General features: G+C 35.8%; 4 protein-coding genes across 6 annotated transcripts in view; 2 read left to right on the top strand and 2 right to left on the bottom strand.

Annotated features, from left to right (window-relative positions):
* Positions 1-6,211, top strand: part of LOC127852644 (tryptophan 5-hydroxylase 1-like) — a 14,053-nt gene extending 7,842 nt beyond the window's left edge. The window contains 4 exon segments of the mRNA XM_052386596.1: positions 460-555; positions 2,109-2,242; positions 4,682-4,790; positions 5,761-6,211. Coding sequence (XP_052242556.1) covers positions 460-555; positions 2,109-2,242; positions 4,682-4,790; positions 5,761-5,946 — 525 coding nt within the window. The 3' untranslated portion in view covers positions 5,947-6,211.
* Positions 6,212-22,657: 16,446 nt separating this feature from the next.
* Positions 22,658-26,588, bottom strand: LOC127853466 (sodium-dependent glucose transporter 1B-like). 2 transcript variants are annotated; one of them, XM_052388015.1, is made up of 3 exons: positions 26,310-26,588; positions 24,063-24,354; positions 22,658-23,852 (listed from the first exon to the last, which is right to left on the bottom strand). In XM_052388015.1, exons 1-3 carry the CDS (start codon positions 26,367-26,369, stop codon positions 22,765-22,767), a joined length of 1,440 nt encoding a protein of 479 aa, XP_052243975.1. In that variant the 5' UTR covers positions 26,370-26,588; the 3' UTR covers positions 22,658-22,764. The 2 variants fall into 2 exon arrangements, with proteins under 2 accessions (XP_052243975.1, XP_052243976.1); XM_052388016.1 differs by having other exon boundaries at positions 26,238-26,317.
* A 17,656-nt stretch (positions 26,589-44,244) lies between these two features.
* LOC127853465 (sodium-dependent glucose transporter 1-like) lies at positions 44,245-50,239 on the bottom strand. The gene is made up of 3 exons (XM_052388014.1): positions 49,944-50,239; positions 48,055-48,346; positions 44,245-45,614 (listed from the first exon to the last, which is right to left on the bottom strand). Exons 1-3 carry the CDS (start codon positions 50,001-50,003, stop codon positions 44,518-44,520), a joined length of 1,449 nt encoding a protein of 482 aa, XP_052243974.1. The 5' UTR covers positions 50,004-50,239; the 3' UTR covers positions 44,245-44,517.
* Positions 50,240-54,754: 4,515 nt separating this feature from the next.
* LOC127853956 (uncharacterized) lies at positions 54,755-64,813 on the top strand. 2 transcript variants are annotated; one of them, XM_052388825.1, is made up of 3 exons: positions 54,755-54,871; positions 56,720-57,407; positions 62,135-64,813. In XM_052388825.1, the coding sequence occupies exons 2-3, from the start codon at positions 56,749-56,751 to the stop codon at positions 63,465-63,467; spliced, it is 1,992 nt and encodes a 663-aa protein (XP_052244785.1). In that variant the 5' UTR covers positions 54,755-54,871; positions 56,720-56,748; the 3' UTR covers positions 63,468-64,813. The 2 variants fall into 2 exon arrangements, with proteins under 2 accessions (XP_052244785.1, XP_052244783.1); XM_052388823.1 differs by lacking the exon at positions 54,755-54,871 and adding an exon at positions 55,131-55,531.
* Positions 64,814-72,089: the final 7,276 nt, after the last annotated feature.

The following is a 72,089-nucleotide window of genomic DNA, read 5'->3' as shown; positions in this document are numbered from 1 at the left end:
GGACTGCACAGGCTAATCTGGGACGACACTTTACGCACATGCATTAAGCCCAGTTTTCTCAGAACGCGACTCATTTGTTCTTTGGAGTAGCATAAACATACCGGTACATAAATTGTTAGCAAAAACGTAATGTCGCCAAATTTGATTTGCAAAGGTAAAAAGTATCATATCTTTAATGTCGCGTAAAATGTGCGGATACATAAACTTTAATGATCAATATTTAAGGTCACCAAGCTTGCATCGGTACGGTCGCATAATTATGTACATGTACGTTTATACTATGTAGCTCATTATTTTTGGTTACTATATGGGCGTTGTTACTATTTCTAAATTTTCGTAACGCGTTACATGCGGTTAGATACGGCGCGGTAATATTATGTAGGTAAGTATGTCGTATTAAACAATTATACTGTATGACTTATGTATGTCGTAAAATGAGTTTTGTTTTCTTCTTTGCAGTGCTACTTCTTCTCCGTGGAATTCGGTCTCTGCAAGCAGGACGGCGAACTGCGCGTGTTCGGTGCGGGCTTACTCTCCTCAGTTAGCGAGCTGCAAGTGAGTACGCATGCTCTTCACATTGGTTACCGCCCCTATCGGTAAACGATGACAAACTTCTCGCAGTGTTTGCCTCCCTATCAGTTAACGGTTATACAATCCTCGCAGTGGAGGCTGAAACCTTCCCCTTTGATTAACGGTTACAGACTACTCACAGTGGTTACCTTTCCTAATGGTTATCGGTACCAAACGCTTCGCAGCGGTACAAAACTGTTGTCACAAATATAATCATTCAAGAAATGGAATGGATTGCGTGTTTGGTACCGTTTCTTATAATATGGAACTGCAATTTCTATATAAAAGGACTTTTGAAGCAGATAAATATTCATTTAAAGCGAAAGAAAAAAATTGATATAACCATGAACATTCAAAAAACATATAAGCCATAACAGAGTGGTTTGTAAGAAAGAGAGGATTGGATTGCGATTGTACTCCGAACCAATAAACGCTCAAGGCAGAGCTAGGAAAGTCATAATGTGTTAACATCCCATCTCCGCATTGCATATATAAAGTGACGTTACTAACTAACTGTCATCCGTATACGGAAGCGTTTGCACACCTATCAAAAATGCAAATATTACGCTAAAGTCCGCGAAAGAATAAAATGACCATTTTCGCAGTTTTGTCGAAACCTTTCCAACAAGGCCACACCCTTTTCCCCAAATAATTAAAAGCCAATATATTCAATAAAAAATACTAACAAACAATTAAATATATGAAACAATGTTCTCGGAATGATTGCCCCCATATAGAAAGTAATCCACAGCGCATAAGCACACCGGCTAGTTGAGGAGCGTTACCTGTGGACACAATGCACATACCCTGCTAATGTTTTGGTCACGCAACACTAAAATGCGGTTATATAACGAATATAAATAGCACGGCGATAATAAATACCACATGACATATAGGCAAAAGATGTGCAAAACAAGCCGATATCTTATGACATAAACATCTCAGCACTCGAACACAGCTCTACGTTGATCTTTACATAAGGCAGTTATGCGGAGTTTGTTATTTTTTCTGATACATAGATGTAAATTGTATTGTTTTTAGTGGTATACTTCACTTATATAAAGCAAAACGTTATACTCTCTTTGAGAACGAGATCCTTTGTTTTTATTCAACATTCATAACTTTTTATATCGTATGTAGCAAACTTTGAAAACATGCTCTCACGGTTAAAATCTAAAAACACCAAGTACTGGTTCGTCACAGGGTACGGACTCGAGCGTATCCTAAAAGTCGATGGCAATTGAGCTAAAGTAATCAGGTAAAACCCCTTTACCACTTGGAAACGCACAAAAACGCATTAGAAAACATATTCAAATTTAAGACCTTCTTACTAGATTGAAGTTTGTAAGGATTTATTTCCAACGATAGGATACTGACGAGCAGTAAACAGCATAAATCCTGAACAGACAGGGAGTTTCTCGCAGGCTGCTCTGATTTTATGCTGTTTGCATATAGCAATTCATTTTCACTTTGCTTTTGAGCGGGAACGGTTAAAATTAGTGCATTACTTTACTCTCACCTCGTGACACGTGTTTCAGCACGCGCTGACGGACAAGAGCGTGAAGAAGCCGTTCGATCCGCTGACCACGTGCGAGCAGGAATGCCTGATCACGACCTTCCAGGACGTGTACTTCTACACGGAAAGCTTTGAGGACGCCAAGGAACAGATGAGGTAATCTACGGTGCCAAAGACAATTGTCCTACAGAGCCACAATTGCTTTTAATCAACGGCGCGAACCCGACCATAATAGTGCTATTAATCTACGGTGCACATTCGACAATATTCTGAAAGAGCCTATATCACCATTAGTCTATGGCGCCCATCAGACCATAGTCTTAATCTTTTACTACTGTTAATCAACGGCGCAAAAAAAGACCATATTGATAAAGATCCATTATTAAAAGTATTGCTATTAATCTCCGAGCTTTTCTTGCAATTTATCTACTGCTTCAAACAGTCCATATTCTTAAAGATCAATTATAACTTTTAATCGAGGCAAAGTAGACCATATTCTTGAAGAGACTTTATTGATATTAATCTTTGGCGCTTAGACGATCGTTGTCGTATTGATTTTTTATTGATATTTATCTACGACGCCAAACATACTATATTCCAAGAGAGCATTTATTGGTATAAATCTTCAGGGCCAACCCGACCATCTGCTAAGAAAGCCTTTTTTACTTCTATTAATAGCTTTGATGCTATAAATCTACGACACAACTTCGAAAATATTCTAGGACGCCCTTTATCGATATTAATCAACAGCGCCAACCTGGCCACACTAAAATATATATTGTATTGCTATTAAGGTACGGCACCCACCAAAAATATTCTACGAACGCCTTAATTGTTATAAATCTAAGGTGCAAATCCGACCATATTTTAAGAGAGCTTTTCTAGCAATGTATCTACGGCGTCAACCCGGCAATATTCTAATACATCCGTTATTGATATAAATCTAAGACCCCAAGCCAGCCAAATTCTATTAGAACCTTTATTTATATTAATCTACGGCACTAACACGACCGTTGTCGTATTGACCCTTTATTGCTATTTATCTACGGTGCCAACACATTATGTTCATAGAGAGCCTTTATTGCTATAAATCTATAGCGCAAACCCGACTATATTCTCAGAGAGTCTGTATTGCTGAAAATCTATACCGTAAATCCGACTATATTGTACGAAAGTCTTTTTGCTTTCAATCTAAGGACCCGACCATTTTATACAAAACCTTAAATTGAGAGCCTTTAGTGATAATACGGAGCCAACCGACGATAATACGGAGCCAACCGACCATAATCTACGAGAGTATGTATTGCTATTAGTCTACCGCACCAACTTGACGATATTCAAGTTCTTTATTTCAATTAATCTCCGGCGCCTTATGACGTAATTTCTTAAAACGAACCATTCGTGTCAGTGCAGAAACTATAATAGACATCGTACGGTATAACCCAGGCATCGAGAACCATTATTTCCGTATATGAAGACGATAAGTGTTGTTGATACAGATGGGTGGAAGCTCAGTACCCTGTTTTGCTAACTTCTCCTCTTATGGTTAAATATTATAGAGATTACAAAATGTCTGTTATTCGGTTCGTGTAAACGGTGTAGTTGTCATGCTTTTGTAACAAACAGTAACACCCATACTCCCAGCAAATAAATTTTAATGCTGGATTATCTTCGACTTCACTCTTGGCTGGTATAATATCAGTTTCGTATATTGTCAATATTTGCATTCTAAACGCTCATATAACTTTCTGGCAATGGCATTTCGCTGACATTGTTGAACATTTGCCATCTTCAAGAGGGATACTGACATTAAAGGTTGACCAGTACGGATGGCAACGCTAAGAAATCCGTTCCGATTAGCATGTTTTGTGACAATGTTGGTGGCATTTCAATGTGAGTGCATTTGGTCTGGTTTCATACGCATCAGGTTGCCAATTCTGGCTTATCTTAACTAATTAGTTTCACTTCATTTTATGTAGGCGATACATCATTTAAGCATGTAAATTTTTGCGATGGTTGGCTTAACGAAAATAATAGGGCAAATATTAAAAATATATATATTGTAATTTGAAACAACATGAGGAGTTAACGGAATTGTAAAAGTATTTTTTGTTCAAACGATGGTTTACGTAACTTACTTAGTTTTATAACGATTGACAGCGCTCAATTAAATTGGAGTTATCACCGTAATAATTAAGTCTAATAAAAAAAGAATTGTTTTGTGTGCCATCTGATTTCATTATTTATATCGCATACTCAATAAACATAGATACAAATAACTACAGAAGTTATCTACATTTTTATGGATTTTGGCGAAAGCTAACAATCTTTGGTGCACTTGTTACGTTTACATTTTTAAACTATAAGGATTACCAAGCTCTTATTGTTTAGGCCTTTTCCTGACACGTGCAACTGACGCTCTGACAATTATATAACCAATTGTGTACATTGCTTCTAGTCTATTTCCTTTTTCTATATTGTCCTTTATGTTTCTTTAAAGTTATGTGTTCCTTCAATGTTGCCTCAAAATATGTAACCATCGGTAACGTGACTTCAATCCAATGAATGTTACTCTAAATATAGGCGGTTTTCTAGGAGTTTCGCAAGCACGATCAAGCGTCCATTCGCCGTTCGCTACAACCCGTACACACAGAGTGTCGACGTGCTGGACAACACACGCAACATCGGCTATCTCGTCAGCGAGGTAGGATCATGTTTATGGAATATCAACCCCATGCGTACACAAACTTTTTGGTTTTTGAACAGGGTGGTGCATAGCTTCGCTCGTCCGAACATTACAGAACGATAACATTAGCAATTCCCCATAGTAACTTGGAACATAGAAACAATTATGTTCTAAGCCGTATGATACAGTTATAATAATTATCGTTTAAGTTTCTTTCTTAAAAGTCTTTCTTCGCTTAAGAGCATTGTGAATGTTCCGTTTGTTAAGCATCAGGTCATTTGAAGAAGTACACAAACATGTACTTAAATGACTCGTACATAATACCTTAAATTCTATAAATAATTGGTCTTAATTTTGGCCCAATGTATAATTCTTAAACTTATATGCAATTTGAGCTTTATGTTTGCCTCCATCTGTTCATACACCCATCCGTCTGCTCATTATTTCGTATTTCCCTACGCATGCCCTGCAAAGAAGCCACATGTCAACATAAAACATGATAACGAAACTCGCAATATAAATTAAGGGCGATGACCGACTTACACGTGATAGAGGCTACAATGTAAGGGGACTGTTATTTAAACAAAAAACGTCATTAAATAATGCCTGTAATAACTCTAAACGCACGGAAGATAAGTATGCTAACGTTCGGTAAGTCAGTGTTTCAAAAATATGTAATAAAAGAACTAAGATCTGAATATGAAATTGTACACAGAAAGGAAAGAGACGGTGTGCCGAAGCACAATCTTTTATTGAAAGTGTTTTATTGTCATAGAGATCCTTTGCAATATCAATTAAAATTAACTGCGAGACGTCCTTAACAATTGTCAGTGATTGTTTCCAATCATCTATTTTGTTTCTTTTGTTTTTGCTTATGAGTTGTGAGTAAAAAACTCCGAGTTATATTCAACAAAATTAACAATATATCAGTTAAAAAAATAGCCTATTCAAGCATCCGTACACCTTACCGTGCCAAATATTTTTTTAGGTGAAAGGGGAGCTATGCATCGTAAGTGATGCGTTGCGGCGCGTGCAGCAGATAGAGAAGGCGCGCATGCGCGGAAAGGGGATCGACAAGGCCATGGAGATGTCCATTGACGAACACGTGGAAAACGGTGAACAGTCGGACGAATCGGACACACATACAGGCTATGCGAACGGTGTGCACAAATAACGACACGTTTGGTTCTAATTCTTGAATGTGACAGAGGATATTTACTAATATTATTGATTTCATGTGAACAGTTATTAAGAAAAGGTGTCGTTGTTGAATGTGATACGATTGTATTAAGATCTATTTTTATTGTTATTGATTGTGATGTTATGCATTTTTTCCTAGAAACGAAACAAATGTTTGAAATAAGCTCATTATTTTATTATTTTAAGTTGCTATGTGGTATTTGCGTGAATTCAGTTAAACATAAACATATATGTGAACTATAAAGTATGTTCATTCAACAAAACTAAAATTATTTCTCGTTTAAAAAACATAAGACATGCTAATTGCTGTTAATGAAATACAGTAGATCATAATGTATTAATACCTTATGCACTGATATCATTTGAACTTCTGTTTTTATGCGAGCATTTTGCAATTTTCTCATATTAACTCCAGAAGTTGTTCGCATAGCAACATTTTGATACAAATATTTATAAAAGCTTTCTTAAAAATCTATTTAAAATCCCCGTTACGATAAATTTTACAAACATACGACATCTTATAATATGCACTACATTTATTGAAATCCGAGCATTAAAAGAGTCAGATGTGCGATATAAGTACCCGCAAGTTAGCAAGGGAAAAGTGAACTATTAGAACAATACAATACAATAAGGTAGAACAATAGTTAGAAATACAAAATCAGTGTGCAGGCGAAAGCATATTGTTTTATAATTCACTTATAAAATGCACTGTTGTTCTTTAAGACAAACGTTTTGTGTTCTCTGCTTGAATCTGCTAGATAATTAAATTGCAATCTGAAAACATTGTGTTGTTTGTTCTTAATGTCTATCGAGTATGTTATGAACGTGATTTTAATTATCATAAAAACTTTAATTATTTGTATCGCGTCATTATATAATCTAAATTTAAATTATTATTCAACAATGGTTCAGTGAATGTATGTTCTTCAGAGGCAAAATTTGCCGTATTTTCAATATCATTATCTTTATACTGACATTCAAATGTTAGGACATATTATTAGAATAAGATATTCAAATACATAAACCTCAAGAAACTAAGGTACACCCATGCAATTGAGACCTCATAATCATAAAAGATGATGTAAGTTGTGTTCATTTTTGTATTGCAACTTTAAATACCCGAATATACGTTGTCACGTAATCGTTCATAGTTCATGGACGACACATAGTCACTAGCGATGTCAATTACTCTTAAATTACCGGTGTGTAGCCTATCATTCAATATCTCGTCATGCGCATATTGTCATGATGACGAGATTTGCATTAACTACCATTTTCTCGTGTCACGCATGGGACAAGTCCGTCCCTCCCTATTTATGTTGGTTTCTCTGCATAATGTAGGATCAAATATTCAACAACACCATATATCAGTTTCTAGTCCAATTTAATGTCTGACTTAACTAATATTTCAGTTATACAAATACGTTGTGATTGCTACATGATTGTGTCTTTTTTCATCTGTACACCTCTAGGTCTAAACGCTAACTCAACTATTTCCCTCTAACATTTGCCCCGTGAAACTCAGTTATGAATCCCATTGGTCAGTCTTCTAAAAAAACTGATTGGCTAGATTACTAAGAATCCCATTGGTCAGTCAATGCGTTGCTTGACCAATACAAACATACCCGGCCTTGTGTCAACTTTACTATTCTTTAATCTCTCCCTCATCGATAAGCTTATTTGAACATATGTGCACTTAATGACTGTCATGTTTACTGGCCCTTTTGATAAATTTTTTCAATATTTCTTACATGAGGTAAACCCACATATTCCACCTACAATTTCTAACCATAATGTGACACAATGTGATAATGGTTGAATAAGATGTCTTACATTTTATATGCGGCTAAATAATTTCGTAGAAAGTTTACGACTAACAAATAAACATCAAGGGCATAGATAATCAACTATTCACACAGAGCCAAACAACGGTAATTGCTCTAAGTGTGTTAGCATATGTTCGATAGCCGCATTAATGATTGTTAGCACTAAGATAATTTGACCAAACTCAACAATATTGTATTCATAAAGATTATTTACCTACACAAAATGTTACATTCTTATATTCTACAAGAGACGTGTTTGTCAGAAACACAATACCCACTATTGCGCCGCTTTGAAATTATATTTCATTATATTATTTGGAAGGGAAAGAAGTTATCTCCCTTTTAAAGCTTATTACTTCCCTTGGATTGTATTTTTTTACTTTTGACCTTGAAGGATGACCTTGACCTTTCACCACTCAAAATGTGCAGCTCCATGAGATACACATGCACGCCAAATATCAAGTTGCTATCTTTAATATTGTAAACGTTATGGTCGATGTTAAAGTTTTCGGACGGACTGACGGGCGGACAGACATACAGTTTAAATGCTATATGCCACCCTACCGGGGAATAAAAATATATCCTTGAAAAAATCGTTATCAATGTGTGATATCAATCGGACGCTTTTGCATGTGGTTTAGGTGTGGTTTCATCTATTTGCACATGAAAATCGTGAAACGCGATATGATTCTAATTTGTTTAATAGCTTGATTTTATTTCATACAATACTTACCTAATATTACTATAAGGATTTTCCTTTTCTTAGTCCGCATTTTACACAGCCCCGGTTTACCCGGAGAATACATTTTTTATGTTGAGGATAGAAGGTCGCGGTGGTGTAGTGGATTAGGTGTCCGCCTAGCGATCGGGAGTTCGTGGGTTCGCTCCCTACTCGGGGAGCAATCTCATTATCTCCTCCACAAACACCAAGTACTGGTTCTTCCCAGGAAACGGACTCGACAATGTCCACATCTGCCTATAATAGGCCTACCTGTAATAGTCAGCAATTGACTGTAGGAAGTACGAAGTAGAAGTAGAAGTAGAAGAAGAATCAGATCTAATCTCGTAGTCGTTGCCTTCCATATTCGTCGTGGATATTTATTATGTCTGATTTTTTGAATTTTTGGACGATGGGACAAACCTGTCGGAGAGTTTCGATCATTCGTTGTCAAACAAAAAGGCGTCTGATACAAAGTCAGAGCACGAGGCGAGAAAAAAAAAAGAGAAAATCAAAATATTCTCTATTGGAATTTAAGTTCGATAGACTGGAGAGCTTAGTTACGCGTGTGTTAGACAAGGTGGCCAATTCTCTACCGCATGCGCAACGCTATACAGAGACAAACTCTGATAATCGGAAACGGCATGCGCCATGCCATGCAGAGACAAACTCTGATAATCGTGAACGTTTTCAATATGACGTTCAATCTATTTAGGCGAACGCCAATTCGGACGATAGTTTGTCGGATACGATGAATAATAGTGTTTTTATATGTTTGGCGAAGATGCATTAGTGAAAACTAAACCAATGAAGGAAGGCATTTGTCTGCATGGCTCACACTTGAACGTTCTCAACACGAGTTTTAGGTGCAATCAGCCTAATTTTTTAACGGCTTTCTATGAGGAGTCAGTTGATATGTTCCCAGTGGATGAAACAAGTGAAAAACACTCAAAGTGCCGTCTTAAGATGACTTCTTGAACGGGTTCTTAACAAAACGTTATTGGCAAAAGGCTTCCTTTGCGAAGAACAAAGGCACATTGCTATTTACACAGCCATTCAAAATGGTGGACAAGATCTGTTTCAAAGGTCAGCATGCAGCTCGTATGGGTATTGTTATGTAATGTTACCTACAACAAGGCGTTGGTAGCCTTCTCACTTCCGTATAGTCCGAGGACTTGAATAAAGAAGCCAAAGTGCAAAAGGTGAAGGACGTGTTTGCCATTTCAACATAAGTGCTTGACCAGCTAGAACGGACAGGTGCTTTTCATCGCATTACCAGGAGAGCAGTTGCCATGACTGACACTGGGCTATATGAACAATATAAAAAATTGGAATTTTCCAATTTACCTTTGTCAAGTGAAGGTGTGTTTGGGCCTGGACTCGAGCCTTTGTTGAAGGCGAGAAAAGATAAGAAGAAACAGGTCGATGACTTGATTCCAGATGTGAGACGTCCAAAACGGAAATTTCCATCGGATTTTGACACCGCAAAAAGACCAGTTTTGAGTCATATGGCAAACCAGCAACATCAGCAACTCCCCAGACATCTGGAACCAAATGGAATAATTTTTGTATCCCAAAGGCCCAGTACAGAAATCGTTTTGATGACCCGTCTAAGCCTAGATCGACCAGTAGAGGCTTCCCAAGACGACAGGGGCAGTCATATGGGCGTGGGAAAACTGACAAACCCACCGACAAATGACAACGTAAGTATACATGTAAAACAAATCGGAGATACCTGTTGGAGGGAGATTGACTCCTTTTTTAGGGGAATGGCAAAATACAAGTACAGACCAATGGGTTTTGGACATTATAGAGCAGGATCACAAGCTGGAATTCAGTCAAATTCCCATTTTCAGGGGCATAAAACATATAGAAGTTCCCAAAACGATCACTGTTAAATTTTAAAAGAAAAACTTTTGGAAAAAAAAAACATGTAAAAGAACAAGTTCCTCAGTCTAAAATGTACGAGGTTTTCTACAGTTCGCTGTTCCTAGTGTTAAAAAAGAATGGGGACATGAGGCCTGTAGTGAATCTAAAATCTCTAAACCGGTGGCTCAGAAAACAGCACTTCAAAACGGAAACAATTGCTCAACTCTTGAACTTAGTCGAGATAGGAGATTGGGCTGTGACGATAGACCTAAAAGATGCGTATCGCCATATCATGATACACAAAAGTGTCTAAGATTTTGTTTCCACGGAGTAGCCTTATCACTTTCGGGCTCTCTGGTTTGGTCCCTCAATCGCTCCAATGACATTCGCAAAAGTCAGTTCTGTGGTAGTAGCTCATCTGAGAAAACTGGGTCTGAGATTATCCATTTATCTGGACGAATGGCTGTGCTTAAACATAATTCGCGCTATTTTGTTAGAAAACTTATCCACAGCTCTCAACCTCTTGTCTCAACTAGGTTGGATTGTAAACATAGAGAAATTTAAATTAGTACCATCTCAGACACTGACCTATTTAGAAAGCCTGTTCAGTCTACAGGACGGTCTTGTTTTTCCCACTCAAGTAAAACAAAAACGTTTAAATTTGGCTGTGACCAAAATTCTATCGGGAAATTTAACGGCCAGAGGTTAAATGGTTCTTAAGGGCATGATAGCCTCGTGTCTAGATCTGATAAAATTGTTCATGAGACCTATACAACTTCATCTTTTGGAGCACTGGAATCCAAAGTACATGTCTGTGAACTTCATAGTGAACATTACTCCACAGCTTGCTCAGCATTTAAATTGGTGGTTACAGGATCAGAACATAGCCAAGGGCAGATTTTTCAGCAAAATGTCTTTTCAAGTAACTCTAACCACAGATGCAAGCAAGGAGTGGGGATGGGGTGGTCATTTAAACAATTTCAATTACCAGGGTCAGTGGTCTGTTCAAGACAAAAGGATGCATATCAATTGTCTGGAGCTAAAGGCAGTGGTTTTATGTTTAAGGCATTTTATATCACGCATGAAGAGTCAAAATGTACTGATCAGATCGGACAATTCCACTGTTTCTCAATATATCAATCGTCAGGGGGAGGGAAGTCTGTCCAGTTGTGCTATCTAACTATGGAATTATGGGAGTTGGCTTTGAAACACAAAATCAATTTGAAAGCGGTTCACATTTTGGGGTCTCGAAATTTCCGAGCATATGCACTAATTTGATACAGAATAAGTCCATCAGAATGGTTTCTGAACAGTTCAGTGATTTGGAAAATTTTCAATCTGTTGGGTCAACCTCAGTTTGATCTTTTTGCAACATTGAAGAACAAAAAAAAACTCCTCTGTTTTGTTCATGGCTTCCCCACCCGCAAGTTTTTGCTCTGGATGCTCTGTCAATAATGTGGCAGAACATGTTATTGTATGCATTTCCGCCAATCAATCAGTTGTTACCAAGAGTTCTGACTCATTACAACAGACTCGGTGTACAATGATCTTGATTGCTCCTCTATGGCCGAGACAACTGTGGTATCCGACATTATTGAGTCTGTTGATAGCATGTCCAATCAAATTGTCTCCCCTAAAATACCTGTTAACTCAATTCAAGGGTCTGGTCAGTCATCCAGAACCGGGGGCTCTGAAGTTGAATGCATGGCTGTTATCGACAGAAGTTTCTCTACAAAAGAGTTTTCAAAAGGCACTAGAGCCTTACTTGACAAATCTTGGAGGTAAGGTACACAAAGGGATTGCACATCAAAATTTAGACAATTCAATAGCTGGTGTAATAAACAGCAGATTGATCCATTTTCACCATCTGTAGTGCATTGTGCAGATTTCCTGACATTCTTGTTTAATAATAGATTTAAATACAGAACCATTAATGGATATAGATCAATGTTGTCGGCAGTAATTCCGCCTATTGATAGTATACCCATAGGTCAACATCCTTACATTATCAGACTGCTGAGAGGCGTGTTTAATGAAAGTCCACCCATGCGTAGATTGGTTCCAGAATGGGATTTTGTCTGTTTTAGCTTACCTGAAGAGACCTCCTTTTGAACCCATGCGAGCGGCGTCCTTGAAGTATGCCACCTGGAAAGCCTGTTTCCTGTTGGCGGTAACAACATTATGGAGGTGTAGTGATAAACAGTCTCTCACTCTTGGAGAAAGGTTAGTAAATGTTAAAAAACATGGTGTTATGTTTTTGAGAGCTGGTTTGTCCAAAACTAATAGGCCTAATCGTCAGAGTAACACTATTTGTGTGCCTCATTTTCCAAGTGACAAGTTGTTGGATCCTAAGAGGGCACTTACATATTACTTGAAGAGTACAGACAAATATAGATGTGTCAGTGGAAGAGATATTGTGAAATTGTTTTTGGCAATTAATAAACCTCATCATCCAGTGACTCCAGTCACAATATCAATATAGTTTGTGTCCATTATCAAATTTTCTCACAAGACAGTGAATAAACATTCAGGAAAGGTGAATGGACATTCTACAAGAAGTGTTGGACCCTCTTGGGCTTTATTCAAGGGCGCATCTCTCAAGCAGGTTCTAGAGGCAGCACTTTGGTCAAGGGAGACCACTTTTACAAAGCATTATTTGAATCTTGTGAATTTAAACTTTTTTAATGCTTAATTAATCATGATATATCACGAACTTTTCCACGTGTGCACATTTTCGGCGGACTGCCATACCGAAACGATAGGGAGGTTATAACTGCAAAGGATCAGGTTTTGATGCATACGTGTTTAAAATAGGAGGGTTGTGACTGTTATTTATTATATATATGCTTAGGCTATAAGCGAATAGTCACCACTGTCACTGAGAAAGTTTTCAGTGGAAAAAGGGAAAGACAGTTTTACAGTCATCAAATTGGTAAGTTTATATACTTGCTTTATTTTACAAAATAACACCCACCTCCTGGGATATTGCTAGTTAGTCTAAGAAATCCTTATCGTTTTATCAGGTAAGTATTGTATGAAATAAAAATGTAAAATTTGTTAACAAATTGTAGTTTTATGAAAAAATACGTAATGTTATTATGTCTATCCTTGCAAACAGTTTCGCCGAAAAAGAAGACTGAATAACATGTCTTATAATAGGAAGTACACCTGCGCATGCGCAGAAAAAAACATCAGGTGTATTCTCCGGGTAAACCGGGGTTTTGTAAACTGCGGACTTAGAAAAAGAAAATCTTTATAGTAATATCAGGTAAGTTTATATTCATAAAACTACAATTTGTATGCAAAAAATACATTTTAAGCTGGGTTGATACACCAGGAAAACATAAAATTAATTTAAAAATCAACATATCTCGTAAAACATATCTGGAGCGCAACAGCGCAATCGGCCTGTTGCAGGATACCTTCCCCACTTGCTAAAGCATCCGATCGTCACGGATGAATGATTGTATCGTTTGCTTGCACATACTGTAGTCAAATGATCACATGTACAGTTTTAAATCAAAATATTTACTCATAATTGAGATATTTAAGTTTAAAAATTGCTGCGTTCGAAAAGTCAACAAGCATAGTACACCACTATATTATTCCAATTTAATTTCAATGTCATCATTCTCGGTGGGTTTTAACACCAGGAAAACAAAATATGGCTCGTATGAATATTCATGAGCGCTATGTTGCAAATCGGTCGATCATTAAGACGTGTACGTTAATGCGTTTTAGTTTTCACATTATTATTTTACGATGTACATTTTGAAAATTTTACTTTTTCATTGATTTTTTTATCTGTTATGTTTGATATTTTAATGTTGATCAATTTTAATTAAATTTACATGAAGTATTAGATATGTGTTGAATTAGTCTGAGACCAAAAATCAACAAATCCGTTCTAAAAAAAGGGAGCGATATTGATGTGAAGTCGGGTTGCGTTAGAAAAGTCTCCAAGTTAATGTTTATAGAAAATACCGATCAAACAACGTGTTTGTGCGATTCTTTCTCATTCAACGTCGCTTCACGAGCGATTCTACGTCGCCACACGAGCGGGCTCGTGTTAACCTACCAAGGATATCCACACCATCACGAGCATCACTGTTATCAACTTCCTGTTGGGGTCCGACATCTTGTCTGACATTAAATCCGACGAAATTATATCATATTTCACAACTGCTTTCTAGAACATTACTTCAGTCACTGTTTGAGCGCAACCTGTTTACAGCCTATGACGAACAAAGAATGAATGATTGGACCAAATGAACCGAAGTGTATGTATACAATTAAAATCGACATATTGAAGCGTTAAGCTATTTCATAATAGTTTACAAATTGAAGTTAGTTGTTCTATATCGATTGAACTTGTACATATTAAAGAAAGAAATCCATGGAGTTATGTCGACTACTGCATTGATTGGTTTGTCAACAACGCATTTGCTAACAGTTAGATTAATAAATGTATATCGATGATTATAAGATGAAATAAATTGATCACCCTGAAGACACAGTATAACATTGGAAAACGACATCTTAGCAATACGATATAGAAAATCCGAACTCGAGGATAGCTGGAAATGTATTTTTGTATCAGATAATATTAGCATTAAAACATTGTATTCATCTTTATTTAGCAGTAATTGGACAACTTTTCTTTCTTTGTCGATACTTGGTCGTTTAACTGCTGCACATGGCAGCGACTAGTCGTTTATAATTTACCAAAATAAAAACGATAAATCGAAAATAATTCCTAAAGTAACTTAGAAAGTATGTAATAATGTATTTGATCTACCGGTATATGTGATATGCCTGTTCGAACCGTAAAGTAAAGTAGTGCTTGTGAAATGGCCATTGTGATATTTTACATACAAACTAAACATATCAACATCGACAGTATTGGAACCAATTGTCGAAGCAATTATAAAAAACACAACTTAAGATTACCCCCCCCCCCCCCCCCCGATATTTGACACAAACAAAACGCGTGAGAAGCCTTTAAAAAAATGTGATCTGACTATTGAGCAACAGCTTGTCAACAGCGACGATTTACTTAATTGGAGCCCTGATGAGTTAATTTGCAGTCCGAAGCTGTGCATATGTTTCCATATTATATAATTCTCATGTGATTATTAGATTGTATTGGTCATGAACATAGTATAAGCCTGGTGATTGTGATTATAAGCCTGAGGGATCGTGCTTTACCCATGGTTTTAAATTAACCCCTTTAAATGAATCGTACATAATGCATTAATCTTAAACTCTATAAACAATTTGTCTACATTTTGGCCCAAAGTACATTCCGGAAACTGATATGCAATTTTAGCTTTATGTTTGCATTCATCTGTTCGTTCACCCATCCCTCTGCTCATCATTTCGTATTTCCCTACGCATGCACGCATGCACTGCAAAATAGTCACTTGTCAACCTTAAAGATGATAACAAAACTCGCAATATAAATTAAGAGCGATGGCCGACTTACTCGTGATAGAGGCTACAATGTAACGGGGCTGTTATTTTTACAAAAATGGTCATTAAATAATGCCTGTAATAACTCTAAAACTCTAAAAGCACAGAAGATATAATCATAACGCTCTGGTAGCCAATGTTTCAAAAATATGTAATAAAAGAAATAAGATTTGATTATGAAATTGTACACAGAAAGGAAAGAGAAGATGTGACGAAGCACAATCATTATTTATAGTGTTTTTATTGCTCTTGATATCCTGTGTAATGTCAATTAAAATGACCTGCGAGACGTCCTTAACAATTGTCAGTGATTGATTCCAATTATCTATTTGTTTCTTTTGTTTTTGCATATGAGTTATGAGTAAAAAAACTCCGAGGTATATTAAACATAATAAACAATATATCAGTAAACAAATAACATATTCAAGCAGCAGTACACCTTATCATGCTTTTTATCATACCACCGCATTGATATCTACCTGATATAACGTTGCCTGATATATTTTTTTTATCATGGTCAACAGGAAGTTCTTATATCAGTCAATGAATCAGGTTCAACAAAACAAACAATTTGATACCAAGAACGTACATATTTTATTCTAGTTTAAAGTCAAAAATCACAAAAACGTTTATTTTTTAAACACCACCACATCCTTCACTACAGAAGTTAAATGACGTCATCAATGGGACAATACATCTTAAATATCGATATAGATATTGCACTCGCAAGTTTTGTACAAAAAGTAAAGACAAATGATAACTGTATGCTAATCCTCAACTATTGAAACGAAAGATTTAACACGCTTATGTCAATATTGACACCATCATCAAAATGTCAATTTCAATACACATCTCCAAATGGCGTCTCCAAACTCTTCGGTGAAGTGTGTTCTTCGATTAAATTTGTCGCTGCAGTACATTCCTGATCTCCAATTCAAGACGTTCATAATTAAAGCGGGTGTACTCTTCCCATTCGTAGTGCAAACAACTGTTTTTCGCTATACGATGTTAAAAATAAACGATTATTCCTGTCGTCTTTTCGAACGCAGTTGCTACATGTATGTCAGCGTGTAAAAGCCGGATCAGCAAAATCAGCGGGGATCCGTACGTTTTAAATATAAAAAATGCATTGTTTTGCAGATTTTTAAGAAAATGTGGTATGATAAACAGAAAAACAGGTTACTGTCCCATCGTTTTGTAATATATCAGGCTCGGCACGAATAAAATAACGGCTCGGCAAGCCTCGCCGATATATTATTCTAAGCCTCGCCTGATATATTACAAAACGATGGGACAGTAACCTGTTATTCTCTTTATATTTGCTTATATAATCACATCGCATCTTATCGTAGGTGAAAGGGGAGCTATGCATCCCCGGGTATGCATCGTAAGTGATGCAATGCGGCGCGTGCAGCAGATAGAGAAGGCGCGCATGCGCAGAAAAAGAATCGACACACATGCGTGGTATGCGAACGGTGTGCACAAATAACGCCACGTTTGCGTCTTATTCTTGAATGTAATAGGATATTTAATATGGTTGATTTCATATGAACAGTTATTAAGAAAATATGTCGTTGTTGAATGTGATACGATTGTATTTAGATCTATTTGTATTGTTATTGATTGTGATGTAATGCATTATTTCCTATAAACGAAACAGCTGTTTGAAATAAGCTACTTATTATTTTAAGTTGGTTGCTATGTGGTTTTTGCATAAATTTCGTTTAACATTAAAATATATTAACTTAATAGTGCTCGATTGGTCTTTGTCGGCTCGGGTGCTACTTACATGTTCCCCGGATACTCTTAAAAATACTTACATGTTCCCCGGGTACGGTAAATATACCTAAACGTACCCGGTCGATATTAGACTGTACCCGAGTTGTATTCCGCCAAAAATCCGATTTCGTGAAACGCTCTACCGATAACCGTTAAACGATATTGTTTATCAAAAACAAACTTCTCTTAAAAAAAACACTACATCAACATGCTTTTTGGATATGAGTTTCGATACTATAGAGGCCATTTAACAGAAAATTGACATAAATGTTAACATATTTATTTTTTTTAGCCGACACCGACCGATTAAGCGTTCAAGTTCCCGGGTACGTTTAAGTATATTTACCATACCCGGGGTACATGTCAGTACACTTAAGAGTACCCGGGATACATGTAAGTAGTACGCGGGCCGACAATGACCAATCGAGCCTTAATAGTATGTTTATTAAACAAAACTAAAACTATATCTCGTTTTAAAATACATAAGTCACACCAATTGCAGTTTATGAAATACAGTATATCATAATGTATTCATATCTTATGCATGGATTTCATTTTAACTTCTTTTTGTGCGAGCATTTTGCAATTGTCTCATATTTACTTCTTCGCACAGCAACATTTTGATACATATATTGTCAAGAAGCTAACTTCAAAATCTATTGAAATCCCCGTAACGATAATTTAAAAAAATATATGACACCTCATAATATGCATTACATTTATTGAAATCCGAGCATTAAAAGAGTCAGATGTGCGATATAAGTAACCGCAAGTTTAAAAGTAACAATTGAATTGTTAGAACAATACATAAAGGTAGAACAATAGTGAGAGATACAACAGTTCAAAGTTTATTGGTAATCGGCAATAAAAATATGCCTGTAGCCATTTACAACGTAAGAATGGCAAAGACAATAAGATTGGTCAAGTCATATCATCACACACACAAAGTATACATATAAATATTCAAGCATAATAAACATGCATATATAAAATATAATTATGTGAAGGAACATTGATATTCTTTGGATTAAGGAACATATAGTTCTGTAAGGGTATTATTTCTATATAACATAGCTTCTTTGAGGTATATACACATTCCTAATATATCATTTATTTTTTTCGATGACATAGTAGTTTGTTTATTTGCTTATTCAAGATACTCAGATTGTTGTTTTATTGAAATTTATTTTCAAGCCCCAATTTATTTAATACGAATATATAGCATCAAGTATGGCTTGTAAACTAAGCTGATTTGTCGTGAACAATACAATGTAATCAGCAAAATCATGTACATAGAGAGAAGTTCTACATATTTTCCAGTTAAATCTTCCAAATTGATAGTTTTAAAAACGTCATTAATTAATAAGATAAATAATATCGGCGAGAGTGGCTCCCCTTGTTTTAAGCCCATTGTTACTTCAAAGAAATCTGAGTAAGAAATATTAGCATTATTTGCCTTTGAAAAGTTAGGCAGCTTCAGACACGACTGTACATTTGTATACATACATTTTATCATATTATTCATTTTAAAACTTATACCAGCTTTTACAAGTTTTACCCATTATGCATCATTGTTAACGGTATCGAATGCACGTTTATAATCAATGAACGCACACCAAAGTTTTTCCTTTGAGTTAAGTACCTTTTGAATAATTGCATGTAAAAGAAAGAATGCATCAGTCGTCCAATCGTTATCTACAAAATCATTACGTAGGCGAACGCTGATTGTTTTATAATTCACTAATAAAATGTACTTTTGCTGTCAAAGACAAACGTTTTGTGTTCTATACGTGAATCTGCTACATAATTAAACTGCAATCTGAATAACCGTGTGTTTGTGTTCTTCATGTCTATCGAGTATGATTATGGACGTGATTTAAATTATCATAAAAACTTTAAATATATGTATCGCTTTACTAAAAAAACTCAATTTATATAATTCAACAATTCAGCGGTGAAATTGGCCGAACTTTCAATATAATAATCTGTATACTGACATTGAAATGTTAGGACACATTATTAAAATAATATATTCAATGTCAGAAACCTCAAGAAACTCAAGTGCATTCATGTAATTTAGACATCATACTCTTAAAAGATAATGCAAGTTTTGTTCACTTTTGTATTGCAAATTTAAATGGAAAACGGTCTTGCATTTCCTTTTTTACTTTTGTAAAGACATACCCGAATAAACGAAATGCAAAGTTATAAAACGTAATTTCGAAACAATTATATTAATGGTGTCATTAAAACAAATAAAGATATTGTGCCTCTTCATATTGCACAAATAGTTGTTGTCCATTTTCAATATATTCAGATGCCAACGAACGGCGCAAAACTAAAAATAATATCTGGCCATATTTATCGATAAATTTTTAAAAATCATATTTAAATCGGTATATATGATTCAAACGTTTCCTGTCAGTACAATCTGATCAAGTTGTCCTTGACCCTTGTAAGAGATTTTTCAACAGAAATTCCCATGACTTGTTAATGTTTGGTTTTTGAGCACGTCATGCAGTTTTTATTTGCTGCACCTTGCAAATCAACTTTCTTATTGTGCGCATTGAACATATTTGAGCGATATTCAAAACTCATAATCTTAAAAAAATATTTGTAACAGGCCGTTATGTACTAACTTGAGAGGGAGGCAGTACCAGCCAGCTTTATACTTCCATATTGTACGAGTTAACGAAAAATAGTCAGTGATTGACGTAAAATATGTTGGCTTAACCAAAATTTAAAATAAAAATTTATAGAAAAACTCTTCATATTAAGAATATCTGGTTCGGGGTAGAGAAGATATTTGGGCGCAATGCAAAATCATTTTTTTTTCGGAGTGGGAATTCAAAGAACATCGAATCATGTTGTTGTTGCCTAAGTGATAACTGCATAAAAATGTCAGGATTCGTCCATAAATCATAATTCAACGATATGCAATTACTATTTATCTTTAACACCGGTTTCCTCATGATGCGAAATGTGTAGATTAACATACAACACAAAATAACGACCAGCACCTCTGAAATAAATTTCATATATCACCCACAGGTGGTTAGCGTGTGGCTATGCTATTAATTAGTGAAAACATCATTTTGAATGATAAATAATCATATTATAACAAAAAATTAACTTTTCTGAAAAAAAAAATTTCACTATCAAATATATATATAACAAGGTATGCAACTCAAAATCAGCCCAAAACGGGGTGCATCGCTTTGAACAGCCATATCTTCATCAATTTTTCAGCGATTTTCACGATCTCGGTCTTATTCAACGCAGAAATGAATTTCCTTTCTGGAAATGTATATGTCTTGCAATATTTTTACAAATGCTGGGTCAACTTTTAAGAAATAACACGATACACAACACGCATGACCCAGTTGACAGTGATCATGTATTCTTTATGAATGAAATCTCCAGTTGTAAAGACACACCTCCGCATTGGACCAATGAAATCACTCGTATGTTTAAAATGTCAGTTAGTTGAAATGTATGTAAACAAAGGTTTCAAACGGCGCTGGACAGTTAGTCTTGATGCAGAATGTTACGACAAGAACGGTAATAATGTTTTTTCATACGTTTTATTGAATTATGGTATCGAACTACAAGAACTTTATAGGGAAGTTGCCCTTTACTCCGTGAAGATTTCAGTCTTAAAGACAGCATGATCACTGTCAACTGGGTCATGCGTGTTGTGTATCGTGTTATTTCTTAAAAGTTGACCCAGCATTTGTAAAAATATTGCAAGACATATACATTTCCAGAAAGGAAATTCATTTCTGCGTTGAATAAGACCAAAATCGTGAAAATCGCTGCAAAATTGATAAAGATATGGCTGTTCAAAGCGATGCACCCCGTTTTGGGGTGATTTTGAGTTGCATACCTTGTTATATATATATTTGATAGTGAAATTTTTTTTTTCAGAAAAGTTAATTTTTCGTTATAATATGATTATTTATCATTCAAAATGATGTTTTCACTAATTAATATCATAGCCACACGCTAACCACCTGTGATATCACCTACTGTTTGAACATGAATATGAGGTAAAACATATTTTAGTGACGTCACTTTTTTCATTTACTTTATTCATTAAGGTTCATTCATACAATAAAAGCGTATTTCAACGCATATTTTAATCAAATAACATTTGGACATTTGATATTACCTAGGTTGCCCGTGTTGTGTAAGGTCTGACGGGTTCTAAGTTCGTGCTATACAACTTATATATTTTCTATAAATATTCTTGTCGGTGGTCTCACTTTTATTTTTGGTGACCCTCTCTGATTTTAAACTCCATTTTAGTAAATACCATAGTTCTTACATGAGGTTCGTCCACCATATCTTATTTCTATTTAAAATTCATGAAATAATAAGAATATAAACTGTTAAGTGACCTCTCCCCTTTGTAATAACTAACATTTCGACCTATATAAGTCACGTCGTTAAAGACACAATTAAAAAGGATCACTAACAACGCATGGTATATTACTGGATAATTTCGTTTGTATCAGACATCTTTAAAGGGGCCTTTAAACATTGGATCATAAAAGCTCCAGTAAAAAATCAAGAAAAAAATTAAAAAAGGAAAAGAACATTGCCCGGAGCAGGTTTCGAACCAGTGACCCCTGGAGTCCTGCCAGAGTCCTGAAGTAAAACGCTCTAGCCTACTGAGCTATTCCGCCGAGTACACGTTTTTGACGTATTTTATACCTTATATAAGCAATTTTCTTAGTTTCACAAAATTTAACGACAAAAACAGAACTCTCCAAATTATTCAATCGTTTCGCGTTGCAACGCTTTATAATTTTTAGGTTTTAAAATCGTCAAAAGATGCATATAATGGCTATATTAGAGCATGGTTAATGTTCAGTATTACTGTTTCCTCACAAATATCATAACTAAAACGAAAACTTACGAATCTGAAACAACTTTTTTCAATTTTGTCAATTTCCCAAAGCGTGAAAAGATCCCTTTAAAACAAACTGATTGCTTGCGAGAAAAAAAGTATAGTCCATAATCAATATATTTATTGATACCATTAAACAATAACATTGAAAAGTAGACGTATAACTTAAAACCATGTACATGTGTGTTACTAATAAATATCGCAGTCCATTTGTCAGCTACTAGTATTCATATCGCTATACCGCAAATCCGATGTCATTCTAATGTCCTCACCTGACGTCACGACCGGCGTCTGGTCCTCGTTGATCGCGAAGCGTTTTCGTGTCCAGCTTATGGCGACAAATATAACAGAAATGAGACACAGGAATATCGCAGAGAACTGCATAGCGTACAAAATAGTCCTAGGTCCGTACGCTTCGTAAAGTAGGCCCTCAATCCAAACATAAAGAAGTTGACCGAAGCCTGTAGCGAACACAACCAGCGTCAGCACCATTCCACCAACCTCTATATGCGTATTAATGTACGCGATACCGGCCGGAAATAGCGGCGCAATGAAGAAACCGACTATGGCAGTGAACGCCCATAAGAAATTTTTCCCTCGCGCTGCGAAAATATCCGCGAAGGTAACAGCTAAAAGGTTCATAAATAAATCTATCAAGAATAGTTTGCGCATAGAAATAAAGTGCGCTAAGACGGAGCCCGTGAGTCGCCCAATCGTAAAGCTGCCCCAGTAGACCGTATCAAGATAGGAGGCCTCGTTGCGGGCGAATCGAAGCTCATCTACGGAGAACGTGCGCACGAAATTTCCGAACAGCTGCTCCCCACCCACGAGATTTATGTACAACACAATGATAAACACAAACACGGTGAGACCGAGCTTGAAATTTCCGTTAGCGTAGGTCGCTGGGTTTAGAATAACCAGCAATCGCTTTACTATCCCGTTCTGCGCAAGCGCAACAGTGCTCTCTTCCGGTTCATCCATGTTGTTATATTTGTTCTTGTAACGTCGGAAGCACTTCACGAAGGGGTACAAGAAAACTGGCAGCGCCAGCGTCGCAGAGCATAAACCAATCGTGACAAAAGCTAGGTTAACACGAGATTCCTTTATGACGATGAAATCCCTGCCTCCGGGGAGGGTGACGTCATTGCTCGACGCGTTGACGGAACCATACTCCAAAACGGCGAGGAAAGGGTTAATAATAATTGGAGCTAATAGGGCGCCAATTCCGAAGCCCATATGCATGGCATGCATGGGGGATGCAGATTCGTCTCGCCACAATTCTATCAGCATCCGCTGGCCGGCTGCAACGAAATTGAACGATTACTATTAGCCATTTGCTTAAACACTGTCTTTGTCTCATGTTTTATGGTAATGTTATGGTTAATTAAGACCTAGTCATTTCGTATATTATGGTCAGAAGCAGCTCCTACGAATACATTTTTAATAAACGGCGCATTTATTGTAATCCAACACATCGATGGAGCACGTGTTTCGATAGGATAGACGCTTACCGACGTTGATAAGCCCTGCCGCTGTTCCGACGGAAAAGAACATCACCCAAAGCCAGGTCAGCGAGGCGACGAACGGCATCAATATCACGGCGACGGTTGCTATGGTTTCCGCCAGCGTCACCACGAGGAACTTCCACGTCCTCATGGCGTCTATGACAAGCCCGCCTGCAAGCGCGCCGGCGAATATCCCGAAACCCTGGGCGGAGACTGAGCGCGCTATGTCGGCAGAGGAAGTGTTGAACTTCATGCGTAGATCCACCATAGTGGGCCCTCCGACCTCGAAAAACAGGCCCTGGATAGAATGCGATTGAATAAGTAATGGTACTTTCTATATGCGGCTGAGTAATTTCATAGGAAGTTCAAGACTAACAAATACACACAAAGAGCATAGATAATCAACTATTCGCACAGAGCCAAACAACGGTTATTGCTATAAGATTGTTAGAATATGTTCGATAGCCGCATTAATGATTGTTTGCACTAAGGTAATTTGACCAAACACAACAATACTGTATTCAAAAAGATTATTTACGTAGGCAAAATATGACAATCTTATACTAAAAAAACTGTCCTCTAAAGAGCCGTTATCAATGTGTTTTTATTTCGATGTTTAGGAAGCCCTTCCGTGCCCCAAGATGCATAATGTGATGACCCGGAGTGTGTATCAGTACACTTGCCTAATAAACTTAAGGGGTTCGCGAAAGTTTGGACATATTTTAAAATCTAGCCGAAAATTCCAGCTACATGTGTTTAGTGTTTACTTAAAGACATTCAATTTTGCTGCTTGCGCTGAATATGTGCGGGGGGGGGGGGGGGGAGCGGAGTACCCGGAGGAATCCCCACATGTCCTATCTCACTTGAAGAGGAAGCGGGCATTAAACCCGGGTCGACTAGGTGAGCAGCGCGTGAACCAACCTCTGCGCTAACCGGACAGCTTACCTTTCAATATTTTATGTGTTTTTATACATAAGAAACCAACATGTTTGTGTGATAAGTATCGTCTTGAATCATATGACCAACGTTGATCATTTTGCGCGAATAAAACTAAACATGTCAGGGTCGACAACTGTGACTAATAGGTGTTCACATGTACTACGCAGTGATTCCCATTGTTCATTTTACAGTAATAAACTACAAATGAAGTTGCATAAAAAATTATCGTTATTTTATTTAAGTATGTGTACTTAAGTTGCTGCTTGATTAATCGTTGCACATAATTTTGATTGATTGTTCGCAATGTTTTGCTTACGAAAAAATACTTCGTGCGTCTCGTTCACAAACTTTCATTTTCATGTGATGTAGGTTTATGCAGCTGTCACAAAAAAGAGCGGCACGTGAACTAAAACTAATATTATAACTACTGACTTGCATGTATATTAAGTACACGTGACACGGTAATTATCTTGATTAAACGTGAGATATCTGTCCAACTTAATACCATTGTTTGTTTGCAGAAATTTGTGTTTCAAGTTGATAACATTAGTGTGAATGAAGTTTGATATCTAAGATACATGTATATGTCAATGCATAGATAACGCAGACGATAATAATATATAATAACCTGATTACAAGTATCGGACCTCATTATTTAATGCGAATATTGTCGCTTTTGGTCTTCTTTATTGAGGTTGGTTGTTTAAACCGGAAGCTAAATAACACAATTATTATGCAACAAAGGTATCTAGTTTTAAGATTGTATGCGATGATAACTTCAACCCACCCCCATGCATGAGCCGGTTTAGGGGTATAATACAGACGACATAGACCGATGGTCGAAACATTTATGCAATTCTGATTTTACACATGTTGTTGCTGTTGTTTTCCATATAAATACCTTCTTCGTGGTATTTGCACTATAACAAACTGATAGTTTCCATATAAATATCTACATCAACGTTTTTTGTACTATAACAAACTATACATTTAAAACATATAACCAAGTACATAGAGCTATATGATCCTGCATTACTACTTAAACACATGATCTCAAACCAATCTGTATGAGTATTGGACATAAAGTAAATGTGAATCGTGATAATGATCGAATTTATGCAACAAACGTTCCATTCTTCATGCTCTTCACACGCCATATGCTGTTACAAAGCAGTACGAACATATCCAAATTAACAGTACATACGAAACCCGATTATAAAGCAGTATGTTTATAGAAAATACCGATCAAACAATCCGTTTTTCTGATTCGCTCTCATTCTACGTCGCTACACGAGCGGGCTCGTGTTGACCTACCATGGATATCCAGACCAGCACGAGCATCACGGTAATCAACTTCCTGTTGGTGTCCGACATATTGACTGATATTTACTCCAATTTAAGTATATCCTGTATCCCAACTGCTTTCAAACCATTGCAAAACATTGCTTAAGTCACTGTTTGAGCTCAATCTGTTTACAGCCTTTAACGAACAAAGAATGAATGGTTGGGCCAAATAAACCGTCGTTGTGTGTGTGTATACATGCATACAAGTAAATTCAATCTATTAAGCGTGACGCTATGTACAAATTAAAGTTAGATGTTCTATATCGGTTGAAGTTGTACATTATAGAAAGAAATCCGTGACCTTATGTCGACTACTGCATAGGCTGGTTTGTCAACAACCCATTTCTTACCAGTTAGAATAATAACTTTATATTTATGAATATAGGATGAAATAAAAGCGGCATTTTCACATGTTTTGAACAATGTCCTTAAATGCTTTATATTGATAAATGTTAACATATGATCTAAAAAGCACCAGTAAAAAAATAAAGAATAAATTTAAAAAAAAAAAAAAAATTAAAAATAAGGAAAAAAAATAACCCTTAACATAGCTCGAACCACTGACCCCTGGAGTCCTGGAGTAAAAGTCTAACATTTAGACCACTCGGCCATCCATGCTCATACAATGACACATGTATTTTATACTGTATATAAGCAAACCTGGTAGTTTCACAAAATATAACGACAACAACAGAACTCTCCATATTATTTATTCGTTTCGCGTTGCAACGCTTTATAATTATCAGGTTGTTAAATCGCCAAAAGATGCATTTAATTGCTATTTTAGAGCATGGTTAATGTTCAGTATTACTGTTCCCTCACAAATATCATAACTAAAACGAAAATTTGCGAATCTGAAACAACATTTTTAATTTTGTAAATTAACCAAAACGTGAAAAGGCCCCTTTTATCCATCACCCTTAAGACAAAGAAAGGCATAACATTGTAAAACTACTTATAAACAAAACGAAATAGAAAATCCGAACTCGAGAATAGCCTAAAATGTATTTTTGTATCAAATAATATTAACATTAAAATATGTGTAATCATCTTTATTTATAAGTTATTGAACAAGTTTACTTTCTTGTCAATACTTTGTCGTTTAACTGCTGCACATGCGAACTACTAATCGTTTATTATTGACCGAAATAAAAACGAGTAATCGAAAGTAATTCCTAATATAACTTAGAAAGAATGCAATAATGCCTTACCCTTTAATCTATATTTGAACTGCCTGTTAGAACTGTAAAGCAAAGTAGTGCTTGTGAAAGGGCCATTTTGATATTTTGCATACAAAATAAAAAGATCAACGTCAACAGTATTGGTAACGATTAGCGAGGCAATTATAAAGAACACAAGTTAAGATTTGAAGAAAACCAGATATTAGACACAAACATAAAGCGAGAAACAGCCTTAAAAACAAATGAGATATGACTAGTGGGTAACAGCTCGTCTACAGCGACGATTAACATACAATACAGCTCTGAAATGAGTTTATTTGCAATCCGCAGCTGTGAATATGTTTCCATATTATATAGTTCTCATGTGATTTTTATATTTTTCTGCTCATGAACATCGTATATACGCTTGAGGGATCGTGATTTACCCATGGCTTTAATTTAAAATGGTCTGGGTAGTGCAGGACTAGGTCTGAAGTCCCGTTTGCAAAATTGGATTGAGAGATTTTCTCACTTGATGTGAGTTAATTAGTCCTTATACATGATAAATAACCGAGGTGCTTGTCCGTCACACTGCCAGGAGCCTCAAAATACCAAAATCCAATATGGCCGCCGACGGCCATGTAGAAAAAAAAAATGCCTTTTGGAGTAAAGTTGAATTATCCGAAGGGATATTAAATTATAATTATATATATATATATTATATATATAATTATAAAAAATGTAGTTAACATATAATTTCCATTGTTTTGATAAAGGCGTTATGCCGAAACGTCAATTAAAGAAGTATAATCAGAGAGTTGTGGAGTACAATCAAATGTTTTACCTCTTAATTATGTATTTTTGGTAAGAACTCAGTCATGAGAGGTCTTGTTAAATATGGAGGGTAATTGATCCGGAAAGGTCATGTACAAGGTCATATGATACATCAAAGACCTTGAGTTGACCTTGGACAGTAAAAAACAGTGTATAAACTTTAATGTGACAAATTTTGACGTAATTAATTGAATTAAAATATTGTCGTGCACGTTTGGCGTAATATTGGCACATTTAGATAATTTACGCATGTATTACATATACTCACAGACAAGTGACTAGTAATTTGAAAATTGTCACATTCGGTGGAAAAATACTACAGTGAGCGGGACTCAAACCTAAATGCAGATGGTATGAAAATGTGATAATCGACCAAACCCCTTACCAAGCAAACCAGTGATATTTGTTCAGCGTTGCCTCAAAGTCAAACCGATGTAACATCTATTTGATGTCAGGAAGACTTTGAGCCAATGTCATGTGTTGGTTGGGTATTCACTGAGTCAGCCCCAGTCCTAGGGACTTGCTAACGGGCTTACACCTTATTCCATATGGCATTATAGCAAACAACGCACACAATTCATCAACATGAAATCATTCTCATTTTACTAGGTTTAAATTTTACTTTGTTTCACATAGATAACATACAGTTCCAAAGTTAGTCATTTCAAGTCAGGTTTCCACAAGGTGAATTGTCCACTTTACAAGACACAATGTGATGCGAAGCACCCCAGCAGCACGACACGGACAACGTCGAGTAACGCACTTTCCTGTACACTTGCACAATATCAATAAGCTCCGTGGTAAAGGCTTCAGGCACTTTTTGGGCAACAGCATGCCAAGGTGCTCCTCCCATCCACCATGTATAACTGGTGCCAGCCGTGTCTCGGGACCATCAATATTTATAAGCAGTTTATATGCCCTATGTATAAGAAAGGCTCCTCTACGAATATGTCCTTTGATATTACACTGCTTGTAGGAGGTAGGCAATCAAGTCCAGCACTAGCACTGGTATAGTTCTCTAGTCGGAGATGGTCAAATGTTTCCGCAGTTGTCGTCGATCTGGCCCCTGCCCATCTAATGCTTCATCCTAATCTGAAAAGGTATCTGTCTCTCCAAAATTCATTAAAAACTGTACCGGGTCAGAGGTCACAGCTGCATGCTTGGTTCCCACTTTACTCATGCAGTCGACGCATGTCAGTATGTGAGTCTTTATCATTGTCTTTGCCAGCAGTGTCCCAAGCCGAGAAATTGCCTGATGCAACGGAAGCATTCGACGCTTCTCACCAGTACCATACTTCTGCCATATTTCTTTCATACCGAGTGTCTGAAAATATGGAGTAAAGTGAAGCAATAATGCAAAGCTGTCGCTGTCGTTGGACATCACAACAACTTTTTGACACTGTTTGATACGAGCAGCCTACTCAACATGAGCCACTACCCTGGCATTGGCCTCCTCAATCCAGTTTAACAGTTCAGAAATGACTTCATTACCAAACTTAATTGCTCGAAGAGCTTCATTGTCAGAGACAACTGAACTTGCAATGATAGGGTTGGCACAGACGTCATTGCACACTATATACCTTACCAATAGATGAAGATTACGCCTATTTTCCTTGGATGCCCAGAATTTATAAAGTTGTTGTGGGATTGGTGTGTCTCTGCTCATGTCAATTATTGCAATACCTGTTGCTTCGTCTCCGCGCCGCAATCGTTCACATTCCTTTACAGACATTTTAACGTTTGAGTCTAGTACAAGATGAATGTACTCTGGCCCCTCACATATGCTTGACGCTGAGTTGATGACAGCATTGATTGCACCACCCAGAGTCGAAAATTGTGCAAGTGGCATCTGTCGCATCTTAGACATGAAGTCCACGATGACATGAGTGGGAAGAAGAGATTCCCGACTCCATTTACTGATGTCCAGTCTAGATTCAATCTCCCCAATAAGTTTTGACCATCAAATAATGGAGATGAAGAAATCAAATCATGGGATAATATCTGCTTGAGGGACATGCCTTGACGCTGAGTTGATGACAGCATTGATTGCACCACCCAGAGTCGAAAATTGTTCAAGTGGCATCTGTCGCATCTTAGACATGAAGTCCACGATGACATGAGTGGGAAGAAGAGATTCCCGACTTTATTTACTGATGTCCAGTCTAGATTCAATCTCCCCAATAAGTTTTGACTTATTAACATGGGCAGGAAGGTCACCATCAAATAATGGACATGAAGAAATCAAATCATGGGATAATATCTGCTTGAGGGACATGCCTCGTTCCTTTGCAATGTCCATGCTCCCCTGTGCATCTGCCATATCGTTGGATAACGGGGCTTTCCGTTCCTTAAGAATAGCTTTTGATGTCAATAATGACTGTTTAAGCTGGTCAGTGAACTTGGGAAGCTTTCTCTTTGAAATGGTGGAACTGATTTTTTTGGCTTTCTCCACTATTCTCTCCTGCCTGTATGCGCGGTAAACACGTTCACCATTTTCAATACATTTGCGAAGCCTTACAGCAACCTCTTTGTCAACAGCCAGTTTTGTCAGTAAATTGTGTAGTGGAACGGGAACATTGACCGTCACTGTGCATGGGTTCTGACGTTCGAGCACATAGTCCAACAACATTTCTAAAATGTGGTTGAACAAGTGACGACGAGTGGTGCTCAGCGAATGCTGAAGATGACATTCGGTGTGATCCATCGGCTTGTTGGTAGTTAGAAGCTTGAGGAGCCTGGTGATGGACCCTATCTCATGGAAAAAAGCTCACATTCTGCTACTGCAACAGAATTGCGTGTCTCTCCTACAACATAGTGACCTCCTGGACCCTTTGATACTCTCTGAATAGTCTGCTCAACATTCATATAACCTGCAACACTGCACAATCAGCCTGGGCGGTCTCGAACAATCCATTGACCAATGGAAAAGCGCCGATAAAGCTCAGGATGTGTGAACTCCATTAACTTTATTTGTTCAAGGTACCATGAACCGTAACGAAAGCAGTTAATGCAGTCATATTCAGCAAAAATTTGCATGGAATCTTCAATGGTAGCTACATGCAGATTCCAGTTTCCTTCTCTGTCAGAGACTACCGCATTTTTGACGATGGACACTAACTGCAACCAAACACTAAAGACTTGGCAAAGCTCAGACTTAGCCTCAAATTCTTACTGAAACTCAAGAAAGTCTTGATGCGATTGTTCCATCTGCCCGTTAATAACCTCAAACTGCTCTGGACAGCGTCATTGCCAAAATGCATGTTTTTCAGTTCCTTCATCTGCTCCAGAAATGGGTATGTAGCTTCGTCCAAAAAGCTTGCCACCCAAGTTTATGAATAAGTCCTCCACCATCAGCATACAATGTACCAGTGAGGGCCCGTACATAATGGCTGCCGTTCAACACTGTCTCTATCACACCTGGTCCAGACACCCCACATTCGATCAATGCGTCATCTAGGCCAAAGCCTCACAGAAGTTTGCCTTGACATCTAAGCAGAACACGGGTCCAATGGAAAGGGCCCATACAAAGAAAGAGGTCGCTGAACTTGTTCGTCTCGTGTAGGTAAATGTCTGCTGCAAGAGCAAAAACACCCTCATCACACCATATTGCCAGCGATTCCTGATTTAACTGTCTTCGCACACTCTGACAATTAGTGAAGCAATGTCTGACTGTAGCACGCTCAGTGATAGGTCTTGGTATAATAGATAGGAAGACAACACGCATCATCGGCACCACATCAGAAGAAACAAGCATATGAACGGCGGCCCAGATATGAGGATTTTCTATTTCTGAACCATTGCGCAGAACACTTATAGTGAATTCACGTTTTGTGGCTACATTCCGGGCAGTTTGTGTATCGAGCAACGTAGCCTGCTTAGTTTCAGGATGCAGCAACATATCTTGTGATGAGGCTGGTCTAACTATTGGCTTGATATGGGGAGGTACCTCTTGACATGGTAGCTTTGTCTTCAGAATTGGATGTGCATGGCTTATTCCAGTATTGGACACTGTGTGTTTGGAAAGAGGCCTATTCACTGTGGCATCTTGAAATACCACTAGGGCAGCATAATGTGAACCTTCGGTACCAGATATTGATGATTTGTCAGCATAGTCTGAGTTGTCCATTCCAGCCATAATGTAGTCCTCTTTGGTGAAAGAACTGGGTATTGGGGTTTCTCCATCTTCTGAGCATTTCACAGCATAGCTAGCAAGAAGACTGCGGGAAGATCTGATGGTTTGATAACTTGAACATGCACCAATTCTGTTGAAAGCAGTGAGAGGGCTCCTGCTTCGATCTCTTTCATAAATTGCATGGCCAAGCATCATATGCAATTGTGTTCGCGTCAATCCACTATGACTGATGTACACAAGCATCTGGAATAGGCAGTGTAGCTGTGTACTCTTATGGTCTCTCAACCAGGTTTATGTTTGTTCTGGTGGAGGATGATCTGCCTGTGTTGGTTAAGGACCATGTAATAACTGTTCATCTTCCTCCTCATGTACCTCATCTTCAAGAGGCTGTAGAAGCTCCTTAATGTCATGCACACTGCTTTGAAAAAAAGCTTGTACTTAGGGACCTTAAAAAGAGCTGACAAAAAATAAAGTTTATCAAAATAGCAGCCAGCATGCCGTGGTAAACATTTAGCAATACTATACCGTGACTTTCCTGCTTTTGAAAATAAAATGATCGGATCAATGTTTGCAATCAAAATGCACTAATAAGCATAAAATTAAATGATTATCTATAAAGAGGAATGGTTATATTGCATATTTTTATATATTTTAAATTTTGAATACAAATATCATATGCAAATAAACATTTGACAATTTAAAACTGCATAATTAACCGTTACATTTTAGTAAAATTGAAGCTGTCAATGCAGCAAATCAACGAATCAACGGACTGAGCGATATTAATGACAAAATGACCTTGTACATGCCGTTTCAAGGTCATTTTGACTTTGAAAAGATACATTGATAACTTAAATGAATGCCGGACAAAACCCCTCCCGGATAAAAACCCTCCCGTCAGTTTTATAGGGGCCGCACGAAAACCCTCCCATTAATAAACGGGGACGAACAAAAACCCTCCCATGAAAAACGGGGAAGGACAAAAACCCTTCCATGAAAAAACGGGACCGGACAAAAACCCTCCCGTGAAATCTGAGCCACGAATTCAACTCTCAACAATTATTTATTCATTTTTAATCCGAAATCGGTCATTTCCGAATGTAATTTCCGACATTTGTATTTTGTTGTCGGTTATCCGAGATATTTATTTTTGTAATAGTGACTTCACTTCAGTAGGTAATATTACACTATATATTGACTAATTAAAATATTTCCGAATTGAAATGTTGTTATTTTACACCCATTTGACGTCAATTATATATGTTTGAACTAAGATTTGTATTATTACTTAGTATGATAAGAACTACGATATTCATGATTACTTAGTATGAATAACAAGTAGGGTGTTTATATAAAATATATAAAATATCAAATTGTGCGCCGGCCAGTGCATTATGAACATCAAAGTCGTGTTTCTTTTTTAGTTATCACCGCAAAAATAACAGAGGCGGACACAGGCTTCCCAAGACATTCTTTATTTCGTTTTATAACAAGTATTATAAAAGTCTAGACAGTATAATGTTACATACATTGACAAATAAGCATAATCAATTGATAAACAAAAACCAACATTGTAGACACTTGTGTGCCTTTACACAAACAAATTGCTTTTTATATGTTGCAGATTCACAGTATGATATTTTGAACGAATGTTGTCAGCATTGAATGATTTTTTCGGACACAGAATGCAACATTGTGTGAAGCAAATACATTTGTCGGCGTTTAATTGCTTTTAATTGATTATGTGATTAAACTACTTAAAAACTAAAAGTAGTTGCAGATTCACAATTTGCTATTTTGAGTAAATTTAGCGGATTAATGAATGCAACAATGTGTGAAGCAATTACGTTTGTCGGTGTTTAATTGCTTTCACGGGAGGGTTTTGTCCGCAGTTGCAGATTCACAGTTTGCTATTTTGATACATATTATTGTATGCCATTAACTAGTTAATTGTTATGATTAGCTGATTAGTGGGCCTAAATAACCGAATCATTGACATATTTGACAATACAGTAAGCTTTATATATTGTCTGCAAAAATGCAATTGAAAACGTTACAGTCAAAGCTAAATTAAATAAGTAATTAAGACAAATTAGTTACATGCTAACGAATTGTTAGTTGTTAACAGAATTTTACTTTCATTTTCGCAAAGTTTTCAGAAACTTCCCGGAAAGCACGTTTTTTGCATGAATGAGCGTATGACGCGATTAAACGTTGCACTGTATCGTATTGCATTCAATCTAAATTTAAATTCACTTATCTACAAATGGCTTCATTTTATGTTTTAATTGATGTTGTTATTATATTGGATTATCGGATATAATATGCACATTAGAAAGCGGTATGTTTACAGTTAATGGATACACATTTTCTTTCAATTTCTCACCCCTAAAAACACAATACACACAATGGGTAATTTTTATCGGATTAATGAATGCAACACTGTTTCTTTTACGGGAGGGTTTTTGTCCGGTCCCGTTTTTTCATGGGAGGGTTTTTGTACTCCTCCGTTTTTTTCATGGGAGGGTTTTTGTCCGCTCATGTTTATTCATGGGAGGGTTTTCGTCCGCCCCCTATGAAAATGACGGGAGGGTTTTTATCCGGGAGGGGTTTTGTCCGTATTCCAACTTAAATTTATCCTACACACTATATTTAGTCAGTATATATATTTATTATAAATGTATATTGTTGTTACGGTAAATAAAGGTAAAAATTGTATTATGTCAATGGCGGCCATCTTTGAATTGATAATAGCAAAAACGTGGCATGATGCCAGATAAGCACCTCGGTTTTTTTGCATGTCTACAAACCCATAAACTCAATTCCACTGAGAAACGCCCTCAACTACATTTAGCAAACGGGTCCACATACCAAGTACAGGGCTAGGGTTCAAGGTATAACGATATGGAAGAGTTATCTTCAAATTGTACCGCTTATTGACTAGGTTTATGTCGAGTCAACATTTAAGTAGAAATAAAATTGAACCCAACCAGCTTTTAAAGGGGCCTTTTCACAGATTTTGGCATGTTTTGATGTTTGTCATTAAATGCATTCTATTGATAAATGTAAACATTTGCTCTAAAAAGCTCCAGTAAAAAAAATCAAGAATTAATTTAAAAAGAGAAAAAACAGTAACCCTCAACGGGGCTCGAACCACTGACCCCTGGAGTAAAAAGTATACCACTTAGACCACTCGACCATCCTTCCACATACAATGCAAGATGTATTTTATACTATATAAAAGCAATCCTCGTAGTTTCACAAAATATAACGACAACAACAAAACATTCCAAATTATTCAAATTTACTGTTTCCTCACAAATATCATAACTATATCGAAAATGTGCGATTCTGAAACCACTTTTAAAATTTTGTAAATTTACCAAAACGTGAAAAGGCCCCTTATATAAGCCTTAATTGTTTTCAATATACGGCATCACCAAAGCGTAGTCGAATTGATCATTAAAAATTTAAAAGCTATTTATCTACGACGCCAGCACAATCATGTCCCAAGAGGACCTTTATTAATACAGAGCCAACCCGACCGTATTCTACGAAATCAAAAACACCAACCCGACCGTATTCTACGAAATCAAAAACACCAACCCGACCATATTCATAGGAGGCATTTTTTGCTATTTATCTTCGGCACCATTACGACGTAGTCGTAGTGATCCTTAATTGCTATTTGCTATATAGTCCAAGATAGCCTGTATTGATATTTATCTACGGCTCAACCACAACAAAATCATACGAGAGCCTGAAATGCAATAAAGAAAAGACACTAACCCGACCATATCCATAGGGAGCCTTAATTTATATGTATCTACGGAACCAGTCCGACCATATTCTAAGAGAGCCTTTATTGCTATTTATCCCCAGCCACAACCTGAGCTATTAATATTCTACATTTGACATTCAACCGAAAGTGAAAGGCCAAAATAATAGTCCGCTATGTACATGAAGTAGTAGTGTATAGGCTGGTAGGCATGTAAAGCACAAGTTTACAAGGCACCCACAGTTTCCTTATTTAAAATCATCTTAGCTGTTTAATCAATTTTCCAACCATCTTCTGTATGATCATATACACAAAGAACAAACTATTTTATTAACTTCGCCATTTTAAATGTTGTATTTACTTCAGTCATACGCCATTTTAAAATTTGTATTTACTTCATTACTGACAATTTCCGTTTTTAGTACTTTATTCACTACATAATATATGCACATACCATCATTTTACACAGGGAAAAGTACATATATATATAAACATATGGAATACATGAAAATGAAAAAGGATGTGATGTTTTAAATAATGAAGGACACAAACGAATACAAGTAGAAAAGCATATGAAGTAGATATATTAACATATTTATTTTCTTTTTTCCCTTAAATTTAAGAAAACAGATTTAAATCACAAAATTATTCCATTTTTGAGTATGTTTTTCAGTTTTACCCTTCCAGCTTGCGATAATCTCTTCGATTTTTATTTTGTATTTAAAATATTCCAAAAATCTTTGAAAAATTGGTGGACATCGTTGATATTTGCATTTAAATATAAAATATTTTCCTAGTAATACAATAAAATTGATACAGTTTGAGCAGTTTCTATTGTTGATAAAAGTATTACAAAGTGAAATACATTCATAAGACAATTTGAAATCAGTACAAATGCTAAGTTGGGATTTTATATATGTCTCAATGTTGTTCCAAAAAATATGAACATTAGGACAATTCCAAAACAAATGCATATTAGTTTCAACAGACATTGAACATAAATCACAGAGACTAGATTCTACAATGCCATATTTAAACAGGTTTTCGTTGTTGGGAACAATGTTCATCATATATTTATACTGGAACGTTCTTAAGGAGGAATCTATTGTGATTTGAATATAATTTGTGAATATTGATTCCCAATGTAACTGTTTATTAAAAAGCATTTCCCATTTGTGTTCTTGTTTGTTGTTTTGTATATGTGTATTCTCTATTAACAGTTCGTTTATAAATTTGCATATTTTTGTTGTCGGGGTGATTCTATTAATAAGGTAACTAGGTGGCACGTATGACCTTTCTTCATTGTTAATTTTTTCTTTCCAGCATTTTGGTATACAACCAACTAACGTGTGGTATTTTAAAAAATCAGAACGGGGCAAATCATATAATTCTTGAAGTTCTGTGAAGGTATGAAAATGTTTGTTCCTGTAGTTAAAGATATGTTCTATTTGTGTAATACCTCGATCGAACCATGTTTTGTAAAACAATGTTTTATTCAATAGAAATATATTTGAATTGTTCCAGAGTATTTCTTTCCCTATGATTGTCTGTTTTTCTTTATAGTTCGCGCGGCACCATCCTTTTAAGCATTCAGTTAGAAATTTAGATTTCAATTCCAAAGAGTCTATATTTGATGATTTTAGGTTGCATTTAAAGATAAAGAGATTGCCATTATTTTCAAGCATTTCACTGTAAATTTTTGCCCATTTTGTTGTTGGTTGATATAACATCCTTTTCACCCAGCTTGATTTTAGCGCGTCTATAAAATTTTCGAGATCAATCATTTTGAGTCCTCCATTTTTGTAGTTTTGAACAATTTTGTTTCTCGCGATTTTATCTGGTTTATTATCCCACAAAAATGAAAACATTGAGTTCTTTATGTCTTTTATAATTTCATTGCCTGGGTTATTTAAAACTGTTAAAGGATATATAAGTTTCGGAAAGGCGAATGTTTTTAAAACAGTAATTTTTCCCATTAAACTTAGTTTCCATTTTTGCCATTTTGCGAGACAATTTTTAAACTCTTTAATCTTTGGTTTGATGTTATACTCGGTCATTTCGTCCGTGTTATTCAAAAATGTTATACCTAACGTTTTTGCACTTTCCGATGTCCATGAAAAATTGTGTTTTTTACAGAAAATAATGTTTGAAAATTTCATACGTCCTATGCGCAGAACAGTGCATTTATTTTTATTTAATCTTAGGCCTGATATTTTTGAAAAATTGTCAAGGGTTGCAATAAGGGTCTCAAATGATAATCTTGATCCATCCAGAAGGAAGCATGCGTCATCTGCGAAGAGCGTTTGTTTAATTTCTGTATTTTTCACTCTTATACCGGAAATATTTTCATTTGTATTTATTTCATTTGCCAATAATTCTATACAAATTATAAATATGTAGGGAGACAGCGGGCAGCCTTGTCTAACACCTTTTTGTATGTTAAAGTATTCAGAAAAGTGACCATTGTTTGTTATGCATGACTTAGCGTCTTTGTAAAACAAATTAATCCAATTTATAATTGCGGAGTTGAAACCAAATTTAGCTAAACTATTCCTCATGAAAGCATGATCCAGACTGTCGAATGCCTTATTAAAATCTGAGAAAAAAATTAGCCCATTTTCATTGTAAATATTCACTTTTTCAATAGCTTCTGACAGGCATCTTACATTTTCTCCTATATACCTTCCTTTCACAAAGCCAGTTTGCTCTGTGCCTATAATGGTTGGGAGGTGTTTTTTTATTATATTTGCAATTGCTTTTGATGCTATTTTGTAATCACAGTTAAGTAGTGATATTGGTCTCCAATTATTTAATGTTAATAGATCTTTGTCTCCTTTTGGAAGTAAAGTTATGATACTTTGTTTTTGAATTTCTGTTAAGTTGCCATTATCATAAGAATAATTTAGTGAATTTACTAGGTATTTCTTTATATCTCTCCAAAATATTTTATAGAAATCCGCAGTTATACCATCGGAACCCGGACTTTTGTTGTTTTTCATATCTTTTAAGGCTTCTGCACATTCGTATTCTGTAAGATGCTCTATATTATCCGGATTATTTATTCTATTTACATTGTTGTTAAAAAATTTCGAATGGCTGCTCTCCTCGATATTATTATCTTTTTTATACAATTTTTGATAAAAGTCTTTTATATGGTGTATGATTTTCTCAGGATTTTCTTCTATTTTGTTTTCGTCAATTTTTATTTGTTTTATCGTTTTCTTTTCAGAATGATATTTTTCCAGATTAGCGAAATATTTTGTATTTTTTTCGGCTCCCTCAATCCATTCAGCTTTACTCCTTAACATATAACCTTTTATTTTAGTATTATTAAATTCATGTAATAATTGTTTTGCATTATTTAATTGTTCTAAAAGTAAATTATCGTTTGAATTTGATAATAACTTATTTTCAATGTTTATAATATGTTGAAGTAGCTCATTTTCTTGTTTATTTTTAATTTTATTTTTATGGCTTGAATATTTGATGGTTTCATCCCTTATTCTTCCTTTAATTAATTCCCATAAGGTGTTCGGGTTAGCTTCTTGATTAAACTCAACAACTAAATTTATTTCATTTTTAATTTTTGACTGATATTCAGTGTCTAGTAATAACGAATTGTTTAATTTAAAATACCCGGGTCCTCTTTCTTGCTTGTTGGTATTTAATATCATTTTAACAATAGAATGATCGGAGCGATAACCTGGGTGTATTTGGCAGTCCGACACGGCATTTAAAATGTTGTTTGAGATTAAGAAATAATCTAGTCTGCAAAAAATTGGTGGGTGCGTGTTGGAATGCCATGTATAAACCTTTGCAGTTGGGTTTTTTGTTCTGAATATATCACTGAGATCGTAATTTTCTATGATATTATTTATTTTATTTGATGTTTTATGGTTAGAATTGTCCCTTCCATTTAATTTGTCGAAGTTATAGTCTAAAACGGCATTAAAGTCACCTCCAATTATTAATGTTTCGTCTTCGTAGTCTTTAATAGTATTCTCTAATGTGTTATAGAAATTGACGTCATCATTATTTGGTGCATATAGATTAATCAAAATTACGTTGCTATCTGATATATGTAGTTTTATAAGTTGCATTCTTCCAACTATGATTTCTTTATATTCAATAATGTCACAATTGCATGATTTATTAATAAGAATTCCTACGCCATTGCTATTGCAGCTACCGCCACTTAAAAAATATTGCCCTGTCCAAGAAGCTCCCCAATTTGTATTATCATTCTGAGCATTATAGTGAATTTCTTGTAATAAAACAACAGAAAATGCCTTTTGATTTAGCCAGCTTAATACTTCATCACGCTTATTCTTAGTCCCTAAACCCTTGACATTAAATGTAACAATTTGTATATTAAGTAGAATATATTTGATTTATCGCATTGCACTGAGTTCTGCTTAGAATATGTCTTCTTATATTTTTTGACTGCTTTAAAATATGTAACGTTATATTGTATTGTATGTTTGTGTCATGTGAAGTTTTATTACGAAGTTTTCTTATTTTTTTATTTATCTTTTAATTTGGAGTTGGAAATACTTGTGTTCTGCTATATGATGCATGTTTAACGTTTATTACCTTTTAATATTCAATATCTTTTGCGTTTTGTGCATGTAAGCGGGTGTGTGAATGCGTGTGCGTGTGTGTGCGTGTTTATGCGGCGTGTGTGCGGCGTGTGTGCATGTGTGTTGGGCAGATCGCATCAAAATAATATTGTACGTCTTACAGGTGGATTCAATTTTACAGCATAAACAATTTTACAAAATACATCGTAACTAAGCTGTGCGCTTTGTAGAACTATCTAAACATGTAAATACAATTTTGTAACATACATACTTTTGCAACATACATCTTAATTGAGCTTTCCACTATAGAGATTCCCCGTTGCCTTGAAAGGTATTTAATATGGTATTTATCATGGCAAATGACGAATAAGTATTTTATCGCAAATAGCGAGGCTGTGGTACAAAATAACATATTATGAACAAAAACAAAACAAACTATTAAAGCACATTTGTTCCATACAACCTTGCGCAGTTATACAAAATACATGTGTTCGTATATAATAAGTATGGAAGTGGGTACAACCACGTATCTTGTTTGCAGTTACAGTCCACGGGCTCGCTATTTACATTTGAAGAAGGAAAGTAGTTCAACTAATAAATTTAATCGTACGTATTGCAATTTCATTTCGTTATCTAGGTATAATGAACTTTGGCAGGCAGCCAGTAATCTCATGTTGTAATATACATGAACGACAGCTCTACAAAAGATTAACAAGCATATGTATGTGCAAGAAACAAACAGCAGTTTGGTTATATACACACAAAAAACGATTATGCAAAACGATTCACAAGCATATGCATGTACAGTAACGACACACAGTAGTTTTAGTAATATGCATGAAAGACATCTATACAACAAGATTAACACACCTATGTCCGTACAAAAACACCCCGCAGTTTAACAATAAACTATCATTAGCAATTGCAAGACGTTTACATATTATACATTTGTTTAATTTTATTTGTACGTAAAAAATGCCAATTTTCCAACGAAAAATGTTAAAGATGATTTATTTTTATTTAATACACTATTATAGTAGTAAACAGTTTTACTTTAATATCTTTCGCGACTAGGGTATACTACTAAATGTTTTTGCAGGTTAGCAATATCTAATAAATACGACGACAGCCCGTGTGTAGAAGCTTAAATTGTCGAAAGCAAAAGTATCAAGCTTCTCATTAGGCTTTCGGTACGTTTAAAACATATTATGGAGTCATATTACTCCATTGTTGTTTTAATTGAGTCTTTTGTATAAATTATTATTTTACTTTTAAATTTATTTTCCACAAGTTTTTTGATGATTTCATGTTAAGCAATATCTTATAAATTCCACTACAGCCCGTGTGTAGAGGCTTAAATTGTCGAAAGCAAAACTATCAAGCTTCTCACTAGGCTTTTGATAATTTTAAAAACATATTATGGAGTCATACTACTTCACTATTGTTTTAATTGAGCATTTTTGTATAAATTATTATTTTACTTTTACATATGTTTTAAAACTTATTTTTGACATTCATACAATAAACATTGAAGTGTTTTTAATGTTATAATATTTCAATAGATATTTAAGTAGCGCACGGATTAATTTAATCCGCTTTACAATTTCTTGCTTATTGTATGGTTAGTCCAAGCACAATAACGGTTTACATTTTATACAGATCGGTATTTATTTGTGATTGGTAAAGAATGTTGCACGAGCATTTTGTGAATGTATAACGCACATGGCTTTTCACGAGCAAACACTATATTTGTGTATGTATACTGTTCAAAAAAGGAGTATAATCCTTTTTCTTACTGTCTGCGGTTTGGCCATGGCAAGTCTAGCCATTCCTGGTATTCGTCCTGTTTCACAGTGCGTACATGTCCCATTTGGTCCCGGTATTTGATTATCCCATTGCTGGTCCAGGCGTCTTTCACCTCGTCCATCATTTTCTTTTTGACACACATTAAGACTTGCAGATTTATTTTCGTCAGGTCTTCGTTCACGTAAACGTTCGAATTTTTCAGCAGTTTTCTGTTTCGTATAATTTTGTCTTTTGTAAATCTGGAGACAAACTTAACAATGATGTCGCGATTTTTGCTTTCTCTATTTGGTATTCTATGCACGATATCAAAGTCATTCATTGAGATCTCTGCTATTTTTTTCTCTTTGAAAAAATTTATTACTTTTGTCGCTGTTTCTGTTGCTGGTTCATTTGGGTCTGGATCTGGTATTCCTTTGATCTTTATATTGTTGCGTCTGCTATATTGTTCAGCATCATTTTCACCCTGTTTTCTCATTTCTTCTTCTCTTATTGCTTTCCGAACAATTAAGTCGCTTTCCTGTTTTATGTCTGTAATGCTCTTTTCCAATGTTTCTAATCGAGTTCTAAGCTTGTCATTTTCCATATCTCTTTCGAAAAGTTTACCTTCTAAAACTTCTATTCTGTTTACCATTGACTTTAAAAGCTCTTCTTTCATTTCTAATAAGAGGTCTTTGATTGTTTCTCTAATTGTACCGTCACCTTTTTTAATTGTACCTTCTAGCCTGCTATCCATTTTCTTCATCGCGGATTCTACTCGTTCTAGTTTGCTATTCATTTGTTTCATCTGTTTTATGACTTCAGTCAGTTCATCATCAACTACTTTTGGTTCCATATCGATTTCATTAATCGGATCATCGTTGTTCTTTGATTTCTTCTTCTGTTGTTTTCTATTGCTTTTATTGGGCGTCGCTTGTTCTGACATGCTATTTTCTTGTTCACTTGTACTTGACAGTGCTTCGCTTCTTTTTCTTCTTTTACTTTCTTTTTCGCTGTCTTGTTCTTGTTTACCCTTTGTTATCGTCTTTGAAATATTCCTGTCACTATTCATGTTTGTTGCCTTATTGTTTTCGCACAGTATAGTTTTTGACATACACGTCGAGGAATGTATTTATTAAACGCAGTGTTCTCTACTAATTCTATGTTTTATATCAAGCATCATTTAGCATCATCTATTATAAAGTCACAGCATACCTTTTAGTCATAAAGTATTTCCAACATCCACTTTATTTTATCACTTTATTTCATTTATTTTTATTTTTTTTCCAGTGAAAAAGTATTCCAACCTTTACTGACAATTTCAATGTTATAAAAAATAAGGTTCATTGCATGCATACATTTTTAAATGCATCGAATGTGTAACCATTAAATAAACTGGACACTTGTGTTGCATTTGTTGTGTAACGAGTTTAGTGGTGGTGGTTAGGGACGGGGCTTCCACCTCTAAATCCGATCTAAACACCGTATATATTATCTAGGAATATTATTGTATGTGTTCTCACTTTAAGCTTGGGGATAACATTTACTTATCAACTCCATTGTTGTTAATACCACAGATTTTACATAAAGTACGTCCACAGCGTCTTATTTCTAATAAAACAAATAAGAACAAACACTGTTTAGTGACCTCTAAACCTTTTTAATTATGATGATTTCGGCTAACATAAATAACGCTGTTAACGACACATCAGGGTATCTAACAACGCAGGGTATTCAACTGTTTAACTTCGTTTGTATTGGACATCTTTAAGAGTCGTTGCACGACCAGAAGAACATTATAGTTCATAATCAATATTTTCGATGATTATAGTAAACAATTAACACTGAAAAATATCATTATTACGTACATCTATGTATAACAAGTACGCACTGTTAAAATATCATAATCATGTCAGTTACTAGTGCTCAAATCACTGTACCGCAAATCCGACGTCATCTTGACGTCATGACCCGACGTCACAACCAGCGTTTGGTCCTCATTGTTCACGTATCGCTTTCGTGTCCAACTTATTGCGACAAATATAACTGAGATAAGGAACACGAATATTGCAGAGAATTGCAGAGCGTAGAGAATCGTCCTAGGTCCATACGCTACGTAAAGAACGCCCTCAATCCAAATATAGAGAAGTTGACCGAAGCCTGTGGCGAACATAACCAGCGTCAGCACCATTCCACCAACCTCTATCTGCGTATTAACGTACGCGATACCGGCCGGAAAGAGCGGCGCAATGAAGAAACCGACTACTGCAGTGGATGCCCATAAAAAGTTCTTCCCTCGCGTTGCGAAAATATCCGCGAAGGTTATAGCTAAAAGGTTCATAAATAAATCCAACAGAAATAGCTTGCGTATTGAAATAAGGTAAGCTAAAACGGAGCCTGCGAGTCGCCCAATCGTGAAGCTGCCCCAGAAAACTGTGTCAAGATATGAAGCCTCTGTACGGGCGAATTGAAGTTCATCCACAGAGAATGTGCGCACGAAATTTCCGAACATCTGTTCCCCACCTACGAGATTTATATACAAAAGAATGATGAACACAAACACAGTGAGTCCGAACGTAAAATTCCCGTCAGCGTAAGACGCTGGGTTCAGAATAATCAGCACCCGCTTAACAATCCCGTTCTTCGCAGGCGCAACAGTGCTCTCTTCCGTTTCGTCAATGTTCTGATACTTGTCCTTGTGGCGCCGGAAGCACTTCACGAAGGGGTAAAAGAAAAACGGTAGCGCCAGTGTCGCCGAGCACAGACCGATGGTGACAAAAGCAACGTCCACTCGGGATTCTTTAATGACGGTCAATTCACTGCCGCCTGGGAGGGTGGCATCATTGCTCGATGCATTGACGAGACCGTCTGATTTTAACTCCAAAACGGCGAGGAATGGATTAATAATGAGTGGTGCTATCAGAGCGCCAATTCCGAAGCCCATTTGAATGACGTGCATGGGAGATGCGGCCTCGTCTCGCCACATTTCTATCAACATCCGCTGGCCGGCTGCAACGAAATTAAATGGTAACTATGTGCTAGCAGCCTTTATTGCTTTAACATTGTTATATGATGAAACATAAGAATCATATTATTCGCATTGTTTTACAATCCAAACAAGATTATCTTTTGCAAATATTTTGATTTGTTTTCAATCATACATAATTTGGTTATTTGTTACAAACAGAACATAAACACAAATTCTACATAGATCATATTTCGCTAGCAGCGGTAGTATTAACTTAACTTGTATGCTCATATTTTGGTTTGTATTCGTCGTATTGTAACATTGACCAAACATACCCCTGTCTGACATACTACCTTAACTCGTATGTATTTACGTACACATTTTATGTCATGTTAAATGATGAAATTTCATGATAAATCACCGGATAAATAATAACCAATATTGTTATCAACAGCCTGATCAATATTTACTTCTTTGAATTTTTTTTATTTGATTAGAATTTGATCACATACATCGTATTAAATCATAAAACAGATTTGAATATAAACTTTTTTATAGTACAGTTAAAGCTAATAAATACTGATTATTTTTTAAACTCGTTAAGAAAACATTGTTTATACATGTGATATAGTACATGCCTTAGTATTTTTGATCAGGGTTCTGATAAAAGCGAGCAAGCATTGGAGCTGGTAACCATGGAACAATGTCTCTAGGGTTCTGATAAAATCCAGCAGGCATTGGAGCTGGTAACCATGGAACAATGTCTCTAGGGTACTGATAAAACTCAGCAGGCATTGGAGCTGGTAACCATGGTACATGTCTCGAGGGTACTGATAAAACCCAGCATGCATTGGCGCTGGTAACCATGGTAAAATGTCTCAAGGGTACTGATAAAACCAAGCAGGCAATGGAGCTGGTAACCATGGTACAATGTCTCGAGATTACTGATAAAACCCAGAAGGCATTGGAGCTGGGATTATTTTAACTAGCGTTATTTTAAAGTATTTTAAATCCGAAGTTGTGCTGATCCGAATCCGACATCGTGTTTTCCAACCCATCTGCCAATTCAGTCACATTGAAATTACGGAATAATCAAAGAAGACAACAAGGTTAGCCTATAATTAATCATGTCCAGAACACTCTTCCAGCGTACATCTTAAACAGCTTTTTTTGCATTTTGAGGAACATAATTAAATGTATCAATCTTGTCGATAATTTTCATTGTTTTACCGGAACTATTATTAGATATAATTTGGTTTCCCATTGTGACCCCCAATTTTACCAAGGTCGACTACTGTGCATTGAATGTTTATAAAAAGGTCATAAGACACTAAATAGTTTTTCTATATAATTCAATGTAAAAGCGACAACTTTGAGCGAAAATAAATGCAACAGTTTGCACATAGAGACCCCCATAACCATACCTTTTCTTAAAGGCCATTCTAAACGGAATCGATTTATGCAATAAAAAAGATATGTCATGTACAATGCAAGAAAGAACTTGACACAAATCAAAATCGGCTGTTTTTGCAACTTTTTTTTTCGGCCGTTTCTTAGTGGAATGTAACCTTTTCTAGTGCAATGGTTTACTATAGTCTTCAAGTGTATCATATTTCAGGGATTCAGTAGTGAACACCTATTCATGCCCTACCATTATCTCCGCAAGATAACACCCGAATAATGGTAAAAAGTGTAAAACATGCCTTCCTGTCAACTATGATATTTTTTTTTAGAGAGTACAGCCCTACATGAAGCGATCATTTAGTGTATTGTAACCAAAACATACGGATAAGCTTCATTTGAAGATACATGTTATAACAATTTGGGGCGCCCAACTGGGAATTATATTGTCCGGAATGGCAAAAATACAAAACAATATTTATTTGTAAGCATAAAATATAATTTTAAAAATTGTTGGATTTGGTGGATTTGTGCGCGACTCCTGAAAATATCATTTTCTATGATCACTCGTCAATTAAAATGGATTTTCCACAAAATCCAATAAATAATCTTGTTCAGAATACTCTTCAATCGTACATCTTCAACAGTTTCGCATTTTGAGGAAAATAATTAAATGTATCAATCTTGTCTGCATTTGCACATTTCGACCGTGACCTTTTGTTGAAAACACTTTGTCTAAGCATACACCGCACTGACATTGTTGATGTATACATTGCATCAGCTCGGGTCAAGACAGCTCACAAACTTGAAGACCCTGGTCATTTGTATATAAAGGCCATAAGCATCCTGTACAAATTACGTTTGAAATCCTCGACGCATTTATTGTAATCAAAAATGGCGTAAGAATGTTGATTTCTTAACCCCAGTTCCACGCATCCATGAGAAAAGTTATGGAATGGGTAAAAAAACTATTAAGTTACTTGACTGAGAATTTGTTTTCACAAATAGTACCCTGAAAGCAAACAAACGTTATACATGTACTAGTATATGTATAACGTGAGACGATAGACAGGCACTTACCGACGTTGATAAGCCCTGCGGCTATTCCGACCGAAAAGAACATGACCCAAAGCCAGGTCAGGGAGGCGACGAAGGGCATCAAGATGACGGCGACAATTGCTATGGTTTCCGCCAGCGTCACAACAAGGAACTTCCACGTCCTCATGGCGTCTATGACAAGCCCGCCTGCAAGCGCGCCGGCGAATATCCCGAAACCCTGGGCGGAGACTGAGCGCGCAATGTCGGCGGAAGAAGTGTTGTACTTCATGCGTAGATCAACCATAGTGGGTCCTCCGACCTCGAAAAACATGCCCTGGATATAGATTAGGTCGAATATGAAATCGTACTTATAAAATGGGAACCATGTTTATTTGATGTTCAAGCTTAACAAATACATAAACATATTATGTTCACAAAGCCATGCAACGGTTTTTGCTATTAGAATGTTAGAATACGATCGATATCCGCAAAAAAATAGTATTACAGTAAACAAAAATATAAACGCATAGTTTTATAAATCTGGGTTGTGTTATAAAGTTTCAAAGCACATTAACATTGTCCCAGTCTTATGCAATACCTTTTCAATATCTTAAGTAACGATACGGTTTTATAGACACTCAAAAACAGATCTTTATGATCAGTGTCGTCGTGAAATATAGGACTACCGTTGATCTTTCGTGAACTGAAACGAGACACGGTAGACAACTTTGAATGATTGCAGTTTAAAAGGTATTACGTAGTGATTCCCCTTGTACAATGAACAGGGATATAGTTGTTTCATGATCATAATGATTGTTGTTTTTAATTTAATATTGTTACATAACAATAGTTATTGCACTTTAATGACTTATTGCTAAATCTATCTACATAAATACAACCTTGACGTTATATATATAAGAGAATACGCCAAACATCGTTAACAAAGTCTTCATATTCACGTGATGTATGTACATACGGCAGTCACGAGATAAGAGCAGCAGGTGACATCAAAGGAAGCTATCTTAGAGCTATTTTATAACTAAAGACTTGCATGTATATAAAGAGCATCTGACGCGGTTATTATCTGGAACAAACGTTCGATATCTGTCCACCTTAATTCAATTGTTTTTATGCAAACGATTTTGTTTTCAATGTTTATTTTTTGTTTAAAAGTATACAGTCTGGTCTCATATATGGATGTCAATGAAAACATAGCGCAGATGATTATAATAGATGAGTACTCAATTGCAAGTATGGGCACTCGCAATACACCTGATTATTGGGATTGGTTGTATAAACTGAAAGCTATTTAACATACTCTAATTATTATACGACAATGTTCAATTTAACTCGATTAAACACCTTTGAACATACCTGTTCTTGTGGTGACACATTGCATTTACATGAAATTTCGACCCCGTCCACATGCAGTAGCCGGGGTAAGGGTACAATAAATTTGACCGTAACCGATGCTCAAAACATGTATGCAAATCTGACTTAACTCGTTTTGTGGGTAGTGGTTCTTTCAAAAATAAATATCTACGCCACTTAAGTGAACTAATGAAAACAGTTATAACCCAGTTCAGAGAGCTACATGTGTATGTTAATGCTAATATGCAATCCTGCATAACTTCATAGACGTATGATCTTAAACCGATCTGTATCAGAATTAGACAACTCGTAAATGTGCACCGTCATAAATATCCCATTTTCGCAAAACATGTTTTATTGTAGTACCTCTAAACTCGCCATCGTCTGCAGTACATTATAAAACTGTCTGAACAGAAACATATTTCAATCAACCGCTAATACGTAACACGATCAAACCGCGGTATGTTTAAAGAACATGCCGATCAAACAACGCGTCTGCGGTGCTTCTCTCTGATTCTACGTTGCAACATGAGCATGATGAGGGGCACGTGCTTACTTACCATGGATATCCAGACTAGCACGAGCATAACGGTTATCAACTTCCTGTTGGGGTCCGACATCTTGTCCGAAATTTAATCCGGTGAAATAATACCTTATATACCAACTGGTCACAACAAATGCTTCATTCACGGTTTCAATAAACGCACACTGTTAACAGCATATATCGAAAACTGAAATAATGTTTCGTCCACATGATCGGTAGTTGTGTGTATGAAAAGAAGTGAAAACTACCAAAGCGTGTCGCTATATCATAAGATTTCTCAAATTGTAGTAAAATGTTCTATATTTGATGACGTTGTACATATTAAAGGGATCTTTTCACGCTTTGGTAAATTGACAAAATTGAAAAAAGTTGTTTCAGATTCGTAAGTTTTCGTTTTAGTTATGACGTTTGTGAGGAAACAGTAATACTGAACATTAACCATGCTCTAATATAGCCATTATATGCATCTTTTGACGATTTTAAAACCTAAAAATTATAAAGCGTTGCAACGCGAAACGATTGAATAATTTGGAGAGTTCTGTTTTTGTCGTTAAATTTTGTGAAACTACGAAGATTGCTTATATAACGTATAAAATACGTCACGAATGTGTACTCGGCGGAATAGCTCAGTAGGCTGAAGCGTTTTTACTTCAGGACTCTGGCAGGACTTCAGGGGTCACTGGTTCGAAACCTGCTCCGGGCAATGTTCTTTTCCTTTTTTAAATTTTTTACTTGATTTTTTACTGGAGCTTTTACGATCCAATGTTTACATTTACCAATATAAAGCATTTAATGAATAAGTTAAAAAAATGCCAAAATCTGTGAAAAGGCCCCTTTAAAGGCAGGAAGCCATGAAGTCTTATCAATTTATTGACAGTGCCGTCAACAAACAGTTCTGATCATCACAATCAGAAAGAAAAAATCTAGATTATTATAATCTGAAATCAAAAGATCACACAAAAGACATTGAATAATTTTGCGTTGTAAAATTACGTATTAACAACACAACATAGAAAAATCCAATCCGAGCAAAGCTTAAACAAGAAATATCTTTAAAAAAGATATACGGCGTTGATTGTGGTCGATGTTTATGAACGATCAAAAGTTATCTCTATGAGATAAAAAGTAGCGGATGCCTTTTTTCTGCGCAGTTCTTAGCTACATCATAAGCAAATCAATTACGGGGTGTTGCGCCAGATTTCGTGTCTTATTTTGCTTTATGTGATATTATTACTCAGATATCTATATTTACAGAATAGAAAAACACAAGAAACATGAAAATAAACGAGTGCATATAGGTCAGCCGGCAATACTCGAATCTTATTTAATTGCATAATTATAGTATAGTGAATTATTGTGCTCATGCTTAATAAACTGGTCTAAATGGATAAAAATTTCTAATTAATTTTATCAAAATTGGTCCTTATCATGCAAATGTTGAAACCATATTAAAAATCGATGATTGACATACCACAATAATATCGCCGAATATCTTTATTTAGTATCTTTCTGATCAAAACAGACTTCAAGTGCACAAAGTTTACGAGACGGCGTTTATATAAAGATTTCTGCAACTGACCGCAAACTGACCTTGATACCTTGCGGATTAGAATGCAATGCATTACAGTCACTACGGTATTGTCAGTAAGACCGGTGTTGAATGATCGCAACCCCTTCTGCGAACTCCGGTGATGAACTGTATATAAACTCTGACTTTCACAAATTGCCTCGAATTGACCCGAAACCTCGCGGGTTGAAATGCAATGCAAGTAAGTTCTAAATATGACAACATAGCCTTTAGTATAAACGCTTTTGCGCTGGTAATTCTCTGAAAATAAAAGGTGAACGCACAAACTGTATTTATGTCGAAAATTGATTGTAAAACTGTTCTATCTATTGAGCCTTTTCATTAGAGATAAAATTGTTTCATGCAGTAAAACAGTGTTACAAAGACGCGGATATGTTTCCAATGTTCTGGTGTTATACTCAAATCAGCCAATGGAATAAATGAAGTGTATTCATTCGTACCTAGCCGCGGGAAATTTTATTTTAGTATTATTGGAGACTTACAAAGGTCAAGTCAGTGTGAAAAGCTGGCTTAATACAGCTTACGCCGAAAAATATTTCTTCATCAAATCATCGTAGTATAATTTTTGTTAATCTAAATTTATTGGTAAATAAACAAATAAGTGTCGTCCTTAGTCGATGCTTGGCCATTTGACAACTCTTCTTAACGCACTATTTGTTTAGTATATAAGTATGTGAACTTCAAATCGTGCACTATTGACCGAAAAAAGAGAAACTTGCGTTTACAATTTTTGCGACTCTGAAACGACATGTAATAAAATTATGAAATAAAGTATTACCCGTTTGCATCTTAACACAAGGTTCCTGGACGAAATAACAAGTAAAGCAGTGATAACAAAATGACAGTTGTTACATGTACTTACATACAAAGTATACATACTGAATGCAAGCAAAGACAATAATTTTGGAACCATTTTCGAGTTTATTATAAAGAACTCCCGATTTTTAGACAAACAGATATGGGGAAAAAACTAAACGCGAGAAACGGCCTTTAAAATAAATATGTAAAGACTATTTGGTGACAGCTTGCCTACCGCTTGTCGTTGAAGCGATTGACTTTTTGAACTTCACCCAGATTTGATTTCATTTTCGGCCCGAAGCTGTGTATCGTTGTCACTATTACATAAGGCTGATGTATTTATTAGAATTTACTGGTCGTGGACATAGCATTTACCTGTGGCAACGTGTTTTACCTTTGCTGCTTAATAGACTTGGCCATTTTTGGAGATGTCTATGAAAGTTTAATTAGTAGGGGTTCAAGTAATACCAATACGGAAGAGCCTGTTTCAAAATCGTACGGATAGTTTGCAAAATTGATGGTGATTTAATATTAAACTGGAAATTAAATTGGGTTTTCTATAGCCTAGCGCAAACTTAATTTAATTAGTTAGTAGATACTGGAAGATGTCGTGGGTCATGTTTGTTCAAACTAAGCCCGTTTTGGTTCAAAACAGATCTGTCTCCAGGGGTTACATTTTAAATGCATTCATTCACAGGAGTGTTCAACGATAATTAGATACATAACATAAAATTTAATATTTGATAAAGCATTTCTTATATAGGGATAGCCATTGCGTACAATTAAGATATTGTAAAAGAACGTTGTTTTGTTTTTATTGTACATCCAATTATTCTTCTTGTATTTCAACTTAAGGTGTCAAGATCTGCCTCAAAATAAATTGTCCTAACGTTTTTTTTTGCAGCCACAATTAACCCATTAATGACCACATTATTTTTTTTGCAATTTTATTAAAAACTGTAAGGAACTATAAAATTATGCTATTAAACAACTTTATAATGATATTTACTATTGGAATATTATTGCTTTATGCAATTTTAGTCATGTCCCAAATTTGGGACGCTAGACACATACGATATCAATATTCATATATATTCCATCTTTTAGTAATGACACATTTACTTCCAAATATGCATGAATGTATGTTTTTCTGCATGTTTATTACAATCCAATCACCTGTCTATGAATTGTGAAATATATATCTCCACTTATCACTGGCAATGAAATGCTATGAAACATCTGTCATGGAGTCCAACATGCAGATCCGGGTTGACTTTCCGCCACAAAAGGCACACATTCTCTGTGTGTTATTTGGCGCTATGTAGTGGTCGCGCCTGTCTTGCCTGCCGGTACTCTGCGCATATTTCCTGTCTGAAATCTAGAAGATCCATGGGTTGGTTCTGATATTTTGCGGATAACCTGCACAGGACCCATGCATTTTGAACAACCATGTCCGGGTTAAACGCAAACAGTGCCCACCACCATTTGTTTATCTGAATACCAATTCTGCAGGTGTTGATATTTTTATCCATACGATCAACACCTCCTATACATCTGTTGTATTCCGCAAAAACGTTTGGCTGTTGCACTTCTATAATCCTTCTTTCACGTTTTGACCAACGCTGGACCCTGTTTACTTGAGTGATTTTGTGGCAGTTCGTGCCCATATATACAAGGCTGTTGTCATTCCATTCCACAATCAGGGCCTGACCATCAGCAAGAAGTTGGTTCCCTGTCAACTTGCTTATATTGCCCCGAGGTCTTCATCTACGCTATCCTCATCACTTTTTGTAGCATCTTCTGGTCCAGTCATTATCACATCAGCTTCTTGAAAGTCTGTATCATCTTCAAGAAGATGCAACACATCATTTAGAGTGATCCTGTTCACATAAATTTATATAAATGTAGTTGTAAAATAGTATTATTTGTTATTTTTACAGACTATACTAAATCTAAATGTTTACACATATGTGCTTAGCGTCCCATATTTGGGACATCGTATTGATTAGTAAAAAGGCAAGGGAAAATAAGTAAATACTTATATTTCCATGAGTGTACATTATAGAAACACATATTTCAATATTACAAATATATAATTTTGTCATTTTTACAAAAATTGTATAATTTAGCATAAATAAATACATACCTTTTTTTAGTAAGTGTTTGTCCAAGGAAAATTTGCCCCTTGTCGTTAAATGCAGCCTTATGAATGCTTGAAATATCTTTCTGTTTCATCTCTTATTGGTGTTACCTGATACAAAGGACTGATGGCACAGCCCCACAACAGAGATAACTGTATATTTATTAATGAAATAATTAACGCTGACCAGATTTCCTAGGTGTCCCAAATATGGGACGCTAGACATTAATGGGTTAAGTCCGATATGTATTTGAGAAGACGCAGTTACAAAAAATTGTATTTGACACGCGTCTTTTGGCAACATGACGTCATGAACGTTTCATTAACGCTTACGTTTTCAAGCTGTACTCACACTAAGCGTTTCGAATGAAAATAAAAGCGACACAATAAAGCAAAAAAAATGAATGGAAAACGCGAGGTATGCTGTTTTCTTATCTAGCCACATTGCTTATAAATGATGATCATGAACACCTTTACTTCAGACGTATCTATTATACACATTGATTTAAGCTCTGTGTTCATTAGCTCAAGAGTATAGTGAAGCGGCTTTGTTACAACCACAATCCGTAAACCTATACAAGCTGTAGCCATATACCTTACCGTCAATTACATTACTACATTTCCCGTATTGCGTTTACATTGGGTAATCTACTAACAGTCACGGTGTTACACATGTAGACTGCCTAATACTAGAATAGTTGTTTCATAGTCGTTCTACCAGCACATCTACTATACTACACTAGAGTTACTTTAATTAACCACGGTTAACCAGAGCAAATCGAAACTGCGGACATACACCATAAGCACATTCATATTAACAGTTTACGAGGTTCAGATATAGTAAGGAAGTTAATTCGAAACCAAGTATTTGTCATCTGTGTATTTACTATGGATTAGATACTTGCACCTTAACTATGATTGTGAAATGATAAAATATAAACATTATTTCGTTTCTACCCTTCAATTATACCACGTGTGTGTGTGTAATTTTATCTGGAAATGGGATACAAAGACGCTGTTAAACGGTTAAGTTTGGAGTGAAATAGATGCTGAAAGGATATCATCTTACATTGAAAAGGTAAATACAATTTCATTGGACAAATCTTGCATAACGTTTCGTATTTTCAATGGGTGTATTAATTCCATAATAATACATGCTCGATCTAACTGTAAGTGTACATGGTGCATGCTATTTGCTTAAAAGAATTATTGCAAATAAAGCTTATATCGCTTCGTGTTTGAAATAACATGTATAAGTGTGTTTGTTTTCAATTAACATAATGTTTCGAAAACACTTCACACTGTTCTGTTCTTACAAACACCGATATTATAAGGAAGGTTAACTTCACTTCTGTTACATGTTTTATGTATGTTGTTTGGTTATGTACTAATATATTTGCCAAAAAAATACTTGACTTGTTCAACTGAAAATCGGAGCAGGTAATAATGTTACGATAACTAAGCATAACATAACAATAATGCGTGTGCTTATAATAACTATAACGATTGTGCTAACCCAATTAACAATATCGGTGTGTTTGTACATGAACTGTTAGGCCTTTAATATCTCGATATTAAAAAACACATTGAAAATATTAGAATAGGCGAATGTATTTATATGCATGGCTATTTAATTCAAGATAAATTGATTATGCATTTAATAAATGTACAGAAATTTGATATGTTTACATTAATAAAATGATATAATTAGTAAAGAGCACATATATCGGTACACTCTGTTTTAGTTTGCAATTCATATGAGATACGTCTCTGAATTGGTAACTCGACGCTTGAGTACCGTACTTGGTTTGAAAGACTCTTTTGGAAAAACCCATTAATCTCAAAACAAAGCCAAACCATTTATAATCATTTCAAAATCACACATCGTATCATTCGTTATTTGAACGAAACTAACATTTGAGGATAGAATGGACCAGCATTGTTTGTACCGATCAATTAGTGGAATTTTCAATTCAATAACCAAGCGCAATCCGCGATTAATTCGGGAATGGAATTGAAAGCGGAAAAAAACACTAATCCCTCTATACAAACACAGCTAACAAGTTAAAAAAAATCCTTTCAAAATCAAAAAGCGAATCAACCGTTATCATTTGAATGCAACTATAATTGGCGGATAAAAAAACGGTCATTGTTGTTTTTACCGACGAATTTAATGGGTTTTTCCACAAAAAAATGGAGATCCGGATTTCAACCGTTTGTTTTTAGTATGTTATGTGATGTCAGTAAGTTTGTGTATATGTTTCAGTCCACTTCAGTCGTACGTGACAGTGTGGAATGGAGTCACAGGGACAAAAATCAGATTTATCATATCCGGGAAAATCAGACCGCGAGATATTAGATCAATCAGATTCGGGAAAATCAGTCAGTGAGCATTTGGATCCGTCAGTTCCGGTGAAATCAAATCGCGGGATATTAGTATTTCAAGAAGAAAATATCAATCACGAAAGGATTGATAACGGACACTTAGATTCGGGGATTTCAAATCACGTGAAATTTAATCATTCAATGTCAGATCCGGGGAAGCTTGGTCGAGAAAATACGAACGGAATAGATTTTCAATACACTACAATGAATAGTGAGTTTCCGGTTGAAACGGAAGTAGACAGCCTGGAAAATGTGATCGCTCAGAAAGAGGAGATAAACTGCGAGGCATGCAAGAAACAATCCAAAATAAAAGTTGCCACGAAATACTGTTGGCAGTGCAGCCAGTACATCTGCGACCATTGCGAGACGATGCACGGCTACTTCGCCGCTCTCGAGACGCACTTGTTGGTCAGTATCGAGGAGCTGCGCGCCGCCCGGACGCCGGAAGCGGAAGGCGCACCAGTGCTGCCGATAGAGTACTGTCCAAAACATCCGACGAAGCTGATCGACATGTATTGTCGGAACCATGACGTGGTCGCGTGCTCCCTGTGTTTTCTGCCTCACTATAAGTAAGATATTTCGAGTTTCTTATTCAAGATCTTAACTGTGCGTTTACGGTATTAAGTAGATGAATAATCAATAACGAGTGTGTAACCATACGGAAATTATTGCTTTTTATTGCCGTGTCAATTTATGCATACACCATTAATAACATATTCTTGATATTAAGTACCGGTATATTTCATATTTATATCACTTTAATACGCATTATAAAAACAGTATTTGATACATTCTCTATTGTATGAGTCGTGTACATGTAAGCGCTATGCCCATACCATAATATACATTTAACCAAAGACCTATCAATATACATTTTTATATTGATAGGTCTTTGATTTAACATACATGTAAGCTGAATGTATCGTTATAGAATACACCTTGTGTTTATTAACTTTATTTGTAACAGAATTCAATAGCGCGATCTTAATTTGTTTTATTGTATAGACTACTATTGTTTGGACTCACTTGAGGCGCCTCGCAAACACTGTTCACTAAATAAATATATCGAAAGAATGAAACACTGCCGCGGAGAGGGTAAACACGTCCACCCTGCATTAAATCGATTAGATTATAATGATTTGCACAATCTGACGCGTGATTCGTGCGCTTGCATTAAACCACGTACGCTGAATTTTCTTAATGATTAATGATATGAACAAGGAAAAGCAGGTCTTAATACATGTGTGTAAAGTGTCGTCCCAGATAAACATGTGTCTTTCGCTTTCATAGAAATTTTCGTTTAAAGAAAGTCTGCAAAACGGAAGTCCTGTCTAGGCGGAAAGCGTAGTCCCAGATTAACCTGTGATGACTGCTTATCAGTGACGACACTTTCCGCTTTTAAAGATGTTTTGGGTTTAAAGGAAGTCTCGGCTTAAAGAAAATCCAGTCTATGCAGAAAGTGTCTTCATAGATTAGCCTGTGCGGACTGCACATGCCTTAAACCCCATTTTCACAAAGCGAGGCTCACACGGGATCTCGAATGGTGCTGAAGCGTTGTTTGGATGTAGCTTCATGGGTTGACGTTGCAAACATAGGCGCTCGATGTCAATGAAAATGTTGTTGTTTTTGTATTTATTTATTTTTTAGTTACCCGTTCTTTATTATAATGCATACACATACTAAATTAATAACGTCTTTAAAAAAAAGATAGTTCGACTATGTACATAGTCAATATCTATGTACATAGTCGAACTTTTTTTTAAGAAGACGGTTTGTCGGAAGATTTTTATTAATTTAGTATGTGTATGAATTATAATAAACAACGGGTAACTAAACAAAAACAAAAAAACATTGTCATTGACATCGAGCGCCTATGGTTGCAAACATTATAAACGTACCCAGTACCATATCTCCGCCTCCAACCTATGGAACGCCAAAACTAACTGTACTTTGTTGAGATAAACAGATATGCTTGGTAAGTTGGCATTACGTCGATTCATGTTGAGGTTATGATGATTGATGATGGCATTATATAAGGTCAAAGTGGTATGACGTGGAGTCAAAATAGGATAAGGCTGAGTCACGTTGGCTTTCGGTTAATTCTTTAATATATTAGGTTGAGTCAATTTGCCATTTGGTTGAGTCAATTTGACAGTATGTTTGGTCCAAATGTCATAATGTAGGGTGAAAATGGCATTATGTAAAATTAAGATGGCATTATTATTTTGAGTCAAACATACCTTGTGTGAGGTCAAGTTGACATAAGATTGAGTCCTTTTGGTGAAAACGGCATAACGTGTACAGGGCTCAACATTAACCTAAAACCCAACTTGCCCTGCTGGGCAAGTACTTAGAAAATCTACTTGACCTTAACGTAAAGCCATTTGCCCAAACATGAAATATCACATTAACTGTTAACCTCATATTTTGTAATGAAGATCAAAATGATACACCACAGAACCTTTTTTATTTTTGCACATTTAACAAAATGATTACAGCAATTAAAGTCTAATTAAAGTCTAAATTAAATGCTTTGTTCTTTTTTGCACTTGCCCGGTCGGACAACTAGATTATAAAATAACTTGCCCGGACCCAACTTTTACTTGCCAGGGGCAATAGGACAACCGTTAATGTTGAGCCCTGGTGTAGTCAAACAGGCATAAGGTTGAGTCATATTGGCATAATGTTGGGTCAGGTTGGTTTAAGATTGAGTATATTTGGAATATGAGTTATATTGAGTCTAGTTGGCATTGAACAGCGTCAAAAAAATTGAATGAGTCAAGTTGGCATTATGTTCTGTAAAGTTGACATTTTGTTGAGTTAACACTAGATTAAGTCAAATTAACCTTATGTTAGGTTAAGTTATAATTAAGTTTAGTCTATCTGACATATTTTTGGTCAAGTTGGCATTACGTTTATTCAGATTTGCATTATGTAAAGTCAAGTTGCCATTGTGTTGGGTCAAATGTAATTAAGTTTGCGTCCAGTTTTCATTATTCTGAGTCACGTTAGTATAAGATTCGGTCAAATCTGCACGTTGGCTGGTGAAGTTGACATTCGGTTGAGTCCAGACATTATGCTGGGTTCGGTTGTCATCATACTGAGTTAAGTCAGCATGAAGTTATATCAGACGTAATTCACGTTGGGCTTTGAGTGTAGTCATTGATGTTAGATGTAGTGTTTTGGTATTAACATCTTCAAACAATATAACGTTGTGTAGTGTGCTATATAATCCTTACCGAAAATAAGAACAATCACTGAACAGTGATTATATTCGGCCGAATGTTTATTTCTGGATCGCAACATTATAACACACCGACTTTACATCAAGTAAAAACATTTAGACATAATATATCATACTTTTTGCTACATATAGTGCCAATTTAATCAATCAAATGTTACTTTTACCCGGAGTAATGACAAATTTACTCAATAGACTTGCCTTTTGACCGAACACAACGCTTATAACTAAACCTCATTTCATATAGACTCAACGAAATGCCAAATATACTCAATCATATGTCAATATCTGATCTCAACATAATGCGGATTCGATTAAACTTCGTGTCAAATTAACTGAACATTATCCCATATTGGCCCAACATTATGTCAAATTTACTACGCATTATGCCAATTTGACACAGCTTAGCTAAACCCTATAACAACTTTGCTCAACAGAATGAAAACTGGGCTCAACGTTAAGCAAACTTGACACAACAAAATGTCAACTTAACTCATCAAATGGTCGGCTTGACTCAACTATATGACAACTTACCGAACATATCAGTTTCTTTAAACAAAAGGAAGTTTTGGCGTTCCATACAAACCGCCTATGTCAATCGGTAAATCAATTAGTCAGAGTAAGATATTTGTTATCAACATACACATAAAACCATGCTGTGGGAATTAACACTTAACAAAGCGGATTGAAAAAATGATTGTTTAACGTGGGCAGTCCGTTTGAAGTACCAATGAAGATAAGTTAACGGACTTGCACGATGGTCTTCTTTTTACAGATGTTTTACACGCTTTCACAATCCAATCAAGTCAATTCCAATTCCTGATACAATAATGAAGATTTCACGCAAATAATCGAAATAACTATACAGTATTTTTTGTAAAAAATAAACAACAAGCTGTACGTGACACATCCAGAGACTGAGCGAACTGCACAGGCTAATCTGGAACTATCTTTTACGCACATGCATTAAGCCCCGTTTTCCCAGAGCGCGGCTTAGTCAATCATGTATACTGTTGGAGGCACTCCTTCATATTAAGCATGTATTTTGTTTTCTATCGATTATTGTACCCAACGATTACAATGCAGTTTTGTTAATCTTTAGCTGTTGGCCATGTCTTTGAGTCGCACACTGGGAAAATGGGGTTTAATGCATGTGCGTTAAGTGTCGTTCCAGATTAGCCTGTGTAGTCCCCACAGGCTAATCAGAGACGACACTGTCCACCTAAACTGGATTTTTGCTAAGAAGATACATTCTTTTAACGGAAAATACCAAAAAAGCGGTGTCACTTTAAAGACACTTTACGCACATGCATTAAACCCCCTTTTTACAGAGCACGGCCAATGTTTATTGTTTGTTTCATTGACATTCATTTAATTGAGTACACGCAACATTACATGCGTAATACAGTGTGGTATGCAGCATTAAGTTTTGGTAGAATTTGTTCCGAAGCCAACCGCAGAAATAGCTATGTGACATGGTACGGTGATAGACATGAATTGCTAAGATATAATTAGTTTTAATATTTAGTGTCCCCAATTAACTAGTGTGCACGTTAATCGGTGGCTATGGGATAACTGCCAAGAGTAATTAATGGCTGATACAGTTGCTTCTAATAACGGCCACATAAACAAGGCGGCGTTTTATATGAATCCTTTGTAAATATAGAATATATAGTTTCTCAATGCGCCAACTCGGATTTCTCTTCAATATACATACACACAATGATTAAAGGGCCCAAAATAAATATTCCTAAATAACTTTATCCATAAGTTAACAGTCGTTATCTTAATTGGCTGTTGTGATCAATTCAACTCAGGTTATCTGCAGTGTAATTCAGTCATATTGTGTTCGTACACGTCTATTTTTCAGCTTCAACGCTTGTCCTAAAGTTTGCGTTTGATCTGCAATAAAACAGGATACATGTCCCTCATACCGTACAATTACGACGGTCGTTCGGCTTCCCCTGATTTACAGCACGACGACATAAGGGAGATTAATGTGATAGTTTGAGGTTTAAAATCGTCTTGCTAGGGTTATCCTCATATCCATTTCAGGTTATGCGGGGATATACACTACGTTCCAGACATTGCTCAAGAAACCGTAGATATGATCGGAGTAGAAAAAACTCAGACGGACGTCCGGGCAACCACGCGAAATATCGATGACGTCATCGCCATGTGTCAGACGGTAATCTCTGACCTTGACTCTTCCAAACAGGTTGCCATGGAAACCATCCGGGACTTCCGGTTGTATCTGAAAAAGGTGATCGATAAAATCGAGCAGAAGACTATACACGATGTAGAGGCAAGACACAAAGACCTTGTCAATCAAGTTGAAGCCGAGATAACTAAGGCCTTGACCCTAAAGGTCAGTGCTGAAGAGAGGTCACTGCAGCTTCAGATCGCAGATGGTAACAAATCAAGGTTACTGGTCAGTCAGACGTTCGGTAAACATGTGGTGTTAGATTTTGAGTCTCTTATGAAGCAAATAAAACAGACGACAGCTAAAACGAAGATTTTCTATCGAAACGATTCCACGATAACGTCGTTTCTCAACGGTTTACCCGGTCTTGGGTTCATACGAGACCAAAAACCAAAGTTCGCGAATGTAAAAAGCTGTGAAAAGTATGACGTAAAGCTGGACGGTGACGAAAACTGTATTATCTGGGGGTCCTGCATAGATGGCAATGGTAACATAGTGTTAGCAGACAATGCAAACAACTCGCTCAAATTAATGGACAAAATGAACTACAACATTATAGCAAAATGCCCTCTCCCCGCCTCCCCACGATCCCTGTACAGAGTTAATGAGACGGAGGTCGCGGCAAGTCTTAGTAACAGAACGATTTGTTTCGTACAGAGCGACGAAGAATTGACAATAAAGCGTTTTGTCGAAGTAGATCACAATTGCTTCGGCCTTGCGCTTGCCGACGGTGAGATGTACATATCCGACGGCAGCCAGCGCGTGCTAGTGTACACATTAGACGGAAAGCACGTGCGAACCATCGAGAGGGATCAACACGATGATGTGATATTTTCGGAAAGTCGCGATATCACCACGAGCGATGACGGGAACCGGATCCACGTTGCGGACAGTAGAAAAGGGGTCGTGACATTGAGCAAGGAAGGTCGACTGCTGTGGCGCTATAAGGGGTCAGAGGTTAAAGGGGCCTACGGCGTCTGCACGGACGGCTCCGGAAATCTTCTGGTTACCGGCATCTTGTCGCACAATGTGGTCATGATCGGGAAGAATGGGGAGAAAGGCGGCGAAGTCGTCAAGCCGAGCGATGACGTCACTAGTCCGGTGTCCGTCTGCTTCGACAGGCAGAACGAGCGCGTGCTAGTGACGCGAAATGGAAACTATATATATGCATTCGAATTTGAATAAAATTAGCGCATTGCAACTGCTCAAGTGGAGTGAGATCTGTGATTTTCACTCTATACTTCACAAAATTCCTGTCTCAGCCATATCGTTGCCATAATTATATTGAGTATTTTTTCTCAATAACTTTATACAAAAGTAAATTTTACAAGTGATGCTCGATGTTATGCATGTTAACTGTCAAGTCGAAGCAACAACAACATTTATTTAAAGGAGCCTTTTCACAGATTTTTGCATGTTTTGAAGTTTGTAATTTAATGCTTTATATTGTTAATGTAAACAATGGATCTAAAAAGCTCCAGAAAAAAAGAATAAAATTAAAGAAAGAAAAAAAGTAATCCTCATCTGGGCTCGAACCATTGACCGCTGGAGCAAAAGTTTATCGCTTAGACCACTCGGCCATCCATACTCATGCAATGAGTGATGTATTTTATACTTTATGTTTAAGCAAGCATTGTAGTATCACAAAATATAACGACAACAATAAAACTCTCCAAATTATTAAATCGTTTCGCGTTGCAACGCTTTATAATTGTCAGGTTTTTAAATCGTCTAAACATGCATATAATGGCTATTTTAGAGCATGGTAAATGTTCAGTATTACTGTTTCCTCACAATTATCGTAACTACAACGAAAATTTGCGAATCTGACACATTTTTTTTATTTTGGCAATTACCAAAACGTGAAAAAGCCACTTTAATACTATGCATTGAATGATCTGGTGTATACTATTTATACGGATCACGAGATTTACCTTTAGGTTTGTAAAGACGGTGGTTTTGTTATAAAATACCATCGAAAGTGAATGCAAACATCTTAATAATATAAAAATGATATCATATATAACTACATGTGGTTTAAGTAAACCGTTTCTTTAACCGGATCTTAATGCTTTGTCTTGTTTAATGAAATACAAATGGCCACATATTTACCAAGATAGTATCAATCTTGTCTGGGAGAAAATAACTGGCTTTAGTGAAAACTTGTTGACACTATATTAGCAACATTTATTGGCCAATCTTCATGAAACTTGGTCAGAACATTTGTCCCAATGAAATTTTGCCAGAGATTGAAGCTGGGTCATATGAGCTCAAAAACTAGGTCACAAGGTCAAATATAACAAAAACATGTTAAAAGTCACTTTTTTGGTCCAAAATAATCTTCATTAATCAGCTTGCATTTTTTTCAGAATAGTCTAGTTCCTTTGGCTTTCAGGTGAGCGCCTTAGGGCCTGATGGCCCTCTTCTTTTATTTTTTATTTTTAAAATGTATAGATTGAATAAAATACATCTATACATAGTTGATTGAAGTGTATTCCGTTTGTTGATTTTATTAAAACTATTTTATTTTACTATTGTTTGGTGTGCCTTCTGTTGCTTACAAGTGAAATACATCCGTATGTTAGTTGCATCTGGACATGGGTTGTACACTTTAACCTGAATGTTAAGGGTAGAAATCCGGAACTTAAGGGCGAGCTACAAGAATCAGAGTATCCAAATATCCAAATACCAAAAAGTCAAGGCAAACTCTTGTACGCAATATTCCAATGTCCATTGTATCCAATCGTTCAAATTGTCAAATAGTAAGCGGTATGCCTTATTTGGAAATAGAATACCAGTACCAACTTTTGCGTGTTGTTCCGCGTTTAAAATTATTATATTAGTAATTACCCATAGGTTTGCACGTGTGCATTTATTTTTAACCAACTTAAGTCCCGTTTTTTTTACTTAAAAGTTTAACAGTCTGCAGTTACTTGAACTTACTCCGTTCAGTAAACTGATTACACACATTTTTTACAAACAAACGAAAAAGTATATGTCGCTGCAATGTCATCTCCTATTACGGGATTATATTATTAACCAGGTTTTCCGAAGGAAAAAACTGGTTATTAGATTGGCGAATGCGGGCGGGCTGGCTGGCTGGCTGGCTGGCTGGCTGGCGGGCTGGCTGGCGGGCGGGCGGAACAAGCTTGTCCGGGCCATAACTTTGTCGTTCATTGTGAGATTTTAAAATCATTTGGCACATTTGTTAACCATCATTAGACGGTGTGTCGCGCGAAAAAATTACGTCAATATCTCCAAGGTCAAGGTCACACTTTGAGTTCAAAGGTAAAAAATAGCCATAAATGAGCTTGTCTGGGCTATAACTATGTCATTCATTATGAGATTTTAAAATCATTTGGCACATTTGTTCACCATCATGGGACGGTGTGTCGCACGAAAGAATCACGTCAATATCTCCAATGTCAAGGTCGCCACGACTAAAAATAGATTTATTTTAAAACAAACTTACAAAGGGGGTTAATTTTGTTTGTTCATTTCAAAAGTTCAGTTTGAGTTGTCTCCCTTTATCAGATTTTTTTTCACAATGAAAACCTGGTTTTGTGACAATTTTGTCCCTTGTTTATAGTGTATTTTAATGGCGCAATAACAATGGTAGCAACACCAAGAATTGTCAGATGATGCAAGATTATTATTAAGATTTTTTTTAGAAATATTGACTTACCGTTATGTGGAGTGTGCAAACCATTTTTGCTTTAATAAACTTTAAAAAAAATAATCAGATGATTATTAATGATAGTTTTGAAGACATTGAAGAAAAGCCTCTTAAAAACGCTTATTTCCAAATCGTTTGGCATTGATGGCTATACATAAGTAAAATACATTGTCTGACATATTTCTTAAATAAAAAATATTTCAAAATTCCAAGATCAGAATATATTTAATTATTACGTTATGCAGATAATAATATCAACGCGAATATTTCAACCCCTATTTTATTGTGTTGATTACAAACATTTTGATTATTTATCGTTTTTACTAAGTGATCTCTCAAAGCACAAAGACACTTATCCCTATCGGTAATTGTACATGACATGATTTGTGACATACTGGCCGTTAATTTGCGCGGACTAAGTGCCTATACTGGCCGTTAATTTGCGCGAACTAGGGGCCAGTATTTTAGCTGATCATGGCTATGACCGACAAAAAGGGCGACCGACTTTGAGCAACACAGGAGAACCATTTTTACAAGCTAATGGGAAGGGCGGCGAAAATTTTACTACACGAACAGCGTTCAAAGAATACGGGCGGCGGCCTGCCACCTGTTAGCAAATATGTTTAATACAACAAAAAATAACTGACCGTATATGCAATAAAATTTTAGACAACAGCGTTGAATATTCGGACAATATGCCTCACAAATGAGACGTTTAACGCGAGTTTAGATATACTATTTTTATGATACTTAATTAGCTACAATATAATTATACGGGCAAAAGCCCGCGAAGCGGGCGTTGACCGTTTATTTGTATCACTTTTCTGAAATACAAAGAGACATTACCTTATAGGGATACAAGTCAAATAATTTCTGCCGTCACCTATTTTCGCGATGGAAAATCATAGAGCGCTGGAGCACATAGGCACTTCGTCAAACGCTATACCGAATGAAGCTATAGATGTTGTTAAGGTTACAATACACTAAATGATCGCTTCATGTAGGGCTGTACTCTCTAAAAAAATATCATAGTTGACAGGAAGGCATGTTTTACACTTTTTACCATTATTCGGGTGTTACCTTGCGGAGATAATGGTAGGGCATGAATAGGTGTTCACTACTGAATCCCTTAAATATGATACACTTGAAGACTATAGTAAACCATTGCACTAGAAAAGGTTACATTCCACTAAGAAACGGCCGAAAAAAAAAGTTGCAAAAACAGTCGATTTTGATTTGTGTCAAGTTCTTTCTTGCATTGTACATGCCATATCTTTTTTATTGCATAAATCGATTCCGCTTAGAATGTCCTTTAAGAAAAGGTATGGTTATGGGGGTCTCTATGTGCAAAATGTTGCATTTATTTTCGCTCAAAGTTGTCGCTTTTACATTGAATTATATAGGGAAACTATTTAGTGTATTATGACCTAAACGCAAAACCAGGCCTAGTCACAAAGAAGCTGTATTTACAGAAAATCATCATTTTTTTAGTGAGATATGATGCGTTTTTGCAAATTGCACGGAATAAATGCGTTTGTGTCACGAATTTAAGGAGCATCGTGAGTTTCTAAGAAAAAAATACGTTTTCAGAGGAAAATAAGAAAAAAAACGTACAAAAACTCGTCTTGAGCATCTCAAATCGCAACAATTTGTGCTGAAAGAGCTCATGAACACGTTTTAATAGTTGTTTACTTCTTTTTCTACATAGCTTGTAACAATATTCCAGTATTTTGACCGATTGTAATTGTTTAGGGTAATCGTTTTACGCCTGAACGCCCGTTATAAATCAAAGCTCCGAACGCGAAAGCCACATGGCTTATCAGGCGTTATAATAAAATGCATTTTCAAGAATTTCTACGTGAAAGATCGGTCTGAAAATTGGCATGCACATAGAAAATAGGTTTATAAGTATCGAGAAGTGCTTATTTTTCGCGATGTTAACAGTAAACGTTGTCTTATAGGTTACAATACACTAAATGATCGCTTCATGTAGGGCTGTACTCTCTAAAAAAATATCATAGTTGACAGGAAGGCATGTTTTACACTTTTTACCATTATTCGGGTGTTACCTTGCGGAGATAATGGTAGGGCATGAATAGGTGTTCACTACTGAATCCCTTAAATATGATACACTTGAAGACTATAGTAAACCATTGCACTAGAAAAGGTTACATTCCACTAAGAAACGGCCGAAAAAAAAAAGTTGCAAAAACAGTCGATTTTGATTTGTGTCAAGTTCTTTCTTGCATTGTACATGCCATATCTTTTTTATTGCATAAATCGATTCCGCTTAGAATGTCCTTTAAGAAAAGGTATGGTTATGGGGGTCTCTATGTGCAAAATGTTGCATTTATTTTCGCTCAAAGTTGTCGCTTTTACATTGAATTATATAGGGAAACTATTTAGTGTATTTTGACCTAAACAAAATCTTCAAAAAGATAACCCGTCTAAATTATTTGCGTACTTCCGGTTTACAATACCAAATAAGATTTGTTTCGAATTAACTTCTTCAATGAACCCAATATTCTATAGTAAATATTATCCCTTTACATAAATAAACAATTGTTTAAAAGTTTAATTTGTTCACAACATGAACGGCCGCGCTTCTTTCGTCGACACTATACATGTCTGTGTGACGTCACTGCTTTCGTCGATACGTCGGTTTACTAACGACTCGCCCCCTTAACGACTCGCCCCATAACGACTCGCCCCACATTTTATAACGACTCGCCCCACTTTTATAACGACTCGCCCCACATGTATAACGACTCGCCCCACATAGATAACGACTCGCCCCATCATTACTTATATGGTAGGATTTTTATTTAATTTCGATTTTATTGTGTTTTAAGTCGGTAAAAACTGGTGGGGTATTGAAAAAATATCTTAAGATTTGGCAAATTAGAAGTTTGATGAAATTTGTTAAGATGCTTTACTTTAACTTTCACCTTTTTCAGGAACTTTCAACAGAAACTGGAATACTGTATCGCATCCTGCATGATATGTTCAAGATTTCTACACCTGGAATTTTATCAAATCTTGCAATTAATATTATGCGTTACCACAGTAACATAACTATGTTTTTGCGTATATAATATATAACGACTCGTTCCCAGCATTTTTATTGTTACATTTTTAGCATCTATGTTAAATGTAAAAAGTACAGATGAATAGAAAGAGAAATATATAAGAAAAACTTTTTTTGTGTTGATGGTTTATTAGATACTTATGTACTTATATACAACAACAACAACAACTTATAAAAATAGAAAGTTACGCAGTGTGTATAATAATTTCAATACATTGAATTAATAAGAAAAGTTTACAAAAAGACAGTAATACATCAGTAATCAATATAATTATATCTTAATATTATCAACATTGAATTTATGAAAATGATTTTATTCAAACGTTTTATTCATAACAAATTAAAACACTGTTTACACAAACAACAACAACAACAGCAACAACAACTATTTACACAGGTCCGTACATGGCTGAACACAAGTCCAGCAGCTGACTAGTTGAGATGGAACGCTCGTTGTATCTTTTCCACACTCCCCAGAGCTTCCCCTGTACCTGAAGTGTCTGTTTATTCTGATGTCTCCTCAACTTTCCCTCTCTCACTAACCGCACCTGTGTATTCAGTAGCTTCGCCTCTTCACACAACAGTTGAACCAACAAGTAAAAGGGGAAATTATATACTTAAATATTTATAAACTAAATTTATGAACGATGGTTATCAAACAATGCCGAACCTTAAATTCATATTATGAATTGATTTCATTTATATTACCATATATAATATAACATTTTATCTTGATAGGGCGAGTCGTTATATATTTGGGGCGAGTCGTTATACATGTGGGGCGAGTCGTTATAAAAAGTGGGGCGAGTCGTTATGGGGCGAGTCGTTAAGGGGGCGAGTCGTTACATTACCGATACGTCATGAAGAAGTAAAAATTGAAACTGACATACTCTGGTGGATGTTTACATTGTTGAAATTTAATAAATTAATGGAATGCACTCGATTGGTAAGTCATTATTCAATTAAAATATTGCGTTTGGTTACATAAAACATCAATCTATATACATGTAATATTGCTAAAGATTACCTTTGATAGCATGGGAACTGTTTTCGGCACATACAAAATTTCGCCGATTTTAAATTTAAGCCAAATTAAGGTCATTATTATTCAGTTAACTAATGGAACATAAAAGTTATCATTTTATTAAGTTTTTGAGTTATTTCTTGAGTATAGTCTACGTGATTATTCTCAAGACCCTTTCTTTTGTGATGTATTAAGTTACGTTGTGATTGTAAACAATATTGTATCTCCGACTCATACTCGATCATTTTCGTACCAAACTGTTTCAAACTGTAAAACAATCAAACTGTGCTTACATAGGGTGCTGGAGGTTTCGGTAAATGACAAGTTCGGTAAATTGATTTATATAGTAAAAGCCGTGGAGGTTTCGGTAAATTGATTTTATAGAGGAGGTATACCTACAACGAGGTGTTAATGACACCTATTATCGGCTTACGTTACAATAACATTAGAGGCATTTATTTGCAAACTGTGGATTAATTTTGAGTTGAGTAATTAATGCTATGCCTAAGGTAAAGAATTAAGGGAAATGAATGAGCTACCTCTGAAAAACGAATTCTGTTAGGAAATTTTTGGTTAATTTTACGATTTAAATAACGCAATACTGTTGTTTTTTTAATTGGTGCTTTTATTTAAATAACATAATAGTAATAAGAAGTAATGATTTATGGCGGAATCAATGTAAGCTCTTCAATTAAGTTTAATGCTATTTTAAAAAGTTTCTTGTAAAATATGATTTAATAAAAATGATTTCATGTTGAATTTTATATTTATTTATATGTTTTATTATTTCTTTCTGGTTGAGAAAAACACAAGAAAAAAAACAATATATAAAATTTAATACGTGTACGTAATTAATAAAAAGTAATATAATGATACGCGTTATGTTTTATAATTATGTTAAGTGCGCGTGCCATTGAACGTTGAGTTAAGCGAAGAGATACACATAATTGAAAACTAATAAAAATGACATCTAACACAACGCCAGCAGAATAAATACACTGTGTAATAGCAAGCTGCTGTGATGATCATTATCTTATCAACTTAATACACAGGCACCTGGCTACTGTACTGGAACAATGTGTTTTACGGCCAAAATAACTGATATCATTTTTTGCCTAAACAAATCGGTTCAATAAAAAATAATAACTGATTTACTTTGTAATCCGTTTTATTTAGCAACAAGTAAAACATGGATACAATATATATATTTGAATATTTCATGTCATTCAAAACAATAATGAGGGAGTAATCACATATTAATAAGATACATTCTGGACACACTACAATATTAATACGACACATTATTATCATTCAGATTTTCCGCATGCTGATTTAATTTAATTACATTTCTAATACAAATGAGATACATGTACGACACAATTCAATTTAATGTTACATTTCAACCATATCAGTCGTTCATCGTTCAAGACTTGTCGTCGTCGAGCATGTGGTGGACCGCTGTGGATGGTCCCAGGGCATTGATGTGGCTGATGATCATTTCTTATTTGACAATGACCATTATAATTTTATAATTACACAATTACATAATAATGTTATTTTTACCACAAATAAACATCCTTTGATGTCACCACCAGTATTTTTTGTAAACATGATTAAAGAAGGAAAACGTTTGTTTATTTCACAGTTTGAAAGTTACTGGTCGTGTATGTAAAAACTCGGCCACCAGTGTTAAAGCATGTTCACGATCTAAACATACATATCTAGATTATTTTAAGAATAATACCTTATGTGCTGACCTGATTGTAGGAAAAAGGAGCAAGAAATTTATTTATATAAGAAACAAACATATTTGATCTTAGTATTTTAAACCACCGAAACTTAACCATTATATAAACATGAGGTAGTTTGCTAACATAATGAATATGTTGCCCAGCTCTTGCCACGTGGAGGCCACCTCTTGTAAGAGCCACATTATTATATTTTTTTTAACTGATACGCTTAAATTAAGGTTTTTATCAACTAATTGTTTAAAAACATATATAAAATACAAAACGATCA

This window comes from Dreissena polymorpha, chromosome 12, assembly GCF_020536995.1.
Source record: "Dreissena polymorpha isolate Duluth1 chromosome 12, UMN_Dpol_1.0, whole genome shotgun sequence".
NCBI lineage: Eukaryota > Metazoa > Mollusca > Bivalvia > Myida > Dreissenidae > Dreissena > Dreissena polymorpha.
Note: the sequence above shows the minus strand (reverse complement) of the source record. Positions and strands in the feature narration are given on the sequence as shown.

Coding starts and splice junctions, on each gene's coding strand:
- LOC127853466 (XM_052388015.1), bottom strand. CDS start 26,369: ATGTCGGACACCAACAGGAAGTTGATTACCGTGATGCTCGTGCTGGTC. Junction 24,355..26,309: donor TGCTGGTCTGGATATCCATG/GTAGGTCAACAC, acceptor CATTCTATCCAG/GGCCTGTTTTTCGAGGTCGG. Junction 23,853..24,062: donor GGCAGGGCTTATCAACGTCG/GTAAGCGTCTAT, acceptor ATTTCGTTGCAG/CCGGCCAGCGGATGCTGATA.
- LOC127853956 (XM_052388825.1), top strand. CDS start 56,749: ATGGAGTCACAGGGACAAAAATCAGATTTATCATATCCGGGAAAATCA. Junction 57,408..62,134: donor TGTTTTCTGCCTCACTATAA/GTAAGATATTTC, acceptor TATCCATTTCAG/GTTATGCGGGGATATACACT.
- LOC127853465 (XM_052388014.1), bottom strand. CDS start 50,003: ATGTCGGACCCCAACAGGAAGTTGATAACCGTTATGCTCGTGCTAGTC. Junction 48,347..49,943: donor TGCTAGTCTGGATATCCATG/GTAAGTAAGCAC, acceptor ATCTATATCCAG/GGCATGTTTTTCGAGGTCGG. Junction 45,615..48,054: donor CGCAGGGCTTATCAACGTCG/GTAAGTGCCTGT, acceptor ATTTCGTTGCAG/CCGGCCAGCGGATGTTGATA.